General features: G+C 37.7%; 1 pseudogene; it reads right to left on the minus strand.

Annotated features, from left to right (window-relative positions):
• Nucleotides 1-45,295: 45,295 nt before the first annotated feature.
• Nucleotides 45,296-45,913, minus strand: LOC133098376 (TM2 domain-containing protein 1-like; annotated as a pseudogene).
• Nucleotides 45,914-72,089: the final 26,176 nt, after the last annotated feature.

Here is a 72,089-nt window from a genome sequence, read left to right on the forward strand (position 1 = left end):
CAAAAGGTGTGTATATACATAAACAACATGAAAAAACAACCCACAGAATGGGAGAAAATATTTGCAGATGAAGCCACCAACGAGGGATTAATCTCCAAAATATACAAACAGCTCATGTAGCTCTACATCAAAAAAGAACAAACAACCCAATCAAAAAATGGGCAGAAGATCTAAACAGACATTTCTCCAAAGAAGACGTACAGATGGCCAAAAGGCGTATGAAAAGATGCTCAACAACACTAATAATCAGAGAAATGCAAATCAAAACTAAAATGAGATATCACCTCACACCAGTCAGTATGGCCACCATCAAAAAGTCTACAAACAATAAGTGCTGGAGAGGGTGTGGAGAAAAGGGAACCCTCCTACACTGAGAATGTAAATTGGTACAACCACTATGGAGAACAGTATGGAGGTTCCTTAAAAAACTAAAAATAGAACTACCATATGATCCAGCAATCCCACTCCTGGGCATATACCTGGAGAAGACCATAATTCAAAAAGATACAGTCACCCCAATGTTCACTGCAGCACTATTTACAATAGCCAGGACATGGAAGCAACCTAAATGTTCATCTACAGAGGAATGGATAAAGAACATGTGGTACATACATACAATGGAATATTACTCAGATATAAAAAAAGAAAGAAATAACACCATTTGCAGCAACATGGATAGATCTAGAGCCTGTGATACTGAGTGAAGTAAGTCAGAGAGAGAAGGACAAATATCGTGTGATATCGCTTATATGTGGAATCTAAAAAAAATGGTACAAAAGAACTTATTTAAAAAACAGAAATAGAGTTACAGATGTAGAAAACAATCTTATAGTTACCAAGGGGAAAGGAGGGAGGGATAAATTGTGAGATTGGGATTGACATATACACACTAGTATATATATAAAACAGATAACTAATAAGGACCTACTGTATAGCACAGCGAACTCTACTCAATATTCTGTGAAAACCTATATGAGAAAAGAATCTGAAAAAGAATATTTGTGCATATATATATATATATATATATATATATATATATATATATACACATATATATAACTGAATCACTTTACTGTGCACCTGAAACTAACACAACATTTTAAATCAACTACACTCCAATAAAATATTTTGAAAAAGTTGTGTATATATTTATTAAAAGCCTTATCATAGTGTCTGATAAATTTTAGTTGTTTTCCATAGACACTCATTGTTTACACAATATATATGTAGCTCCTTTGTAAAGAAGAAATTAGAATTCTTGAACTCTCAATCTTCAAGGTATGATATATCCAATTATATCTAAAATGTGAATAAATGGATTTGTATTTGTGGCTTCAGATTGAGAGATGATTTATGGCATTTATTTTCATATAATAATGCTATTATTTCTATGTTTTAATAAAATAAGCCTAGATGATTACATGATTATCTATTAGCAATTCCAGTTATAATTATATAAAAATATTTTCCCCAATAAAGGAGCATAATTTTATTAACCAGGTAACATTAGTATTGAGGAAAAATGTATTATTAAAACTACTGAAACTTATAATTTAAGGCAAATTATGGTATATTTTAAAGCAAACTTGGAGTAGTTTTGTTATGAATTTGTAATTAGCAGAATTGTTGGTAAGTTTTTTTAATTAATATTTTTAAGTTATACGTACACATGGTTTAGTTAGTTCTCTGCTAGGGAAAACAGTCCTCCAGCCAACCCCTTTCCGCAAAATTCCCACTCTCCACGAACACTTTAAATCTTTTAGCTTATTCTTTTGATATTTATCTTCATATTTTTGAATAATTAATATATCATACTACTCCAGTTTTTTTCTATTTTTGGCTTGAGTTACTGACAATACTTTTAAGGCAGCTTTATTTCTGCCCATATTCTTGACACATGTGTACACTTCCTCAGCCCCCTTCATCCCAATAAAGTCAAGTCATAACTTGGCTAGATCAATACCCAGTGCTTACATTATTATGACTATGCAACTGCTATGCACAGTTGAGCCACATGGTATAATTACTTTTACAATTTTCACACCTAATTTTTGTCGGTGGTGTTGCCATTTGTTTATTTTTCCTAAAGATAATAATGATTTTTTTTCATTTTCTTAGGTTTCTAAACACCTATTTCTTATACATCCAAACTCTCCTCTGGTTGAAAAAATCTTGTTCAAATGTTCAAACTTGTTAGATATTTGATCAATGTCATCTGCTTGAATAGATCTCTTAAAGAGCCTCTGACCAGCTCCAGTTTGCACTGGTTGCTCTCTAGACCTGCTGTAGATATCCTGTTGGGAGTTTATTTCATCCTTTTTCAGGAGATTGTATTTGCCCATCTCTCGTGTTGGACTGCTTGTCTTCTGGATTTCATGCATTTTTTGTTTTTGGTTTACTCACTTGTTTTGTAGAGCACATAATTCCATAAATTCAACAATGTTTGGAAGGTAAATTTGTGAGATTGTATCTGACATGAAATGAATTTATTCTACCTCTACACTTAACTGGTAGTTTGCTAGATACAGAATTCTAAATCAGAAGTTACTTTTCCTCAGAATTTTGTAAGTATTGCTCTATTATCTTATACCATCCAATGTTAGGTTGAGAGGTCTGAAGCCAGCCAGATTCTTGTTTCTTGTGTATCTCTTTTTTTATCTGTTTTTTCTCTCTGGAATTCATTTGACTCTTTTTTTATCCACCATGTTCTAAAATTTTACAGTGATATGGCTTGGTACAATTTTCAAGGCACTGAGTGAGCCCATTCCTTCTGGAAACTCATGACCTTCCGCTCTAGGAAACTATCTTGAATCTTTTATTTAATGATTTTCTGTATGTCATTGTCTCTACTCTCTCTTTTGGAATTTCTGTTATTCAGCTATTAGAACTTGTAGATTGGTCCTCTTTTCCTTTCTCTCATTCTTTTACTTTTTAGTCTTCTTTTTCTCTATTTTCTAGAAAACTCTTCATTTTGTTTTTCTAATCTTTTGAGCTTCTTATTTCTATTTTTAATCTCCAAATGTTTTCTGTCCTTTCCTTAAAAAAGTCTCTCATTTTAGTTCTATAGTTTTACTATCTTCTGTCTATAGCAATATTAATAAGTTTCTTTGTTGGTTTTAATTTCATTTTCCCTGTACATTCTGTTTTTTCTTTACTGCTTTATTCTACTTGTTTTGGTTTCTGCCATTTATATTATATATTTTTCTCAAATGTTTGGTGATCTTTTACAGTCGGCCCCTATTAAATAGAAGGGCACTAAGAAGCTGATTGGAAGTTCTGTGTTCATGAGTAAAGCCTCCTTGACAGTGGATTTCACTGTAGAGTGGTAGAGTTAAGTCATCTTGTTGGACAAATCCCAAAGTCAGTAATATTTACTTAATCCTCCTGTGTAGTATGAAACATTACCCCCAACTGTGTCTGGTGTGCCCAGTGCAGAGACACTCTGTTTTACTTCTCCAGAGACTAAGCCTCTAGTCCTTTGCTCACATTGGGAAAGAGTCTTAGGGCTAACTTATCTTAAATATTCTTTCAACTAATCCTCCTTTTTTGTTTAAGCTCCCCTTCACTTCCCAAATCCAGAGTTATTTGGCATCACAAAGTCCTGAGAATACTAGAGATTTTTTGATGTAAATCATATTTTTCCCCTTCTCTGTTGACAGTTTAGGATTTCATTTTCTCAGATCTGCTACATTATATCATTTATCTATCTGAATTTTATCTTTAAACATTTGTTGCCATTGTCTCTTTTCTTTTTGCTTTATCCTTGTGAGTTTATAGTTTTAAAGATATATATATTTACTGTTGACTTAGCAGAAAGTTAGGAAGGAGTGAAAGTAAATGCATGTGTTCCACTCTCCACTTTTAATTAGAAGTCTCTATAACGAGTTCATAACTATATATTGAAATGGGATTTTTTAAAACCTCCCCTGTTAAAGTTCTATAGTCAAGAAGGATCTTTTTGTCATTGTTGTTTGTTTTTCTTATATTTTAATAAAATACCTTCTAGTGTTGTTATCCCATGTGTAAAAAAAAAATCAACAATAATGGCTGCCATACTGTACAATAATTTCTCCATATTTTCCAAGCTTATTGAATTGCCTCTCAGTAAATGGTTAACAAACAGCTGTTGAGATTCTGATCTTAAACCTAGACTTTCTAGTATAAAGCCAATCACTGGAAACTCAACTGACCTTTCCCAGTCACAGTGATAAGACTTGGTTCATTTTAACTACCAAGAACTGTCCCGATGTGGAACATCCTTTTTTTTTTTTTGTAAAGTCAGAACAGTCCTAGAGGACCATCAAAATTCCAACTTCTTAGAGAAGATCATGAGACTGATCCTTATTTAAGAAGAAACATATTTTGACAAATGCTTCCACTTTGCCTCCCTGGGTTCCTGCATTTCTGAGGGGTGAATGTGAGGAGGTCTTATTTTCTCTCGAAGTGTCACTGTTTATGACTTTCCAGTGGCATTAAGTCCTATTATAACTTGCTGAAAAGTTCACAGGTAAATGTAAAACAAAACCAAACCTAGATTGACTTTCTGCTGGATTGCAATTCATGAAGAAACTTGAAACTGGATGATTTCCAGGTTCATGCTACAGGTTTTTTCAGTTTTATTTAGTACTGCTTGTTTTCCTTTCAATCCATACTCGACTTAGCTATCTTGTTTACCAACATCTCAAGTGTGGTTTCACATATCCGTCAAAATTTACAGTAAATTAGAAAGGTAATGTTTCCAAGAAGATTTAAAATTACTGGTAGTAAAATAGCGACCACAACCCAGATTGGACCCTGTGGAGAAGGCTGAGGTTTGCTTTTCCTGAAACAGTCAATTTTAGATTGCGATCAAGGCAGCTTCCTGAGTGATGAGTGAGTTAAGAAGAAAGAGTTTAACAAGCCCATATGTTTCAAGTTCTGTAATTTGATCCTCATGGTATAGATCCATCATGTTTTCTGCAAAGTTACTTTTATGCGTTTTTTTTCCTAAGCACCATAAAACACAAAACACTGTAGTGGTTGTTTTGTTGTTGTTATTTACAATTAAACATTTGTTAAAATAAACCTGCTATCTTTTTTTTTTTTTTTTTTTTTTTATTAATTTTTGGCTGCATCGGGTCTTAGGTGCAGCACCAGGATCTTTCGTTGTGGTGTGCGTGCTTACTTGCCCCGCGGCATGTGGGATCTTAGTTCCCTGACCAGGGATCGAACCCGCATCCCCTGCACTGGAAGGTGGATTCTCAACCACTGGACCACCAGGGAAGTCCCAAACCTGCTATCTTTTGAAGGCAATTTGAGAAAATGTTTTACATGACAATTTTAGAGGTTTAATTAACTTAGTGTTACAGATGTAAAGGCCTCTCCCAAATCCTCTCCATTTCTTAAAAACTATTCCTCCATTTTCAATATATAACCAAAATAGGGTCACACACTTGCCTTCAGTTAAAAAGGCAGCAAGCTTTAAGTGGATGTCAATTATTTGTTAATTTATAGTGAGGCAGAGAGAAGAAACAAAACAAGGTTGGGGTTTAAGGGCTGTAGTCCAAATCTGCCAGTTTCCCAGGTGAGTACTCTTTGAATTAAAATATTAGTGTTGCTAGCTCAAGTCAATAGAGATGCCTTTCCCCACAGTTCCATACAGTATATAAAGAACAAACCTCAAAGCAGTTCAGTAGGCACATATTTGTTGGTTAAAGCATTCTGTCTTGCCAGGCACATTAAAAGAATAATAAAATCCTGACTTCATTCTGATGTGGCTCCTTCCCAGCTGAATATAATAGGACCACAACAAGGAGTACAGAAACTAGTTACAGGTGAAACTTTAAAGCCCTGACTGTTAGATCAGGATGGACTCACTGAAAAAATCTGCCTCCATGATTTGTGAAATTGAATTGACTCTTCAACAAACTATAAGGCTAAGCACCAAATTAATATGAAATTTCTCTTGAAATGTAGTTGTACCCAATCCCACCCAATTTTGAAGTTAAATCAACAAAGAAGAATCTAATCTTTAGTATTCTTTATGATAAAACTTATACAGTTTTAAAATTTAACATGGGGAAAAAATACACATCTTGAATTTTTCCATGCCCCCTTGCCATAAATACTATTGCCCTTATAACAATTTTTATGTATAAAACTATACTTAAGGTTATTTTCTAAACATTTGATGTAAATTTTGCCTTACTGAGGATTCAAAATATTGATCAAAATTTTCCCTACTCATTCTAAAAAAAGAATGAATTCCAGACATAAATTGTGGGTAGAATTTTAGCTTAATTAGATGCATATGTCCAGCTTTGTTCTCTGTCTAAATCCTAGGAGTATTTCCAGCTTTGGATTTACAGAATTATTACATTTACAAAACAAAATGCAAACTTAGGCTTGCTTTAATATTGGAAGGGCATAAACAACTTGGCTGAGAGACACAAAGGTTTACTCCAAATGTTTCCAGACCACCAGTTTTCTCACTTATGCCCACTGGGAGGGAGGCAGGAGTAAGACACTGAAAGGGTAGCCCCTAGACATGGCTCCCAGCACCTCAAAGCAACAACACGGGAAAAAGGAGAAAGACTGGTCCAAACAGGAAGTTGCTCTCAGCATCTTCTGGGGTCTGCCTCTGGAAAAGTATGTTAATAACACATATTTTTTCTTCTCCTGCCAGTAGATATAATCAGTTGAGACCAGCACCAAAAGAGCCTCAATACTGTCCAATACTGAGCCTCACTCAGAGCCTTTAAACCCATGAGAATGAGAAATACCCATGCACAAATTCTGCCCTCAAATCTTCCAGCAATGCTTTATGAGACCAGTGATGTACAGCATTAACCTTCAAGGAACTCAAGGCAGAACATATAAGAATGCTGAAAAGGTCAGACCTTCACACCATAATTACTACCAAAAATTCATAGATACTTTCAGTGTTAAAATTTTCCAATTATTCACACTTATAAAAACATCTAACAGTGTTAAAAGAGGGAAATGACTTTCTCTTTTTTTAACTAAAAACTTAAATCTCTTCAATTAAGTTTTTAGTTAATTGGGCAATGCTAGTTGTGCTTGTTAGCAAATAAGCAGGATACACTCATTGCATTCTTTTTCTGCCATGAATTCTAAGTACAATGACGGCAAGAGTGGTTTCATTTGGTCTGAGTATTATAAAAGACTTTACATTTCTTCAGGGCCTAAAAACAGAAATCTAAGACAAAAGCTTAGGAAAACATCTGGATTTTCTATTCAGATATATGTTCGTTCCACAGTGTTTGGAGCCATGTGGCTTGAAGTGGTTTTGTTTTAATCAATTTGTCCCATTCTCATTTAGAAGACCTCTCATTTTACAAGACTCCCTAACACCAGTTTAAATTCTCTCCCTCTTCTTTGTCCAATACTCTCAGGAACCTGGACTTACTTCTACAGAGTGTTATAAAACTGTGCCCAGGTTTTCATATTAGATTGCATTTTCCACACACCCAGGACACAAGCAGTGGGGATGTAATTTACATCATTAATATCCAAGGAATAGCAGGAAGTAAATCTGTTTGGTTTCTTGGATCCTTGTGGACCAGGGTATCTTTTAAAAGCATGAGAAGCTTAGACCAGGATTAGTTAGTTACTATGAACTGTGAGGCAATTTAGGCTTTTTCAGTGGTGAGAAGGGCAAGAAAGGGGAAAAAAAAAAAAAGAACATGCATTTCCATTGCAATTTAAAGAACACCTAGACTTTACATGAAAATGGAGCCTGCTATTTCCCTCTCTCTCTCTCTCTCCCTCTCTCTCTCTCTCTGTGTGTGTGTGTGTGTGTGTACAGTATTTTCCTTCCAAGAAATTATAATCTATTACAGGAGATAGGTACCCATTATGCTCTATTCATGCAAGACAAAACAAAACCACCATGATACATTTATATCAAAAAGTACAAAGGGAACCTTGGGCACGTGTAGAAAACTTCCATTTAGGGCATTCAGAGAGGCTTCCTAGAGGAAGTGAAATTTTGGCTGAACAAGATTTTGAAAGGCGAAAGCAGGGGTGGAAGGAATTAATTAGCTGAAACTCTGCAACTAAATATAAAAGCCACACTTGCCCATAGGAGAGTTTCTCTGTTGTGGTATTCAAATTCCCTCACAATGGTCACCAACTTGACAGATTTATGAAGTACTGCCACTGTTTTCAGTTCTGAAAAACATTACTACTCCTATCTACAAAGGTAAGAAAGTAGAATTACAGTACTTGCTATTTATAAAATATAAGAGCAATTCTTATCAGATTGGAGCTACAAGAAGAAAAATTTAATATTTGTAATGTTTATATAGAGATTTATCTCTGAGACTCTCCTCTCATATACATTATTTCCTGGTATAATCTAATATTTGCTAGGAATCTTCCTCATGTTCAATACTTTTTAGAACTGTAATAAATAATCCAATTCAATTTTAAAAATAATAATGTTTTCCTCCAAATTCTAATAATCCTATGATACAATCTGTCCCCAGTTGTGGTTACATGTAGTAATTTCCCTTCCTTTTCAATTTCTTTGTCAAGTTCTTTTCTTTGTCCCATTAATTTTTTTATATGTGGTCTTTTGGTTCAAAGAGGCCACGAGAGGTTGGTTGGGCTCTTTAGAATTCATAGTTTCATGAAATCTTTTCAATTTATTTAATGTTCAAGATATTACTCTCCTGAAATATTACATAAAACAACTAATGGACATCATTGCTGACTGGGTCAGATTTTTCATTTGTACATTTAAACTCAACTGTAATAAATCTTCTGTGAATTCATTTTACTTTCCTTGATGCTAGAGGAGTAGGTATGGGGGAGTCAGTGCTGCTTATATATATTAAAACTATCTGCAAGAGCAAACCTCTTTTCTGAAGTAAATCTCCTCTCTAAGCAGATGGACCCTTCTTTTGAGATAAATAAATTGCCATGAGCATTTGCATTTACGATTTTTGGGGGAAGATCTTAGCTGTGATATTTGGATTTTACTTCAGTCTTTTGCAAATATATATATAAAATACTCATATGTCCAATTTAATATGAGCTGTATATTTTTTCTTGTTAATGAATGTACAAGTACACTGTTCCTCAACTTCACCTTCCCAGGAGTACCCTAGTTGCCTTAAAGGAAGTTGGCCCTCTGCTACTTCATGTATGATCTTAGGGGTTAGGTATTGGCCAGACCAACCTTCCACTATGGCCTCTCTTTTCTAACAATTAAAGGCAGAAAATGATTACATAACCTATACATGAACAATAAAACTGAGATCTAGAATTTTGGGTGTGTGATGCAAAAACATGTGGATCATGGGTGGTCAAATCACTGCTGTGGCAGTGGGCTGATGATAGTGGTGATGGTGGCATTAATGAGAACAGTGGTACCAGTGACCACATCTCACCAGATGTACTTGTAGTGAGAACTTAGCTGTGCTCTGGCGGGGTAGCCATCCCTGTTTCCTGCATATTTTGGTTCTCTGATTTTTTACTGATTCTATGAGTCCTAAGATATTTCCTATACTTCCCTTTTAATTCTGATATTTTACTTAAGATAGCCAAATATAGTTTGAGTGGCTTGTAACCAAGAACCCAGATGGATATAGGGGGTATCATTATGAAATCAAATTCACAGAAAAGAGGAATGATATCTCTTGTTGAGAGATTAGGGGGATTAAAAATCAGCCCTGTTAGAAGCACAATATAAAGCACAATCAAGTTTAAATCATTTGATTTAAAATGAAAAGATCATTGAAGTGACTATAGAATACATAATAGTTTTGTATCTGTGCTATTTTCCTGGTATTTATAATTATGCTGTTGTATATAAAAGAAATTCTTGTTTTTAGGATATATACACTGAAGTACTTATGAGTAAAAGGACATCATGTCTATAACTTATTCTTAAAAAATTTTAGAAAAAATACAGACAGACAGATAGGAAGACAGATATAAAGCAAATGCAGCAAAATGCTAACATTAAAGATTTGGGGTAATGAATTGGTATCTGAGATTTCTTTGTAATATTATTACAACTTTTCTATATGTTTTATATATTATCAAAATAAAACAAATTTAAAACCCTTAAGATTGTGGTGCTTTAAAATCTACCCTCCTATTCTTTCACAATGCTGAGGAACCATCCCTGAGAAGTTAAACAAGTTGCTAGAGGTCACATTACTTGACAGTGGTAAAGGTTTCTCCAAGAAGGGTGTGAAAACAAAACAGAGTGGAGTAGAAGGTCTCAGTGATGTTCTAGTTGAGGAGATCAAAGAGGGGTCTGGTACATTCCATAAGGGAAGGATAAGAAATGTTGGATTGAGAAAGTATCCACTATGAAGAGACAGAGCCTTGTATGCCACTACAATGAAAACGTTAAGGAGACTGGTAACAAGGGTCATCAGAAAAGAAAACTTTAAATACTCTGAAATCTTATATCTCATAAATAGGCTTCAGGTTCCAAAAATATGAACATGCCCCTTGGCTCTTTGAACATTACCTCTTACCCAGTTGTCTATTCTCTCACTCTGGGACTCCAATTACACATTCATTAAGACTTCACATATAATCCTGCATGTCCCTTAACCTCTCTTTCATATTTTCGTTTTCTTGTCTTCCTGTGCTCTGGTTTATTTTTCTCCAGATCAAGCTCCCAATTCACAAATGTTCCCTTTACCTGTGTCTAACCTGTTGTTTAATCTTCAGATTGAGTTTTTAATTTCAACTGTTAACTGTTTTATTTATAAAAGTTCTATTTCTTTTTCATTTTCCTGATCATCCTTATAGAGTCATGTTAGTTGTTCATTTTTTATTACATTTTTATTTATTTAAACATCTCATGCATAGTTATATTTTATTCTGTATCTGATTATTTCAATATTTGAAGTTCTTAGGGGTCTATATCCAACATGTTTCTGCTGACTACCCATAAGTGCCTCTTATCTTGTGTGTTTGATGATCTTTCATTGTGAGTTTATATTTGGTTGATCTTAGTGAGATTGTGCTAAGGACTTAACTTGGAGATGTTTTCTTCCAAAAAGGATACTTTTTGCTTTTTCTTCCTCCAGGATCCAAGAGTAACATCAATCTGAGATTTCTTTAGCCCCATTCAAGGATTTTGGTTTTATGTCAGAGTAGGAGATAAGCATTTGTATTAACCTATGCTCCCTATGGCCTTTTAGCTCATAATTTTTCCTTTGTTTGTATATTTTGAGGGTTATTAGTCCTTGGACTTTTTGTTTAGTTCCTGAAAGCCTAAAATACATTATGGCATCTGTTTTAATCCAGGACCTGATTGTATTATAATAGAAGGGGACTTCAGATATGTACCACCAGACATTCTGAGGGAGCCTTCAGAAGAATGCTTTTTGCATTATGCTTTAAGTGGGGACAGTATATTTCTTATTATCTGGAAGCTATTTCTTAATAAGTTATATAAGTATATAATCATAGGCTGATGAAACTGAAAAGGAACTTAGAAGTAATTTTTCCAATCCCCCTAATGTTTTAGTCTCTTATATTCTGATATAACCTGTTTGACCACAAATTTATGGAAGTATCACCAAGATGAACTAGCATTACCAAAAAATATTCATTGTGCAGTAAAAATAAAGGACTAAATGTTCAATGCTAAACTTTAAAAAATATCTTGAATGTTTAGTAATTTGGACATTTTTCATAGACAACAATTTCATGTAAGCATTACTCATCTCAGTGTCATTTGCCTAGAATTAGTTCTTCCTTTAATGGATTTATATAGAGTTAAATATTAATTGTGAGCCAGAAACTCTCTATCCCACATTCTTAAAAGGATACTACTTTGATTTCAAATGAAATGAAATACATCTTTTATAAAAGGATGCATCTTTTAAATGAATCTAACCTATGGGAAAAAATAGTGGGGAAATACAAAAGTTACAATTATCTTAAACTTATAATCAATGGTTTCTACTTGCTTAGAAGGTATAGTCTTTGGAATAAAATACATGTAAAAAGCAATATCCACAATTAATTTCCATTGATATTTCATTAAGGCATATTAACCAACTAGCACAGTATTTCATTTGAGAACTGGTTTCTGTGTACATATATATATTTGAATTTATTATACATCAAACTCAAAGGCAGTCCTTCATGTTTCATAGAAAGTAGTATGAACAGATGGACCATAAAGGACACTCTTTTGCCTTGCTCAAAAGGATTTGTAGCAACCTTATTAGAAGTCACTTTGCATCAAAAACTTCTCAAAGACAGTCTGAAAATCAAGCACTAAAAAAAATTAAAATATATGTGTTTTAACTGAAATATAAGAATGCCATTGTCTTTTCAAATACCTTGTCGGTGCTTTACTTCAATAATGGAAGAGTTTGGGACGTGAAATTAGCTATTAAGAGAAAAGTTAGCTATTAAGGGAAAAACCTTTTAACCAACATGACTTTGGATATCAGGTGCCACAGGAAAGATTTCGCCACAGAAGAAAATTGCAACATTAAGACTTTCTTGCTCAATGTGCCAATTCATTTTAAGGATTGTTCTAAATTATAACAGGTATTTCTTTGGAACGTGAACTGAACCTCTATGGAAATAAATCTGATCAATAGGTAGACCTAGGAAATATTCAAGTAGAAAATCTAATTTTAAAAAGATTATTTTTAATGGCAATATTCAGTCCTAATGAGAGGATGGCCTAGACTATGCTCAATTCTGTGAGGAGTATATGTTGGCACATATAATCTGGAAAACAATTGTGTTATATGTTCTGAAAGCATTGAAACTGTGCATGTCCTTTGATTCAATAAACTTGCTTCCAGAACAATGATTTTGTTTCTAAGTAGTAAGATTAATTATGCTTTTTATTTTTAATTTACACCTTTGTATATTTTTCCAATTTTTCTGTGATTACCACAAATTATATTTTAATAAATTTTACATTCATTCATAGAATCTGTCCTTGAGCAGATAGAGAGACATATTACATAATGAGAGCACCCATATCAACCTGACCATTTGCCTTCAATATATTGACAAGCTATCATAGATGATTTCCAAAACAGTGTCATTAATGTTACTGATAAACTTGCTATTCTTGGCATTAGCACTTTAGGGCAGAAATAGCATGGCTGTAAGAGAAAGGACTGGACTGGCTAACTTCTGATGTGCCTTCTAATTTTAAAATAATTCTTATCTTTATAAATATTTCTCCATAAATTATAAAGAAACTGCTGTGTGGGTAGATCAGCCCACTGAGGTTATAACAATCAAGATTTTCACACATGATGGATAAAATTTATCAGTCTGTCATATACTTCCAATAAGCAAAATATGTAAAAATCAGAAAATGACAAGTTTGTCAAGCATGATGAAAATGGAGAGCAGGAAAAAAATACATAAAATGTTCTGAAGTACAACCTATATAAGGTATATAAAATATTAGGTAAATAAATGTTTGGGTGATATGTAAATAAAGCAAATATTATGAAAGTGGTAAATGAACAACTGGTATTTGGGAAACGTACCATTAATGTGTGCATGCTATGCCTGTGGTTTTGTGTATATGTATTTTCTATGTGGCACATATTATATTATTTGTATGTGTGTGTTTTGTGTTATGCATTTGTCGATGTAGTAGCCATGTATTTTGCATATATGGCATGATCACTGTTCTATATGTGTTGACTATGTTACACACATTTGTGTGTTACATGTATTTATGTGTTGTGTACATTGAGTGTTCTGCATGAGTTTTATTTGTATTTTGTGTCTGTGCTATATTGTGTATGTTGTAGTTGTGTGTTTGTATCTGTGTGTGTACTAGGGGAGCTGGGTCAAATAGTGACTGCAGAGCCAAAAAAAAAGGAAAAGAAGCTACTGACACTCTAGCTACATATCAAACATTTAAGTTGCATGTACATCCATGGAGACTGCAAATAGCATTAATAATGAGATTGAGCATGAAGGATGATATGTTGAATGCACTGGGCATCTGTGTGATGTGTGGGAGTGCATGCATGCATGCACTCACACATATAAAATGCTAGGAGCCTGAAAGTATAGGGTGGGCCATTTTACAAGGATCATTAATCTCATGGGTTGCTCTGGGCTTCCTTTTCCATGGGTCTGGTTTTCTGAGCTGGCTAAAATTGTGGGAGGTGTGGATTTCTGCCAACACATTAATAGACTCTGATCTCTGTCCTACCTGTTGTAGATGAAGAAATCAAGAGTAATCTATTTTCTCCAATGCTTTCTTCATATTGTAATAATAACTTACCATTAAATGATAAAATGATAGTTTGAAAATGATTTCACAATCATTAGTGTATTTTTCCCTACAATCTTGGAAGGAAAGGTATTCTTCCCAAAAAAGCTTGAAAAGAAGATAGAACGGTTAATTTTACCCAAAAAAGAAACTGAGGCTCAGATTAAGAATTGTGCCTCAACACACCTGACTTAAAGTGGTAAAACTGAGATTAGAAACCACATTTTATGATTTCCTAAGTGCTAGAAATACCATAAGACACAACCATGTAATCCTGGACACATTTTTCATTAACATTTTACTACATCTGACAATAAAATATTTCCTTTAAATAATCCTAGAAAGATTTCAGTCACTTTGTGTATTAATCCTTCCTTCTGTGACAAATAAATATAAGACCTGGCAGGAAAATATACTGAACAAAATGCTATGTGCACAATGATCTCATCTTGATTCAAACCCTTATAATTAGGGTTTTGACCACTATATACACACTCCAGGACTTGGTTTCCTAGCCTGAGTCTTGCTTTTTCTGCTGCGTCATTCCCAACACTGCCAGGAGTATCTTTCAAAAATGCAAATAAGATCACCCTTCTTCCAAGTTAAAACACTTTCACTTTCCCCCTGCTCTAGCAAGAAACCCACTGTCCTTAGCAGGCATGTTCTTAGGAGCCTATATAACCACCAGTCTTTCTACTCTCATTTCTTACTATGTGCCACATCCCACACTATGCCTCAGCCATACTAAATCATTATTCAGTATTCAAATTGCCAAACTCTTTCATGCCTCTGTAACTTGTACACAATTTCCTCTCCCCAAAGACCGATTCCTTTTTTTGTGTACCTGAAAAACTTTTCACTATACTTCTAAATAAAGGATTTTCTCTCCCTTCCTCCCTCTCTCCTCCCTCCCTCCCTCTCTCTCTCTCTCCCCCACCTCCCCCTATGCTGTATATATTTGTCATGCTACCCAACACAACATATTATACTTGTTTACATACATGTATATATACTCTCACTAGTCTAAAAGCTCTTTGAGGGCAGGAACCAAGTCAAATACATTTCTATACCTCCATGCCTAGCACAGGGCATGGCATATAGTAAGTAATTAAGGAATAACTGACCAATGTTGTTGACTTTCAGAGGTGGCAAAATATGACCCACAGACCAAATACAGCCCACTACCTGTTCTCAAAAATAACATTTTATTAGAACACAGCCCTGCCCATTCATTTATGTAATGTCTACCATTGCTTTTGTGCTACAATGACAGAATTCAGTAGCTGAAACAGAGATGGCATGGCCTGCAAAGCCAAAAATATTTACTATCTGACCCTATATAGAAAAAGTTTGCTGACCCCTGGCTAAGATAAAATCTCTAAGGATATGAGAGTATTGCCTTGATTATGTAGCTTTTAACATTATGGGTTTTTTTTTTGTAATCACATAAAAAGAAATATATTTAGAATTTATTGCATTTTACTCACTAAAGTATCAGAAATTTTACATTAATGGTGTTTAATTTTTTTGCTGAAGTTTCAATGTGTCATCTTAATGGTGTGTAGTTCAGATAGCAAAGAACTAAACTGCCAGATAAATATGGATAAATGTTTAATAATGAACACTACAGAATATATTCTTTACTCAGAAATATTTAAGGGATAATGGATATTTGAGTTTTCAAGAAATATAAAGGTATGTTTGAAAACCTTTAAACACACATTTAGATAAATTCCAGTCACATCAGAGAGAATACATTCTTGTAGTTTAAAGTTAGCTTACTAAATAATGAATTTAATTTTTAATATGGAGACAAAATTTTTTTCTGCAAAATGACTGATAATTTTGTAAAGTGATGTTCTCTTCTTCTTTTTTTTAGTAAGAGTAATATTTTATACTTTGATATATTTCTAATTTCCTTTGAATCACAATCTTGGTTTTATTATTGCCAACTAAATGTATCCCTCAATCATAGCCTTACTCAGAAAATGTATACCTCATTAGCCTTCATGGGGCTTAATTATGTTGAATGATACTGTATTAAGCATATCTTTGTATTACATCCAGAAATGGCGGGGAGGGTTCTAGAAGGATAAAGAGGATAAGTTCATTATTTTCCTTGGTTTTGTAATAATGTACCTTTTACCATTCTAGTAAACCCTGTCACTGTTTCCTAAAATTCACAACCCTCCTCTCTTGAGTCAGCTACCATAAACATGCTGAATGGTATTTATTTAATTAAAATAAGTTTAACATAAATTATCTTTGAGAATTTTTTAACAGGTCTTCATATCCCTTAAGCTAATTGAAGGTGTGCTAGGGCATCATAAAATCAGGGTTAGGAGTTATTTCAGAGTTGAATCTATAATATATGCCACTCACTCTAACTGCCACTAATTTAAATATATTTTTGAATAAAGAATATATTCTCTATCATTAAGCCCATATATGTGCTTTCCTAACACTTCAGCTGTTATGTAGGAAGCATAATAATGATAATAATAATTAAAATTATGATTAAAAAAACAACCCAATAGCAAACAAAATTCAAACCCAGAAACATTTCATGGTATAACTTTCACAGTGCTAAACAATTACCATATTACATGTATCATCAAAACACAGGTAAACATAAATGATAAGTGAGATAATCATTATGTATATGTGCCACACAATATAGTGATAGTATACATAGACAAGAAGTAATACCTGAGGGTAGTCATCATTTATTCTAAAATTTCTCCTATTTTCCCATGATGATGAAGTATTTATATTTAACAGCAGCAAAAAAGAGAGACAAGGTTTTTCACTGCTATTTCTTAAAACACAGGCTCACTAAAAGGTTATATTAAGGAAAAGTTCAATATGAAACCTTTCAATGGTTTGGTTTGTTTACATGGGAAACGCCAAAATTTGTGGCAAGAGGATTTCTTCTATAAGGACATCCCCCAGATTAATATTTTAGTCATGTTATTGAGGTCAAAACACTATGATGATTTTTTTATATTGGTTACGTAGAAAGCAGAAAAACATCTATTCAAATTTCAAAAATTATATGTGATTACTAATTATTTATTTATTTTATTAATTTATGAGAGAGGTGTGTTAAAGTCTCTCCCTTCAACTGTGGTTTTGTCTCTTTATGGTTCTGTCATTTCCTGCTTTATATATTTTGACACCATGTTATTCGGTGCATATAAATTTAAAATTCTATCTTCCTGGTGTATTAAATTTTTATCAACATTAAATGTCTCTCATTATCTGTAGTAATGATTCTTATACTTCTTATCCAACAAGGAGACCAATCCTTGTTGGATTCTTATATAGTTACACTTTATTTCCTTTTGGTTACTGTTTGCATGGTATGTATCTTTCCATTCTTTTACTTTCCATCACACAGTGCTATTATATTTAAGCTATGGCTCTTATAAGCAACATGTTTTAACTCAGTTTCAAAAATATTCGTATTACATTTAACATAATTACAGATATATTTGGGTTATTATCTACCATCTTATTATTTGTTTTCTATTTGTTCCACGTATTTTACTTTCTTCTATATTCTCTCCTTGCTTCTCCTTTCCTGGATTAATCCATATTTTTGTTATTACTCCCTTTTCCCCACCTATTAATTAGCTAATTAATAATATAATCTTTCACTATTATTTTCATGGTTTCCCTAAAGATTATGACACAGACTTTTCATTTATGTTAGTCTAATATAAATTATTAATTTTACCAGTTCCCAGACAATATTAGGATCATTTCAACTCCATTTGTCCCCTTGCCCCTTTCTTTAATGTTGTTATGAATTTTAATTCTGCAATAGACTTAGATCCACAATTGACAGTAGTGTTATTCTGTTAAGATGACATTAATACACACTTGTCCACATATTTTCACCTTCTCTTCCTCTTCATTCCTTCCTACAATTCTGTTTCAACTTGAAATTTTCTTCTTGAAGACCTTCTTTTGTATTTCAATCAATGCAGATCTGATGGAGATGAGATCTTTCAGTTTTGTGTGTCTGTAAATGTCTTTATGTTGCTATCATTTTAATGGATATTTTCAGTGAGTATAAAGTTCTAGGTTGGAAGAATATTTTTCCCTAGCCCGTTAAAGATAACCATCACATTATTTTTCACCTTCTATTGTTTGTGTTGAAAAGTCAGCCAACAGTCTTACTGTTGCTTCTTTGAAGGTAATGCACCCTTTTCCCCTCTGGCTACCACTGATATCTTCTCTTTGCCTTTGGTCTTCAACAATTTCAGTAAGATGTGGTAGGTGTAGTTAAATTATTTGTATTTATTTTGGTTTGGATTCATAGTATTTCTTAAATCTATGGCTTGGATGTCTTACATCAGATTTGGATAATTCTCAGTCAGTTATCTCCCTTATATACTGCTTCTGCCTATTCTCCTTCTCCTCCTCTTCAGGGATGCCAATTATATCTATGTTAGACATTTTTTTCATGTCTCATATGTCTTATTATTTTTTCTGTAGTTTTCATTCTTTTCCTCTCTGTGCTTCACCCTGGGTATTTTCTAATGACCTATTCCCACTAACTAATGCTTTCTTTTTCTAATTCTTCCAATCTGCTATTAAAGTCATCATTTGGTTCCTAAATTTTATTATTGCATTTTTCACTTGGTTTTTAAGTAAGTTCCATTTCCTGGGTGCATTTTCCATTTTCCATTTTGTCATTTATTTTTTTCCAGTACTTTAAACATAAGTTAAATGTGTGTTTGATAACACTCATAAATGGCTCACATGCCTTTTCCCTTGATTTCCTTTTTGGTATGTTTGGTAATTTTATTGAATGCTAAACATTCAATAATTGTTTTAATAATTGTAGAGGTTCTAGATGATTTTATATTACTCCAGAGAGCTTTTACTCTATCCTCTGGATAATTACCTTAATCTAGTCAGGAGTCCAGGCGAGGAAGCAGTTTTTAAAACCATGGTCTACCTCTGGTTCACACTCCTTCTTAGGATATATTTCTCTAGTGGGCCAACTGTGCCTGACAGAGGCTGAAGTTAAATTTTTATTTCCTCAGGACCATGAAACTGTTAAATATTCCACTCTGGTTTTCAGTAGGTTTGTATTTAGGTTCTTAAACTCTTTCCCTATGTTACTTAAGAATTCAGAAGCATGAAGTATATGTAACTCCCCAAAAGGTAAGAACTGATGCTCTAGGTTTTTTTTAAAAAAAATCAGTAATCTTATATAAAATTTGTGCTTTAACTGGATGCTTTAAGATATATTGAAGATTTTTGTTATCCATAAATCTGGTTCTTAGAATTTACCAGTAAAAGGGCTGTTTATATGAAATGAATAAAAGATAAATTTTATACAAATTGTTGTTTGCTTGAGTTAGTCCATGGAGTTTAAGCATTGGCTTGAATAAGATAGCTAATTCCTCTCTGCTTCATCTTCTTTTGATAAATATATGAAACTGTTTAAAGAGCCCTTTTCACCAGCAGCCTCTTTGACCATTAGACCTTTACATATCATAAAGAAAATGAACAATGTGTTGAATATATTGTCATCAAAGGTGATGCCTGCCTCCCTCAAAAAAAGTTATTCAAAACATGTTGCATAAATGTCACACTGCAATCTCCCCAGAATGAAATCTTGGTGTCAATCAAAAATCCCTTCAATTTATTACCTACTGATGAAGTTACTTGCTCATTTGAAAACTTTTACAGTACCCTTGAGAGAAATTCCAGTGCCTTCTCCATCGCACCAGATTGCTTTTGAAATTAAGACATATGGGAAAGGTTCAAGATGGTGGAGGAGTAAGACGTGGAGATCACCTTCCTCCCCACAAATACATCAAAACTACACCTACATGTGGAACAGCTCCTACAAAACACCTATTGAACGCTGGCAGAAGACCTCAGACTTCCCAGAAGGCAAGAAACTCCCCACGTACCTGGGTAGGGCAAAAGAAAAAAGAAAAAACAGAGACAAAAGAATAGGGACGGGACCTGCACCTCTGGGAGGGAGCTGTGAAGTAGGAAAAGATTCCACACACTAGGAAGCCCCTTCACTGGTGGAGATGGGGTGTGGGTGGGGGGGAAGCTTCGGAGCCACGGAGGAGAGCGCAGCAACAGGGGTGCAGAGGGCAAAGCAGAGAGATTCCTGCACAGAGGATCAGTGCTGACCAGCACTCACCAGCCTGAGAGGCTAGTATGCTCACCCACCGGGGCGGGTAGGGGCTGGGAGCTGAGGCTCAGGCTTTGGAGGTCAGATCCCACGGAGAGGAATCGGGTTGGCTGTGTGAACACAGCCTGAAGTGGGCTAGTGTGCCACAGCTAGCCAGTGGGGAGTCCGGTGAAAAAGCATGGAACTGCCTAAGAGGCAAGAGACCATTGTTTCGTGAGGAGAGGGGATTCAGAGCAATGCCTAAATGAGCTCCAGAGATGGGTGTGAGCTGTGGCTATCAGCATGGACAACAGAGATGGGCATGAGATGCTAAGGCTGCTGCTGCAGCCACCAAGAAACCTGTGTGCAAGCACAGGTCACTATCCACAACACCCCTCCCGGGAGCCTGTGAAGCCCGCCACTGCCAGGGCCCTGTGATCTAGGGAAAACTTCCCTGGGAGAACACACATTGTGCCTCAGGCTGTTGAAATATCACACTGGCCTCTGCTGCCGCAGGCTCATGTGCATTCTGTACCCCTCCCTCTTCCTGGCCTGAGTGAGCCAGAGCCCCATAATCAGCTGATACTTTAACCCCCTCCTGTCTGGGTGGGGAACAGATGCCCTCATGTGACCTATAAGCAAAGGCGGGGTTACATCCAAAGCTGAATCCCAGGAGCTGTGCAAACAAAGAAGAGAAAGGGAAATCTCTCCAGGCAGCCTCAGGAGCAGCGGATTAAATCTCCACAATCAAACTGATGTACCCTGCATCTGTGGAATACCTGAATAGACAAGGAAACATCCAAAATTGAGGCGGTGGACTTTGGAAGCAACTGTAGACTTGGGGTATGCTTTCTGCATCTAATTTCTTTCTAGTTTTATGTTTCTCTTAGTTTAGTATTTAGAGCTTATTATCATGGGTAGATTTGTTTGTTGATTTGCTTGCTCTCTTCTTTTTTTTTTTTTTAACTACAGTTCTTAGCGCTTGTTTTCATTGGTGGATTTGTTCTTTGGTTTGGTTGCTCTCTTCTTCCTTTCCATTTTTTTTATTACTTTTTTATTTTTAATAACTTTAAAAATTTTTTATCTTAATAACTTTATTTTATTTTATTTATTTTTTCTTTCTTTCTTTTTTTTCTCCCTTTTCTTCTGAGCCGTGTGGCTGACAGGATCCTGGTGCTCTGGCAGGGAGTGAGGCCTGAGCCTCTGAAGTACGAGAGCCGAGTCCAGGACACTGGTCTACCAGAGACCTCCTAGCCCCACGTAATATAAAATGGCAAAAGCTCTCTCAGAGATCTCCATCTCAATGCTAAGACCCAGCTGCACTCAACAACCAGCAAGCTACAGTGCTGGACGCCCTATGCCAATCAATTAGCAAGACAGGAACAAAATCCCATCCATTAGCAGAGAGGCTGCCTAAAATCATAATAAGTTCACAGACACCCCAAAACACACCACCGGATGCGGTCCTGCCAACCAGAAAGACAAGATCCAGCTTCATCCACCAGAACACAGGCACCAGTCCCCACCACCAGGAAGCCTACACAACCCACTGAAACAACCTTACCCACTGGGGGAAGACACCAAAAACAATGGGAAATATAAACCCGCAGCCTGCAAAAAGGAGACCCCAAACACAGTAAGTTAAGCAAAAAGAGAAGACAGAGAAATACACAGCAGATGAAGGAGCAAGGTAAAAACCTACCAGACCAAACAAAGAGGAAATAGGCAGTCTACCTGAAAAAGAATTCAGAGTAATGATAGTAAAGATGATCCAAAATCTTGGAAATAGAATGCAGAAAATACAAGAAACGTTTAACAAGGACCTAGAAGAACTAAAGACCAAACAAACAATGAAGAACCACACAATAAATGAAATTAAAAATTCTCCAGAAGGAATCAATAGCAGAATAACTGAGGCAGAAGAACAGATAAGTGACCTGGAAGGTAAAATAGTGGAAATAACTACTGCAGAGCAGAATAAAGAAAAAAGAATGAAAAGAATTGAGGACAGTCTCAGAGACCTCTGGGACAACATTAAACGCACCAACATTCGAATTATAGGGGTCCAAGAAGAAGAGGAGAAAAAGAAAGGGACTGAGAAAATATTTGAAGAGATTATAGTTGAAAACTTCCCTAACATGGGAAAGGTAATAGTCAATCAAGTCCAGGAAGCACAGAGAGTCCCATACAGGATAAATCCAAGGAGTAACATGCCAAGACACATATTAATCAAACTATCAAAAATTAAATACAAAGAAAAAATATTAAAAGCAGCAAGGGAAAAGCAACAAATAACATACAAGGGAATCCCCATAAGGTTAACAGCTGATCTTTCAGCAGTAACTCTGCAAGCCAGAAGGGAGTGGCAGGACATATTTAAAGTGATGAAAGAAAAAACCTACAACCAAGATTACTCTACCCAGGAAGGATCTCACTCAGATTCAACGGAGAAATTAAAAACGTTACAGACAAGCAAAAGCTAAGAAACTTCAGCACAACCAAACCAGCTTTACAACAAATGCTAAAGGAACTTCTCTAGGCAGGAAACACAAGAGAAGGAAAAGACCTACAATAACAAATCCAAAATAATTAAGAAAATGGTAATAGGAACACACGTATCGATAACTACCTTAAATGTAAATGGATTAAATGCTCCAACCAAAAGACATAGACTGGCTGAATGGATACAAAAAAAGATCTGTATATGTGCTGTCTACAAGAGACCCACTTCAGACCTAGGGACACATACAGACTCAAAGTGAGAGGATGGAAAAACACAGTCCATGCAACTGGAAATCAAAAGAAAGCTAGAGTAGCAATTCTCACATCAGACAAAATAGACTTTAAAATAAAGACTATTACAACAGACAAAGAAGGACACTACATAATGATCAAGGGATCAATCCAAGAAGAAGATATAACAACTGTAAATATTTATGCACCCAACATAGGAGCACCTCAATACATAAGGCAAATGCTAACAGCCATAAAAGGGAAATCTACAGTAACACAAGCATAGTAGGGGACTGTAACATCCCACTTTCACCAATGGACAGATCATCCAAAATGAAAATAAATAAGGAAACACATGCTTTAAATGATACATTAAACAAGATGGACTTAATTGATATTTATAGGACATTCCATCCAAAACAACAAAATACACTTTCTTCCCAAGTGCTCATGGAACATTCTTCAGGATATATCATATCTTGGGTCACAAATCAAGCCTTGGTAAATTTAAGAAAATTGAAATCGTATCAAGTATCTTTTCCGACCACAACGCTATGAGACTAGTTATCAATTACAGGAAAAAAATGTGTAAAAAATACAAACACAGGGAGGGTAAACAATACACTACTTAATAACCAAGAGATCACTGAAGAAATCAAAGAGAAAATCGAAAAATTCCTAGAAACAAATGTCAATGAAAACACGACGACCGAAACCTATGAGATACAGCAGAAGCAGTTCTAAGAGGGAAGTTTATAGCAATACAATCTTACCTCAAGAAACAAGAAACATCTCAAATAAACAACCTAACCTTACACCTAAAGCAATTAGAGAAAGAAGGAAAAACCCCCAAAGTTAGCAGAAGGAAAGAAATCATAAAGATCAGACCAGAAATAAATGAAAAAGAAATGAAGGAAACAATAGCAAAGGTCAATAAAACTAAAAGCTGGTTCTTTGCGAAGATAAACAAAATTGATAAACCACTAGCTGGACTCATCAAGAAAAAAAGGAAGACTCAAATCGACAGAATTAGAAATGAAAAAGGAGAAGTAACTGACACCGCAGAAATACAAAGGATCATGAGAGATTACTACAAGCAACTATATGCCAATTAAATGGACAACCTGTAAAAAATGGACAAATTCTTAGAAAAGCACAACCACCCGAGACTGAACCAGGAAGAAATAGAAAATATAAACAGACCAATCACAAGCACTGAAATTGAAACTGAGATTAAATATCTTCCAACAAACAAAAGCCCAGAACCAGATGGATTCACAGGTGAATTCTATCAAACATTTAGAGAAGAGCTAACACCTATCCTTTTCAAACTCTTCCAAAATATAGCAGAAGGAGGAACACTCCCAAACTCATTCTATGAGGCCACCATCACCCTGATACCAAAACCAGACGGAGATGTCACAAAAAGAAAAAACTACAGACCAATATCACTGATGAAGATAGATGCAAAAATCTTCAAAAAATTCTAGGAAACAGAATCCAACAGCACATTAAAAGGATCATACACCATGATCAAGTGGGGTTTATCACAGGAATGCAAGGATTCTTTAATATACGCAAATCAGTCAATGTGATAAACCATATTAACAAATTAAAGAAGAAAAACCATATGATAATCTCAATAGCTGTAGAAAAAGCTTCTGACAAAATTCAACACTCATTTATGATAAAAAATCTCCAGAAAGTAGGCATAGAGGGAACTTACCTCAGCATAATAAAGGCCATATATGACAAACCCACAGACAGCATTGTTCTCAATGGAGAAAAACTGAAAACATTTCCACTAAGATCAGGAACAAGACAAGGTTGCCCACTCTCACTACTATTACTCAACATAGTTTTGGAAGTTTTAGCCATGGCAATCAGAGAAGAAAAAGAAACAAAAGGAATACAAATCGGAAAACAAGAAGTAACACTGTCACTGTTAGCAGATGACATGACACTACACAGAGAATCCTAAAGATGCTACCAGACAACTACTAGAGCTAATCAATGAATTTGGCAAAGTAGCAGGATATAAAATTAATGCACATAAATCTCTTGCATTCCTACACACTAATGATGAGAACTCTGAAAGAGAAATTAAGGAAACACTCCCCTTTACCACTGCAACAAAAAGAATAAAATACTTAGGAATAAACCTACCTAAGGAGACAAAAGACCTGTATGCAGATAACTATAAGACACTGATGAAGAAATTAAAGATGATACAAACACATGCAGAGATATACCATGTTCTTGGATTGGAAGAATCAACACTGTGAAAATGACTATACTACCCAATGCAATCTACAGATTCAATGCAATCCTTATCTAACTGCCAATGGCATTTTTCACAGAACTAGAACAAAAGATTTCACAATTTGTAGGGAAACACAAAAGACCCCGAAGAGCCAAAGCAATCTTGAGAAAGAAAAACAGAGCTGGAGGAATCAGGCTCCCTGACTTCAGACTATACTACAAAGCTACAGTAATCAAGACAGTATGGTACTGGCACAAAAACAGAAATATAGATCAATGGAACAGGATAAAAAGTGCAGAGATAAACCCATGCACATATGGTCACATTATCTTTGATAAAGGAGGCAAGAATATACAGTGGAGAAAAGACAGCCTCTTCAATAAGTGGTGCTGGGAAAACTGGACAGCTACATGTAAAAGAATGAAATTAGAACACTCCCTAACACCATACAAAAAAATAAACTCAAAATGGATTAAAGACCTAAATGTAAGGCCAGACACTATTAAACTCTTAGAGGAAAACATAGACAGAACACTCTATGACATAAATCACAGCAAGATCCTTTTTGACCCACCTCCTAGAGAAATGGAAATAAAAACAAAAATAAACAAATGGGACCTAATGAAACTTAAAAGCTTTTGCACAGCAAAGGAAACCATAAACAAGATGAAAAGACAACCCTCAGAATGGGAAAAAATATTTGCAAATGAAGCAACTGACAAAGGATTAATTTCCAAAATTTACAAGCAACTCATGCAGCTCAATATCAAAAAAACAAACAACCCAATCCAAAAATGGGCAGAAGACCTAAACAGACATTTCTCCAAAGAAGACATACAGATTGCCAACAGACACATGAAAGGATGCTCAACATCATTAATCATTAGAGAAATGCAAATCAAAACTACAATGAGATATCATCTCACACCAGTCAGAATGCCCATCATCAAAAAATCTACAAACAATAAATGCTGGAGAGGGTGTGGAGAAAAGGGAACCCTCTTGCACTGTTGGTGGAAATGTAAATTGCTACAGCCACTATGGAGAACAGTATGGAGGTTACTTAAAAAACTAAAAATAGAACAACCATATGTCCCAGCAATCCCACTACTGGGCCTATACCCTGAGAAAACCATAATTCAAAAAGAGTCATGTACCACATGTTCATTGCAGCTCTTTTTACAATAGGAAGGACATGGAAGCAATCTAAGTGTCCATCAACAGATGAATGCATAAAGAAGTTATGGTACATATATACAATGCAATATTACTCAGCTATAAGAATAAACAAAACTGAGTTATTTGTAGTGAGGTGGATGGACCTAAAGACTGTCATACAGAGTGAAGTAAGTCAGAAAGAGAAAAACAAATACCGTATGCTAACACATATATATGGAATCTAAAAAAAAACCAGTGGTTCTGAGGAACCTAGGGGCAGGACAGGAATAAAGACGCAGATGTAGAGAATGGACTTGTGGACACGGGGAGGGGGAAGGGTAAGCTGCGACGAAGTGAGAGAGTGGCATGGACATATATACACTACCAAATATAAAATAGATAGCTAGTGGGAAGTAGCCAGATAGCACAGGGAGATCAGCTCGGTGCTTTGTGTCCCCCTAGAAGGGTGGGATAAGGAGGGTGGGAGGGACACGCAAGAGGGAGGATATATGTTTATGTATAGCTGATTCACTTTGTTATACAGCAGAATCTAACACACCATTGTAAAGCAATTATACTCCAATAAAGATGTTAAAAAAATTAGAAATAAATAAATTAATAAATTAAGACATATGCCATACTTTATAAGAACTTGTAATCTAGGATACTAGACAATAATAACTTAGAAAAATCATAATATGATTAAGATTTAAATTATTAGGTATTGGCTAAACCAAGACAAGAGTCCATGGAAGGTCAACTGAGTATGAAATGGGATTTGAATACCCATAAATGTGAGTGGGAGTAATTTCTACCTTGTTGGGAAACAGCATGAATACATATCTTAACCAAATCCACTTAGAAATTTCCGTGGCAAAGCTAGAGTTTAAAAAGAACTAATAATCATATATCTAGCCATTCGACAAGTCCTTTGAGCTGTACTTCCTCTCATTTGAAGTAATACTTCATAGGACATTTTTGCTAGAAAAATGAACTCTTACACATAGACTGCCTCAGGTTAGTTCTTTGCTATTAAATCTTTGGAAGGGGAGTGAGCATAAAAGGGTTTCTAGTATTGGCAGTGTGAAGTTCTTAAGCTCCATTGTTTTTGAGTCTTAGTCTTCCGATACAAGTCTGTCTCTATTTCATCAAAGAGAGTTGTTGGCAGAAAGGAAGAGAATGTGTGATGAGATGAGAGAAATGAGTTCCACGGTGCCCAAATCAGCCATTTTGGGCCTGAAGGTAAAAACACTGTGCAAGAGGATTCTTTCCTGGTACCAAAAATGGAGAAACTTTGTGAGAAGTGAAGTCCTCTGGGGTTCAGAGGCCTCAAAACAGCACCAGCAGCCTCCATTTGCCACCTCTAAGGAGTTATAGAAAGTGCAGAAAACTATTTAGTTCTAGAGAAAGGACTTGAACATCAGAGGACCCAGAAATATCTGAGCAATGGTGGCAGTAAGAACCTCTTGAAGAGAGCTGGATCCCTGCCTATGACAAATTGCTATCTTGGTACCAGAGCCAATCAGAGCAAACTAAAAAGGGAGCCACAAGTCCAATGTCTTTCCTTCTTTCCAGAGGAAAAACTCAGGCCCAGTGAGGTAGGGCTGGGGGGCTGGGAGGCTGGGAGGTGGGGGGGGGGGGCAGTGGATTACTCCAAACCATACAATTACTCATATTAGCTAATATTAATTAAATACTCTCCTGAGAAATTTATATCCCTAGCCTCACTTAACTTTCAAAACAATCACATGTAGTAGGTAGTATAATTACAGAGAGGTAGAATAGCAGTTCAAATGGCAACTCCACCACTTTGGGCTATATAACCATAAGTTACTTAACCAATCTATGCTTAATTTTCTTCTTTAAAATGGAGGTAATAATATCGGCAATAATAATAACAACGATAAAAATATCAGCAAGCCATTTAACACATTAATTCTACCCAATGGAGACACATTTCTAAATGTATGTTAGACACTCACTCTTCTACCCATCTGCCACTTATATTACTCCTTTTCCCATGGAGATGGATTCAAAGAGAAGGGAAAAGGAGGGTTTCTCTGCAATACTTCCAACAGGAGGAAAAGGTAGAAAGAGAAAAAGCCTTTCCTGCACCATGCCCAATGCCCTGTTGAATTATCAGTGTCTAGAACCGCTCAGAAAAGATTCTTATGTTGCTGTTGTAATGGGTAAAGTGATGGTAATAATAACACCAAGTTATGGTCTCAAATGAGGGGTGGGCATAGAATTTGGAAGCAGTGAATTAAACAAGGCAGCTCTGTTGTGGGCTCACGAATTCCCATTTACAGGCCTGCCCTCAGGCACCCTCTTGACCCTTTGGCATTCCTTGGAGGACATGGAAATGTCAGCCAGCAGCCTGAGGTCATTATTCCTGACACAGATTTCATTCTATTTCCAATCATCTTAGTGAAGTTTCCAGCTTTACCCCACGTGCATCACATGTCCATCAGCACTACAACATGCATCTGGGTATAAGCCATAGCAAAGAGATTGCAAATAGGTCATATTTAAATTTTTCTTTCCATACTGACAAATGACATGGGACTCCTATGGGTGTGCATTTGACACCCTCATGAATACAAAATGAATTTATTATGATTAGTGCTTTCACCTAGAATACGACATTAATTCACAATGATTGATGGGCTACTTAAAATAAAGTAGTAACCTTTTCTTAAGTTGGCTAGGTGACCCCATATCCACTTCATTAGTAATATTCCCTGAACTGTATTTATGTAAATGGGAAAAAAAAGTATCATAAGGCTACTTTACCCCTTACAGTCAAGCACAACTCTCAGTGTAACTACATCTTACACAAACCAAAATACAATTTTATTTCATTCTAGAGTATCTGACAACGTTTTATTTCCACCATTGGAAAATAAATGCACTTACAACTGAACAAAATGCTCATGAATTATCATTAAGAACATGTAATGATCAAATTTAAATCATATTAAGAAGAGCTATTTACACCCCTTGTGCTGTCAAAAACTACTGCTTAGTTCCATCGTGGATAAATCAATGGTGAGTCTTGCTCACGTGATTAGACTGATGTTTTCATTGATGCATGTGTTTTATACTTATGAAAAAATAAAACCTCGGTCATTTAATATGGATTCTTAATCATTCCTTTGAACTAAAATATATGAATAAAGGGAAGCCCTGCACCCTATGCTCATGCTGTTGCTTGGTGTTTAGAAACTACTGAATAAGTAAAGGCATGAGTTTAAATGGTTAAAAAAAAATACACACAGAAGACCAACTGGGAAGCCACATACTATTGGGTTCTCATTGTTTTTCTACTGGTTCTTTTCAATATGGTACTTCTCACAGCCTAGCTATTCACCTACTTAGAATGTTACGAACATGCATTCCCCTTTCTAGTATGATTTTGATCTAATGAACAAAGTGAAGTTTACATGAAAAGTAAAATAAACAAGCCATGACACACTGGAACAAGAACAACGTGATGCACAAGATATCAACAAGGACAAAAAGAACTGCCTTTTTGAATTGTATTCTGCCTAAAAACATAGAGATTTCTATCACAAATAATACAAACACTCTCCACTTCTAACTTGGGATGTGAACCTAGGTTTTATAACTGAGCTGGAGGTGTGGACTTACGGAAGTTAACAAAAGCAAAATATGCCAGTTAGCACAGACAATTTGGGGGAAAACACACTGTTCTTTAGTGAAGCTCTGTGGACTAGGAGTTGGAAACTTAGCCACTGCATCCACACTATGCCTTTGAAGAGTGTGCCCTTGAAATATCATTTAAGGTAGTCATGCTTCAGTTTCTTTTCATTTAAATTTATAATATCCATCTGTATCATCCCTCAGAGTTGTGCTGAGGAGCAAATAAGATATTGTATGTGGAAATGTTTTTTAAAATACAAAGCATAAAACAAAACCAAACATTACAAAATGCTATTTAACCTCTCGTCACTGTGTGACATAGGAATCTAACATACCAGAAGCAATGGTGATTCATCCAAGCAAATATTTATTGAGAGCTTTCTATGTGTACTGAGAGGGATGCAAATATAAAATTGGTCATGACTAGAAGAACAGTGAAGACACATATAAATAACTGCAATATATAAGATAGGTAGTGGTAAGTAGTAGTGATGAGTGAAACATAGATAATTGCCTATAACAGCTCAAAGAAGAATCAGAAAGGCTTGTGGAAGAAAGTTCATTAAAGTTAGGCCTTAAAAAATGATAGGATTTAGACTTGAGGAAGAGGTGGGGAGGTAAGTCTTCTAAGTGGAGAAACAATATGAGAATAGCCACCAAAACTGGGATTCCGCTAACATAGGGAAACTGCAAGGGGTTCCATTAAGTTCTTATTCAGGATGAGTGAGAGAAATGTTGGGGAAATATTCATTCGTAATAGTTATTGAGCGTTTGCTATATGCCAAGCACTGTTCAACATGCTAGGAAAAGAGCAGTGACCAAGAGAGACCAAAACACTGCCCTGAGGGGGTTGACGTTCTAGTGGCTATAAATTTATGCCACAAAATGTCTCTAGCCCATAGTCAATTTCCACAACAGCTTGCTCCATGACTATTCTTCTCCTAGACTAGTCAAAGTAAACACACATACACAGACACACACATTCATTTAAACTCTAAATTTTGGAGTATCACCATTAATGTTGTCCAAGATGCAGAATTCTGATTTTGAGGAAACATGGTGTTTCTGAAGATTTGGTGGGGAAAAAATAAGGGAATGGGTCCAAAAGGGGGTGAAGAGAAGGAATTTCCCCAGTGGTTTTCAACACTTGATGCATATTAGAATCATCTGGGGAGCTTTAAAAAAATATCCCATGTCTGGGCACCAACTCCAGAGCAATTAAACCAGACTCTCTGGAGGTTGGATCCAGACATCATTAGTTATTTTTAAAGTTTCTCGGGTAATTCAAATACGCAGGCAGATGAGAAACTATTGAAGTAATCAATACTCTGAAGGGCTGTCTCACTTTTTCTTTTTTTTTTTTTTGGTTTACTTTACAGTTCAGGTAAGTGGATAGATAACTTGCATAACCCCCTAAATCTTTTATTATCATCCAGTCAGCAAGTCACAGCATTTGGAGATGGAAAAGGTATCAGATTTTAGGACAGGTGAGAGAAAGCCTGAGAAAGTCAAATTGACAGTCATAAGGAGAATTATTTGAAGGTGGCATTGAAGTTAAGTGGGGAGAAGTTGAGATGCAAATATGATTTCCTAGATTTGAGTCTTGGCTTCACAGCTGACTTTGTGATTTTCTTATCTATTTGAACTTTGATTTTCCAAACATAAAACTGAAAAATATAATATAAAATCTCTTCCTCTCCCCTTAGGTCTCTATTGAGAATCAAGGTAGAAAGCATCATGAAGGTGTACTGTAAACTAAAAAACCAAATTTGAGGGATTATGTCGTAACAGCTGAAGCAACATCAGTAAAAATATTTAGTCCTATGAAAAATGTCTTTACTATGCATTTAGACATGGCAAGTAAAACCAACCCTATTAGATGTATACTTACCAATTAAAGTCATTTTCTTTCTATACAAGATACTTCCATATTTTACTAGTCCAGATTCCTCTACAGAAGCCCTACTAGGAAGCCTTATTAATGATGGCAGGAAACAAAACTAACAAATCAGCTGTTAACAATCCAGATCAGATGATGCTAATGTAGTTTGAAACCAAATAAAGTGGAGGAGGAAAGGAAACATGGGGATGAGAGAAAGCCTTAACAGTTCATGAAGAAAGTAGTAAATCTCACTGACAGAAGATAAACTTCTTGGGCACCAAGGCAATGAAAATGGTGTTGATCTATGTGTCCACAGATGTGGCTCCAGGGTGTAATCTGTTCAGCTGCTCAATATCAGGACAGCCACATGGGCACCACCTCAGGGAAGATAAATAGGAAACCTCTTAGAGAGAGAAACACAATTACTCCTGCTAGTTCTTACATGGAAAACCTGCTGATCGTCACCATTGGACAAAGGAAGTGCTACTGAAATATTCTGAGACATAGAGAGTAAAAGACCCGGCCACAAATCCAAGAGGTGATGGGATGCAGAGAGACATAAAGTTTTGCTTGTATCAATCTACTCAAGTTGGATAAGGCCATCCCACTGAATTTCGTTAGGTAGTGCATGGAGCAAGTTTAGAAGGCAAAGAATAATTGGGAACTTTGTATTATATAACATGTAAAACATTGTTATGTGTACTATATATAAGCTACCCTTCAAGGTCAGGGAAGATCAGAGATACGAAAGTTTGAGAGAGAAAAAAATGGGTTGGGGGCTTCCCTGGTGGTGCAGTGGTTGAGAATCTGCCTGCTAATGCAGGGGGACACGGGTTCGGGCCCTGGTCTGGGAGGATCCCACATGCCGCGGAGCAACTAGGCCCGTGAGCCACAATTACTGAGCCTGCGCGTCTGGAGCCTGTGCTCCGCAACAAGAGAGGCCGCGATAGTGAAGAGGCCCGCGCACAGCGATGAAGAGTGGCCCCCGCTTGCCGCAACTGGAGAAGGCCCTTGCACAGAAACAAAGACCCAACACAGCCAAGAATAAAAATAAAAAATAAATAAAAGAAAATAAAGAGTTTGTATCTCAACCAGTGGATCAATATCCCACTCCACTTGAACCAATGGAAATCAATCCAACCTTTGTGTAAAAGGACAGTTCTTTTAATGTGCTTTATTACGTCCCTGGATTGACACTAGCAGGCAGGAGGGAGGGAGGAAATAAAACCATCTTACGAAGAGAATGTGGAAGAAAACTCGTTTTAAAAATAATCACTTTGGCCTTCTCAGAGTTTTCAGTCAAGCAATATGCTAAACTCAAGAAACAACCTGAACGTTTCAGAGCAAACCCATGCCTTTGTTTTAATTATTAAAGCCAACATGTTGTTATTCATTATGTGCATATTTATTCAGCAATTACGACATGTAGGCACAATCCTAGGTTCCGTGAGGAAGAAAAAGGAGAATCAGATACAGAATCAACCTTCAAAGAGCTTACAATGTACTAAGAGAGATGATACCACATAAAAAGCAGCAATGTACAGTAGAAAATACATGCCCTAAAATAAAAAGGACTATAGACAGTGAAAAGAGTGAGATTCCGTCTAAAAAGCTTGATCAAGGAAGGCTAAAATTGCTTTTATTTTCTTGTCACTTTTACGACAACGTAAAATTGATTCTCCTTAAAATCTCCTTGAATATCTCTCAGTGGAATAAATAAACCTTAGGTTCATTCTTAAGAGACTTGTTTTTGCCTCTAGTTTCAACAGGAGCCCAAGATCTAAAGATCTAGAGGCGAAAGATCTAGAATGGTGTCCAACCTCTGAGACCAGTTTCAGGTCATTTCTGACCTTGTTTATACTTAACTAGGGATTTATTATCAAGGGTCCACACAAGGGCTACCCACTTTAATGGGTACCTTGACATGATATGCAAAAATGCTGTGTGTAGATGCCTTTGTGTTTTTTCATAGCTTTCATCAAACTGTTTCAAGCCAGGAGCTACTTTGAGGCATTCCTCAGACCTGGAGTGCAGAATCAGATCAGCCCCAGGAAGAATGGGAGCCAAGTGAGCTCCGCAAGACCTAGATCAAAATGGGACCAGGTCCTGGGGAGACACGGTTTCTCTCAACAAAGATAAAATACTTTTTTCTTGCCTTAGTATTGAGAAGATGTCCTTGGTCAGGCTTGTGCTTTCCCGTTTTCTCTGAAAGAATGTATGTGTTGAAACAGTAATACCGTTCTCAGGTCATATAATATGTATGTGCTGAAATGGTAATATTGTCTTCAGATGACATAACATTCAGATATACTACTGGTTCTAAATCAAAATGGTGAAAGCCATTGAATTTGAGAACATAATCCTAGTTTTTATCTAACAGTGTTGGCAACCATTTACCAGTGGATTTTTTTAGAGTTCTATAAAGTGGGTGTTGATAGTACCCAAAGCAGGCATTAATAATCTTCACTGGAACAGAATGAATGGGAAGGAAGGAAGCTAAAAACTTTCTGTTTGATATAATTGCAGTTTAACGTGCTTTATTGCATCCCTGGATTGACGTGCATAAGGCATAAGAAACCAGTCAATTTCAGTGAACAAACCACCAAATACCTAAAACCAGCTATTTACATTGTGTGTAGTTAATCACTGCTTGCCTGAATTTTTCACGTTCTAACCAGCTCTTTTGGCATTTTGTAGACACAGTCTGAATAATTCCATCTATATTCCATCAGTCCTAAATTAATGTGACAAGTGTTTGTGTTTAGTAACATTTTCTAAAGTTGATAACTGTGTAAACAATTAGATGGTTTGCCCTCGCTTCCTAAAATACAGACATTTCCCAAGTAGACTGTCGTGAGAACAGCAGTTTCCTCATTTCCAAAGGGCATTACAGAGACCATAGAACTAAACTGGCCACCTCTTTTTTTATTTCCAGGACCCACTTTTCAATATATCACTTAAGTGATACATAAATTTATTTTAAATGGCGTACCTCCATTTAGGTGCCTATCAAAAGAAATGGAAACGTCTGTTCTACCGTTATCAAAAACTTCCTGATAGCAATATTTTTATTTAATTGAAAAGAGAGAGAGAGAAAAAATCGAATCATGTCACAGACAGGTGGAAGGACACCGCAGGCAGGACTGTGTTTTCCAATGGCATCCAGGAAGATGAGTCCATGTCTATGGAAATTGATTCATTAATATTTCATTGAGGCAGCTTCAGAGCAATTCAAGAACCAGCTACCAGGAATTCAATCAGTAAATTCAATGAATTGTTGAGCTTAAAATAGCTGGGGGGGGGGCAAAGATATACATATATTTGGCATGTGTGCATATTTATACATACTGATGTGACACGTATATGCACATGAATACAGGAATACATATTAAAACACAGCACATGTAAGAGACTGTCATTTCTAGGCTTAAACTGTCTCACCTGCTTATATTCTTTACTTAAGAAGAATTTCCAAATAAAACAAAAATCACTCGATTTAATATCATTCTCCTGCTCAGTACTTGATTGGAAAGCAAGTTAACAAAAATGTTAGCCGCAACTTGTTCACTGGAATCACATATTTATCAATAGAGCCCCTTCAATCAATTGACAGCACATCAAGATGGCTCCCGAGAACCCATGCTGAGGCTGGGAAAAAAAAGGGGATCAACTATTTCATGGAGGAAGGGCTAATGGTTTGGGGCAGAGCAGCCAATTTACCACGTGATATACACATTGAGAAGGGCCAGTAAGGGAAATACATTCAAATTATCACGTCGGCTAAGTAATTGGTCTTTGGGTGTCCCTAAACACCAACCTACAAATAATTTTATTTTCATTTTGGATCAATGTCTTCTAGCCCTTGTCTAACTAACCTGTATTGATGTCTTTTTAATTAAACCATGCGTGATATGCTCTCTCGGCAGTGGGGCATACTGAGTGTACATGCTAGGAATTCCAGATAAGGTAATTATGCTATTTGTCACTGTCATGATTAATATGTGACAGCTGTTATGACAGCTGTGCCACTGTTTTGTCACAATACTCTGTTCATCCATAACAAAATTAGCTGTCGCACTCAAAGGTACACACTTGCTGATATTTCTTTCTGAAGTCAACAATGAGAAAATCGAGAGGGAATATTACATGAACTCTGTGACAAACAAGAAAAACGACATCTTTATTTTTTTTCTTTAAATGATGATATAACCTGCCTGCATTGAAAATGCAGATAGCTCACCTCTAGCAAACAAGCTGTCACAAGGAGCCAATCCGCCACTAATCTAGCTAACAAGGTCTCAGTATGTGAGGGGTTTGCTTCATAATTTGAATCTGCCTTGTCAGGCAAGCCTTTTAGATGTTACCCAAATTAGCATTGGCTGGAACTGTTACTGCCTGTCAAGGTGGGAAACTGCAAATGCAGAGTGATAATAGGAAGTGGGAGACTGACTCACCCTTTCCTCTGGGCGTCAGTCAAGTGGAGCAAAATAGGCGGCTCTGCCTCCATCTCCCTCAAGACAGTCGTCCCTCCCTCCCTCCCTCCAAAACCCTGCACCCTTAACTGGGAAAGATGCTTTCAGGAGCTGTCTCCAAACAGAGATGTAAATTGTCAGATGAAGGCAGTTATTAATGTTAACCAATATTGTTTCTTACAGAGCCCTAAGACTGGACTATAAAACCATAGAAGACACTGATGTGAAGAGACAGATGGCTACAATAATAGCGTCGTTATTCTATAGCTTTGGGTGAAGTGGATACTGCATATGTTCCATAAATTTAAAAGAAAAAAAGCTCACGGAGATGTCTATTCATAATGTAAGAGAAACACTGTGACATCAGACATGCTGAGTGCAAAAGAAAGAAAATATGTTGGATATGCATAACTAAGTGAACATGATACTTTCTCTCTTAAAAATTAAAGGGAGAACAGCTGTGGCTATTATTATTTTTCAATAAATGATTAGTTTGATCTACTGATAATATATTTAAATTTGCCAATAACTTAACCGGCAAATATAATATGCACTTTTAACAAGGATACTGTTTAAATCAGGCCCATCTGCACTGTGTCTCTTAGGCCTCTTCAAAAACAGCCCTGGAACAGAACACTGAATTATTTCAAACAATTATAATGATTACAAAGGAACTGTTACCACCTGCTGCTGACTCTTGGCAGTCATCAGTTAATGAAGGATTTAATTAGAATATTTATCAACGATGACCAAAACTCCTTTTGATTTGTCCCTGATTTCTTCATGTGGGAAAAGTAAATTCTTTGAAATTCAAACAATGAAAAGATGCTAGGGATTTCGGGAGTGAAAGTCCCCTTGGCATATCCATCCCAGGGAGACCTTGCTGTTCATGGATTTATAAAGAACTGACTTCTCTGCAAATAAACTGGAGACCAGATTGCAGATTAGGAGGACCTGAGCTCATCTCCTCCTACAAGCACACCCAAATCACAACTACCTGCTGAACAACCATGGGTAAAAAAGACGGGAATCTACTGAAAAAGGTATTCTACATCCAATGGCATAAAGAAGAAATCACGAGATGGTAGGAGGTCATGATACAGTCAAATCCCATACCGCCCAGGTGGGCAACCCACAAACTGGAGAACAATTATATCGCAGAAGTTCTCCCACAGGAGTGAGAGAGACCTCCGAGCCCCATAGCAGGCTCCCCAGCCCAGGGGTTCAGCACTGGGAGGAGGAGCCCCCAGAGCGTTTAGCTTTGAAGGCCAGCAGGGCTTGATTGCAGGAGCTGCACAGGACTGGGGGAAACAAAGAGGAGGGCACACACAAGGTCCATGTGTACTGGGTCCCAGGGCAAAAGCAGTGACTCCATAAGAGCCTGGGCCAGACCTACCTGCTGGTCTTGGAGGGTCTCCTGGAGAGGCGAGGGGGCAGGGGCAACTGTGGCTCTCTCTGGGGTCATAAAAGCTGGTGGCGGAAGCAGGGACCTGCATCAATTCTGGCTGGAGGCAGAGACACGTATTTTGAGTCTCTGGCACCGAGACCTGCCCCACTCAACAGCCTGTAACTGGGACGCCTCAGGCCAAAAAGCCAACAGAACAGGAACACAGCCCCATGCATCAGCAGACAGGCAGCCTAAAGACTTCCTCAATCCACAGCCATCTTTAGACACGCCCCTTGACTTGGCCCTGCCCATCAGAGGGCCAAGACCCGACTCCACCCACCAATGAGCAGGCATCAGTGCCTCCCACCAGGAAGCCTACACAGACCTCCAGACCAGCCTCACCCACCAGGGGGCAAATACCAGAACGAGTGAAACTATGATCCTGCAGCCTGCAGAACTGACACAGGTCAGAACCTACCCTGGGACCAGCTGGTCCCTGGGCCTTGGGTGGTGAGAGGGGAGTGTACTGCTGGGACACATAAGACATCCCCTACAGAGGGCCACTTCTCCAAGGTCGAGAAACGTCTAACTAAGCTATTACATACATAAAAATACAAATAGAAATTTAAACAAAATGAGATGGCAAAGGAATGTTACAGACAAAGGAACAAGATAAAACCCCAGAAAAACAACTAAATGAAGTGGAGATAGCCAATCTACCTGAGAAAGAGTTCAAAGTAATGATCATAAAGATAATCCAAGAACTCAGGAAAAGAATGGATGCACAGAGTGAGAAGTTACCAGAAGTTTTTAGCAAAGAGTTAGAAAAAGATGCTAAAAAATCTGGGAGCATGTTTAAATAGATTTCAAATCAACAACTAGGCTTTAATTCAATTGCTCTGGTTGGTTTTCTGTGAGACAGGCATATAAGCCTTTGATGATTCCTTTCACTTTCACTTTCTACCTCAGTCAGAGGAGACAAAAACATTTGTTGCCTTATATTATTACCAAGCATATAGCACTTAGCTACTAGATCACACAGGGGTTTTGGATGAAGGAAGTGATAGCCCATTCCAGGTGATAAGTGTTCATGCATGAATGTTCATGTATTTATAGAGAGCACCTTTGTTAACTTCATTTCCATTCACCCTGAGAACTCCCTGTTGAAAACCACCCATCTTCAAGATCCACCTCCAATGCCATCTCTTTCACGAAGCCTTAGATGAAATTTTGTCCCTATGTGCTCTTGCCCTTCCTTTTCTTGGAACTTCCATAGCACTTACTGCTTGTTTACTTGTTTTAGTCACCAACTGTATTTGATTTGGGAAATGATTATTTGTGTGCTTTTCTTACCCATGGGCTCCAAAGAGAGCAGGAAACACTTTTGCTGAATCTTTTAATTCCTCACAGAATCTAGGATACTATCTCACACACAGTAGGCCCTTTTGTTCATATTTATGAAGTAATCAATTATTGCATAACAGGGGACTTTCAAGACGGCGGAGGAGTAAGACATGGAGATCACCTTCCTTCCAACAAATACATCAAAAATACATCTACATGTGGAACAACTCCTACAGACACCTACTGAACGCTGGCAGAAGACCTCAGACTTCCCAAAAGGCAAGAAACTCCCCAAGTACCTGGGTAGGGCAAAAGAAAAAAGAAAAAACAGACAAAAGAATAGGGACGGGACCTGCACCAGTGGGAGGGAGCTGTGAAGGAGGAAAGGTTTCCACACACTAGGAAGCCCCTTCACTGGCTAAGACGGGGTATGGCGGGAGGGAAGCTGCAGAGCCACGGCGGAGAGCGCAGCACCAGGGGTGCAGAGGGCAAAGTGGAGAGATTCCTGCACAGAGGATCTGTGCCGACCAGCACTCACCAGCCTGAGAGGCTTGTCTGCTCACTGGGGCAGGTGGGGGCTGGGAGCTGAGGCTTGGGCTTCAGAGGTCGGATCCCAGGGAGAGGACTGGGGTTGGCTGCGTGAACACAGCCTGAAGGGGGCTAGTGCGCCACAGCTGGCCAGAGGGAGTCCAGGAAAAAGTCTGGACCTGCCTAAGAGGTAAGAGACCATTGTTTCGGGATGCGTGAGGAGAAGGGATTCAGAGCACCACCTAAACAAGCTCCAGAGACGGGCGCGAGCTGCTGCTATCAGCGCTGACCCCAGAGACGGGCATGAGACGCTAAGGCTGCTGCTGCCGCCACCAAGAAGCCTGTGTGCAAGCACAGGTCACTATCCACACCTCCCCTCTGGGAGCCTGTGCAGCCTGCCAAGGCCAGGGTCCCATGATCCAGGGACAACTTCCCCGGGAGAACGCAGAGCGCGCCTCAGGCTGGTGCAACGTCACGCCGGCCTCTGCCGCCGCAGGCTCGCCCCGCATCTGGGCCCCTCCCTCCCCCGGCCTGAGTGAGCCAGAGCCCCCTAATCAGCTGCTACTTTAACCCCGTCCTGTTTGAGCGAAGAACAGACGCCCTCAGGCGACCTACACACAGAGGCAGGGCCACATCCAAAGCTGAACCTCGGGAGCTGTGCGAACAAAGACGAGAAAGGGAAATCTCTCCCAGCAGCCTCAGGAGCAGCGGATTAAGTCTCCAAAACCAACTTGATGTAACCTGCATCACTGGAATACCTGAATACACAACGAATCATCCCAAAACTGAGGCAGTGGACTTTGGGAGCAACTGTAGACTTGGGGTTTGCTTTCTGCATCTAATTTGTTTCTGGTTTTATGTTTATTTTAGTTTAGTATTTAGAGCTTATTGCCATTGGTAGACTTGTTTATTGATTTGGTTGCTCTCTTCCTTTTTTTTTTAATATATATATTTTTTCCTTTTTCTCTTTTTGTGAGTATGTATGTGTCTGCTTCTTTGTGTGATTTTTCTGTATAGATTTGCTTTTACTATTTGTCCTAGGATTCTGTCTGTCTGGTTTTGTGTGTGTGTGTGTGTAGTTTTTAGCGCCTATTATCAATGGTGGATTTGTTTTTTGGTTTGGTTGTTCTCTTCTTTCTTTCTTTATTATTATTATTTTTTTATTTTTAATAATTTTTTACAAATTTATACTTTAATAGCTTTATTTTATTTTATTTATTTTTTCTTTCTCTCCTTTTTTTTTCTCCCTTTTCTTCTGAGCCAAGTGGCTGACAGGGTCTTCGTGCTTAGGCTGGGTGTCAGGCCTGAGCTTCTGAGGTGGGAGAGCCGAGTTCAGGACATTGGTCCACCAGAGACCTTCCAGCCCCATGTAATATCAAACGGCGAAAGCTCTCACAGAGATATCCATCTCAACGCTAAGACCCAGCTCCACTCAACAACCAGCAAGCTACAGTGCTGGACACCCTATGCCAAACAACTAGCAAGACAGGAACAAAATCCCACCCATTAGCAGAGAAGCTGCCTAAAATCATAATAAGTTCACAGACACCCCAAAACACACCACCAGACATGGTCCTGCCCACCAGAAAGACAAGATCCAGCCTCATCCACCAGAACACAGGCACCAGTCCCCTCCACCAGGAAGCCTACACAACCCACTGAACCAACCTTAGCCAATGGGGGCAGACAACAAAAACAATGGGAAATACAAACGTGCAGCCTGTGAAAAGGAGACCCCAAACACAGTTAAGTTAAGCAAAATGAGAAGACAGAGAAATACACAGCAGATGAAGGAGCAAGGTAAAAACCCACCAGACCAAACAAATGAAGAGGAAATAAGCAGTCTACCTGAAAAAGAATTCAGAGTAATGATAGTAAAGATGATCCAAAATCATCAATGGAACAGGATAAAAAGCCCAGAGATACACATATGGTCACCTTATCTTTGATAAAGGAGGCAAGAATATACAATGGAGAAAAGACAGCCTCTTCAATAAGTGGTGCTGGGAACACTGGACAGCTACATGTAAAAGAATGAAATTAGAACACTCCCTAACACCAGACACAAAAATAAACTCAAAATGGATTAAAGACCTAAATGTAAGGCCAGACACTAGAAAACTCTTAGAGGAAAACATAGGCAGAACACTCTATGACATAAATCACAGCAAGATCCTTTTTGACCCACCTCCTAGAGAAATGGAAATAAAAACAAAAATAAACAAATGGGACCTAATGAAACTTCAAAGCTTTTGCACAGGAAACTATAAACAAGACGAAAAAACAACCCTCAGAATGGGAGAAAATATTTGCAAACGAAGCAACTGACAAAGGATTAATCTCCAAAATATACAAGCAGCTCATGCAGCTCAATATCAAAAAAACAAACAACCCAATCCAAAAATGGGCAGAAGACCTAAATAGACATTTCTCCAAAGAAGATATACAGATTGCCAACAAACACATGAAAGGATGCTCAACATCACTAGTCATCAGAGAAATGCAAATCAAAACTACAGTGAGATATCACCTCACACCAGTCAGAATGGGCATCATCAGAAAATCTACAAACGATAAATGCTGGAGAGGGTGTAGAGAAAAGGGAACCTTCTTGTACTGTTGATGGGAATGTAAATTGCTACAGCCACTATGGAGAACAGTATGGAGGTTCCTTAAAAAACTAAAAATAGAACTACTATACGACCCAGCAGTCCTACTACTGGGCATATACACTGAGAACCGTAAGTCAAAAAGAGTCTTGTACCACAATGTTCATTGCAGCACTATTTACAATAGCCAGGACATGGAAGCAACCTAAGTGTCCACTGACAGATAAATGGATTAAGAAGATGTAGCACATATATACAATGGAATATTACTCAGCCATAAAAGGAAACGAAATTGAGTTATCTGCAGCGAGGTAGATGGACCTAGAGACTGTCATACAGAGTGAAGTAAGTCAGAAGGAGAAAAACAAATACCGTATGCTAACACATATATATGGAATCTAAAAAAAAAAAACAGTGGTTCTGAGGAACCTAGGGGCAGGACAGGAATAAAGATGCAGACATAGAGAATGGACTTGAGGACACAGGGAGGGGGAAGGGTAAGCTGGGATGAAATGAGAGAGTAGCATTGACATATATACACTACCAAATGTAAAATAGCTAGCTAGTGGGAAGCAGCTGCATAGCACAGGGAGATCAGCTCAGTGCTTTGTGTCCCCCTAGAGGGGTGGGATAGGGAGGGTGGGAGGGAGACGCAAGAGGGAGGGGATATGGGGATATATGTATACATATAGCTGAATCACTTTGTTATAAAGCAGAAACTAACACCATTGTGAAGCAATTATACTCCAATAAAGATGCTAAAAAAAATAAAGTCATTCACATATCATTCATAATTATGACTTTATAGTTGGGATAAATCAATAGCACCTTAAAAATAAATATTAAAATAAATTGTTAAATCAGTTAAAAAATTATTGCATAACTGAATGCTGAAGAGGGTGTTTGTGTATTGTAGTATCTGTATTCAAGTGATACTAAAGAATGTAGGAGCTATTTAATGTGTGTAATTTTTTATAAGTGAACATGAAATATTTAAACAGTCAAAACTCCCAAGTGATACCAAACAGACCAATTTTAACATCAACTGCTATACCCAGGAGTGATGTCAGATTAATGGGACACCTGAAGTAACCATCATAAAAAGCTCCTAATTAAAAGGGGTGTTCCAGCTGTAGAGATAACTTGATCTTTTCTAATGCCAGGGAGATCTAGAAAACACCTCTCTATGTAGCTGAAAAGGCATCCATACATTCACAGGCAGTAACAAACAGGACACAGTTTTTGCAGGAGTTTTGTGGGAGGCAGTTTTTACAGAAGGCAATTACGCTGGAGGATAATTGCACTTCCAGTGTTCCACAGGTCTGTGAAATTAGCAATCAAGCTTAGAAATAGCTAGAACAATAGAAATAGAGTAGATGGGTTGTGTGGAGCAATGGCAAGCTAAAACTTAGAACTCTACAATTAGGAGATAAACTCTAGCACCAGGAACCTAAAACACCAGGATGAGATGGGGGATGGGGTGGGGCGAGATGTAGGAAGGTCCAAAGATGATACATAATTAGCAACAGGCAGGAAGAAGAGGACCCAACTGAAAATCGGTCTGATTCTAGACAGAATTCTCCCTAGTTAGGGAGAATTAATAAGTGCCAGCACCCAATAGAGTTTTACTTGAACTTAATCTTTAATTTTGTTCGTTTTAGTTAACTGTTTAGTAACCTGAACACTTTATCTCATTGTGAGGGCTCCATTTCTTTAGAGGCATAATTTAACAATTATTATTTAAAGGCATAATGACTGATATTAGTAATGGAGAGGAGGCACCAAATCAGTAAACTGAACTGATGGCTTCTGGGACCTTGACAGTGTGGTATCACATTAGCTACTGTATAATGCCTTTTCCTCTCACATATAGCAGCCCTTTCACTTGTGCCCAGAGAATTAATCTGATGGGTTCCTCACTGATCCAAGGACAGAAGAGGATTTTTGACTGGTACCCTTTTCCTCAGGTTCCAGTTCTAAGTTACAGATAGGACACCTCCATGATCAGTTAATCTAATTAAACAGTGGAAAACTTTGCTAACTCTACCAAAACTCACATACCACTAATTTACCCTCATCCTTAACAGGAAAAGATGATTCACAAACCACTATCCTATGAGAGCCTTTTTATAAAGCTTTGTTAAGATCATATGGTGTCTTGGTAACAGTACAGAATCAGTTAAAATTGTGGGGCAAAGACTAAAAATAAGACTAAAAGGCTAAACTGAATAGGCGACTCTGTTGCCTGTCTTGGGGTATGCTGCCATTTCATCCCTCAAATAATGAAATTGTTCTTGAAAGCCACTCTTTTAATATATAACATGCTGACCTTTTTAACACTTCTAATAAAGCCTCTAGTTCTGGGGACCTTGTTTCCACTTGATAATGAGAGTGTTCTCTTCTTACCCTCAGAGCAATAATACGTTCGGTCCACCACCTAGCCCAGTGGTTCTCAGACTTCCCTGCACTTTGGAATAATCCAGGGAGCTTTAAAATATACTGATGTGTAGATCCCACCTCCAGATTTTTTTTTTTTGAATAAGTCATACTTTTATTTTTCAGAAGGGAAAAGGACAAGTGGCAACTTGCCTTTGGAAAAGACATTAATATCAGAGTAATAAGCTATCTATCTCATAGAGACAGTAGCCGAAGAAAGACTCTATTATCATATAAATCTCAAAAAAAGTTCTCAGAATAATATGTTTTTAACTAAAACAAGAAAACAAAAACATCAGCAACAAAAAATTAAATAGAATCCATAAGGTGCTATGTGAAGAAGGAAAAAGGAAAATCTGGAAATCTACATACTGAGAGTTCTCTATTAAAATCAAGGAGGCCCAAATCTGTTTCTTTTAAACAATATTCATGGATATAACTGAGTTTTTCTAAATTTCTCATTGGTAATACTCAGTCTTGTAAGTCTGGTTCCATAATAATCTATAATGTAACTACTTCTATCTGAAGGTCCAACAATCTGAATTGAAATAAGAATGAAATCAATTAGGCTCCCGATTCCACAAAGTCCTACAGTGCAAAACTTTAACAAACCCAAGGCAGGGTATCCAAGGTAAAATCTATCTGCTCCCAACCATCCAACAAAAAAGAGACAGTGCAACCGCCACCTTGTATGAATAGCCATTTACATTTCGGCAAGATATGGGCTTGAGAAAATCAATTTCGTTTCCAGTAAAATGTGTTTCATTGCCACTAAAATCCTTACAAGTCATGTTAGATGCTGGAAAACATGGAACATGAGCTGTGTAGTTTGTACAGTTAACTGGTTCTTGTGTAGCATCATTTATTTTTGGATCCTTACAAATATATTGTCCCACTTTGAGGTCCTCGCACGTAAGTGTCTCCTCGCCGCGGCCGCGGCAGCTCCCCAAGGTCCCGTGGTTACTGACGCAAACCACAGAACACCCAGGAGCCCAGCGGCAGCAGTCTCAGAAGCAACCAGCCCGGAGGGCCAAGCGGCCGCCATGCTGGGCACCGGCGCGTCCCCCATAACTCACCTCCAGATATTCTGATTTGATTGGTCTGCTATGGAGATTGGGCACTGGGATTTCTAGAAGTTCCACAGGGAATTCTAACTTAGAGCCAAGGTCGAAAACCATTCCTAAAGCTGAGTGCCTCTTTACCATTCGTGTTCATACAAACCATTTGAAGGTTTTGTTAAAATACAGATTTTGATTCAGTGAGGTTGGGGTGGAGCCTGAGACTCTGCATTTCCAACAAGCTTCTAGGTGATGCTGATACTCCTGATCTACAGATGACACTTGAATAGCAGGGATCTGGATTATTCTCACGCCCACAAAAAAATGCCTATGTTGTTGCCAGCATCTGGGATTCATGGTGATGACTAAATGGAATGTTTATGGTCATAGTCAAACATTCTTTTCAAATTATACCCCAACTGAATCTGAGCGCCCATAGTTATGAGCATGATTAAAGGACAGGAAGTGGGGGGGAGAGTACCTTAACAATAAAGATTTGTAGATTTGCACTTATATTCATGTTCCCCTCATCAGAAATGGTTTGCTTTCATAATGAGTTATTTCTTTTTTGAATTCAGTTAGAAACACAGATTCTTTCCCCACACGTATGCAGGACACTATGACACATTTATCATGATTTTATTTGACTCACAAGTCAAATAAAATTTTAACAATACTGTTAAAATTTTCAGTATTGTTCAAAATTTAACAATACTGTTAATGTTTTCAGTATTATGTGACTGTTTTATTGTATTATAAAGCAGAAAATTAACCTGATAGTGTATTGGTATGGATTTTTGGGACAATCCCATCTGAGAGGCAGGTTCTTTCAAATAAGTACTATCTTGAAATACGATATTCTTCCTTTGATCACCAGATTTCTCTAAAATATTTGAAGTCTGTATGCCTTAAATATAAAGCTGGCAATGCAACTAAACTTTCAAAAAATGCCCATTGATAAATTTCGGCATGGCCCTGTTGAAATTTCAGAATTAAGTGAATTTCAAAGAGATGATATTTTAATCGATATAAGCTTTGTAAATTTTTTTTTTTTTTCATAAGGAGGATGAGGAAATGTGCTCATCTGGTCACCACTTCACAGAAGAATAAAAAGAAATGTCTTCCACATTTTCATACCACCCCTGTACTAGCATTATCCTTCCTCTAGAGCCCCATGGGCCAAATCTGGTTCACTGCCTGCTTTTGTACCATCCACAAGCTAAAAATGGCTTTTGCATTTTTAAATGGTGGGAAAAAAATCAAAAGAAAAATAATATTTCATGATGTGGAAGTTATATAAAATTCAAATTTCAGTGTCCATAAATGAAGTTTTATTGGGACATAGCCATGCTTATTTATGTGTTGTCCAAGGCTGTTTTGTACTACAATAGCAGAGTTGAATACTTGGGACAGAGACCATGTGACCCACTAAGTCTAAAATATTTTTTTATCTGGCTCTTTACAGAAAAAGTTTGTTGATTCCTGCTCCAGAGATATACTCACTTTTCTTCATTCTTACTTGAAATTGAAGATGTGCTTTGTTTTGCAGATTATATCGGGTTTGCAAATGTTGATGCTTTATACTTGTGTGCCCATGCACGTGTGCGTGCACATGTAAACACACACACACACTCACTCTAATTTTGTCTCCTTTAATTCTGCCTTCTCACTTCTGCTCTGACAACCAGGAAGTCTGAGCAGCATCTGCTTCAGAACCAACTCTATTTGCTTTTCCTGGCCACAAGAATGGAGTTCTTTAAGAAGGGAACCAAAGCTTGAAAGCAAAGAGAATCACCTTATCCTATTGCATGCTGCCTATTCTGGCCCAGCTCCTAGAAGCTGGGGTCTCTAACATATGCTACAACTTTTCTCCCAGGCTTCTGTGTGGAGAGCATTCCAAAAGGGAACAGACCTTTCTCTTGTTGCAATTTTCTATGAAGAAGACTTGTGGCCAGAAAATAGAAGAGAAAACGTTAAAATCTCTGAGCACAAATGAGAGAGTTGGGATAATCTGTCAAGTCTACAGAAAGGATTTTCGTGTTTTTTTTTTTTAATTTAAATAAAAAGCAGCCAGATTATTAGCCTTGATAAAGAACAAGAATTTCTATTTTCCTTTCCTCTAGGAAATGGCAGTATAAAAATAACCTCTGGACATGCATAAAGGAAAAGGGGAGAAAAAAAAGAAAGGAAAGAAATGCCTCAAGCTTTCATGTTATTTGAAAGTTTGTAGGTGGAGATATACTGATAACATATATGTTAAAGGTGCTGAGTTTCAGAAGGGACATTCACTTCTTTTGCAGAGATACTCTGGAACTATGATTGAATGACTCAGGAGAGAAAGACATAAAGGTGCCAAGACTCTGGCACCTTCAACAGTAGCATGGAGAGGTGGTAGAAGGAGAGTGAAAACCCAAACTCTAATCGTCAGTTACAAGTTCTATTGCTGTGGACATGGCCCCTAAACTTTTTGAGTCTCAGTTCCTGAAATTTTTAAAGAAGGATAATAGTGCTTCTCCAACTTCCCTCCAGGGGCTGTACTGAGATTTGAATGTGATAATATATGTTAATTTCATTTTGTTGATTGTAGAGATCTAATCCCTTTTAAGATACTGATTTTATCACCACTTATCCTGTGTCCTGAATTTTATCTCATTGCTCAATCAGTTTCCTTTTAATGCCCACAAAAACAGAACTTTTAAACTTACTCTCTATGTTGTAGCAGAAATTTTATTTCCTAGTGTCTACAAAAAATTTAAAAAATAAAAAAGACAGACTCAGACTCAAGATTCTCAGGGCAGCTGCTCCTACTGGGCCCCTCTTTCAAGACAAGGTAGCTGGGGCCTGACTCGACAAATTACTCCACAGGCCGCCATGTTCCCAGAGCATGATAGAAATTGTCTTCTGGAAACAAAACAAAATAAAACCCATTCTATAGTTCCTGAAACTCTCCAATTTGAACGTGGCACCTATAGTCTCATTTTCCCACAGTTCTCAAATGAATGGAAATTGGAGCGCAATCAAGTAAAAGTAATAATGTACACTCAGAAATACAGGCCTAAAGTAGTCTCGTATCTACCGCAGGTATCATTTAGGGCCATGAACTATAATTATTATTTCCTCTGGAATCAGTGGTGCTTTATTTCATTTTGTTGTTGTTGTTGTCGCTATTGTTTACATCCAGGTGTAGAAGATCACATAACCACTATCAGGAAAACTAATGTCTTGAAATAACATAACAGCATATGAAAAGAAGCCACACAGATCTAGTTGTATTAAAATATTATGCTTTGTATATAGGTAAATACAGATATCATTACCAATTTGTCATACAAGAAGATGGACTTCTAGAGGTTAAACAGCACTTTCAAAATTATATGGCAAGTTTGTACAAATCTGATCCTTTAATTCTGGAATGCTTACATAGTCCTGTTCCCTGAGTGCTTAGTGGAAATAGTCATTCATTCAAATACTCACAAAATACATACCAAGCACTTACTATGTATTGGGCCCTGCTTGTTTCTGGGGACTCACTGGGGAGAGTCATGGCCTCTTATATCTAATGGATGTGGACCTTCCACCCTGCATACAATACTACCTTTGACCCTCCTTTGGATCAAAGGTATCCTGGAAAAGATGGAACTCAAGCATGGACTGCACTCTTGGTTCTCTGAGCCCCCTCTCCCTATCATGCCCCACTCTTGACAAAGATTCCTAGTGCCCCTTGAATACAAGAGGACAAGGAGGCTAAATTCATCATGTTCCAAAGAATAATGTTTGTGTTCTAAATGACTTATTTTACATTATAACTGCATATTTTTAACACCCAGAAAATATATTCGTACTACTGTTACACTTTTAGTGCTACAACAATACTAGATTCTGTCAGAAATGCCTCACGCAAAAGACCTTTATGTTCAATAATAGAGAAATGAGAAAATAAGATATGTTCTCTCAGTACACCACTAGGCAGGCATCAAAGTTTGTAATAACATGAAAAATGCTTGAGTAATAGTAACTTGCTTCACCAGCCTGGATAAATACAGCCACATCCTTTTTATTATTCTAATTAATCACTTACAAACCCGCATGCCAATATTGGCAGGCAGCTTTTTATCCCATGTCACCCAGAATCCAAATTATTAGGCCAGAGGATTGCCACCATTCTTCTCAATGAGGGGGAATACCACTAGTAGAGCAGCGCTGTTGGCACTGTCATAACAGGGACAGCTGAGACTGGATGAGGGTCCCACAGCGACAGCAACGCCTGTGTACATTTACATCACTAGGGTCACTCCACTGTCGCCTAGTCATGACTCCCGTACCAGGCTGGCCAGGCCTGGGGACGTATGAAGGCTCAGTACAAGATCTGCCAAGGCCAGACCTGTCTTAGAACCTTGTTTGAAACTTGTTGAAGCCCAAACTTTCTTTCTCTCTTCATGATTGCTCATCTGTCACTATTGTGGTTCTTTCCTGTCAGGGAGGCTCAGCCAAGGACACTGTGGTTTCCTCCAAATTTGTCTAATGTTGAATCTTATGGAGAAGGGGCTGGAATCTTAGTCCCTTCACACTCACAAGGCTGCCACGCCTCTGATGAAAAATTGATTCACAACCTTCACAAAAGGTTGAGGGCAAGGAGGGGAAACTTTGCTAAAACCAGAATGTTCTGGTCTGCATTTTAAGGAGAGACACAAAAACACCAGAAAAGGCTGCACAAGCTTTTACGTAACTAAGGTAAGCCAGTCGACTTTTTTTTTTTTTTCTCATAATAAGAAAAATTCCTCTTAAGGAGACTTGCTGGCTCAGCCTCTAAAAAAGGAGGTTGCATGCTATTTTAAAGTTCCATCCTACCAGTCACTTTGTTATACTGATGATTTTAAATATATATATATTATATTGTAAATGGGTTAATAAAAATCCTGGCTATCCAATTAAAAGAGGAAAGTGGAACCTAGCAGGAGCCTACAGGGAACTTGCCCTTTCCTCATAACCCTACTTCACAGAAAGCTGTCCAGGGGAAAGGAAAGAAAAGAAGAGAGAAATACTTCCTGCTCACCTCAAGCAATGGTGTGGCACAGGTGTGATCACAGTTACAAGGAATACGAGGAAATCAGTGTGCCCGAAGAAGCTGAGTTCCCAGACTCTGGCCTTGGTACCAAAGTGACAAAACTCAGACACATGGTTGCTTGAGGGGTAGCCTCCTGAGAGGTTTGGAGTTAGGAGTGGGGCTGGGAGCAAGAAACCAGAGTGGAAGAAGAGAGGCAGCCCAGCAGTGTCATGGCAGCCAAAAAGCAAGTAAGAAGCTGGGAGAAAGTGTTTGGCCATGAGACTTGCCCACTGAATATCCTCAGACACATGCCCACATAGATGTGTTATGGCGAAAGACATATTATATGATACAATCGACATTGTACGAAGAAACAATATACGTAAAATAGGAAGGAAATATATCAAAGCAGCAATTGTTATTCTCTCTCAATGGTGGGAATACAGACCATTCCCCCCTGTTATTTACACTTTTATTGCTATTTTGCAAAATTTTTAAAATAATTATGATTTGCTTTTTAACTTTTTAATTAATTTTTAAATAAGCAGTTTAACTACTTAATGATCAATTCTTTCTGAACTAGCTAATATAATAAGTAATGTAATGTTCCTTATTTTTATGGCTATGTGTTTCTTTTTCATAATTTTTAAGTCACAGGAAAAAAAGCTATACAGTTTGAATTTGCCTGTGGCTTAGTAGTTTGGTAAACTCATACTTGGCATAAGCATTAGTCAAACAGCAAATGAATTGTTTGCATAATGGAAAAATAAATATTCTTAACATTATTAATCAAAATGTCTCATGCAGTTTGCAACTTAAAGCTAGAGGGCAGGATCTGGGACACACAGCTGAAAAATCCACTACCCTGCTAACTACAAGACACCCAAACTATGGCTAGATCATCAGGCAGCTGCCAAAATGGAAGGAAGATAAGGTTGTTGAAAAGTTGAAATTAAAATGTTAATCAAAATTGAGTAACAGAAGGTAGGCCATAACAATACGGCCAAAATATTTCTTTTTAGTGTTAATGAATATATTTTTACCTTGCAGAATTTCACAGGAAGAATCTATGTCAAGTGGTGAAAATCCTAAGAACAAAACAAAACCCCATTGAGAAGACTGCTAATGATACAATAAATGTAGTCTCTGCAGAACCCTCTTATGTACATTATCTTATTTATTACAATGTGGGATATATATTAGTATCACATGATAAAACTGATAGTTTTTTTGTTTTGTTTTGTTTTGTTTTTTTAATTTAATTAATTTATTTATATATGGCTGTGTTGGGTCTTCGTTTCTGTGCAAGGGCTTTCTCTAGTTGTGGCAAGTGGGGGCCACTCTTCATCGCAGTGCGCGGGCCTATCACTATCGTGGCCTCTCTTGTTGCAGAGCACAGGCTCCAGACGCACAGGCTCAGTAATTGTGGCTCACGGGCCCAGCTGCTCCGCGGCATGTGGGATCCTCCCAGACCAGGGCTTGAACCCATGTCCCCTGCATTGGCAGGCAGATTCTTAACCACTGTGCCACCAGGGAAGCCCCTAAAACTGATAGTTTTTAAAAAGGCATTCACCTAGTTAGTCAAGAGAAACTTGGGTCCTCTGTCTCTAACTCCAGAACTTTTTCCCACTTAAAAAAGAAATCCATATGCACAAAATACAGAGCTTGAAAACCTACATGCCTATTAGAGATTCTAAATAAAGTATGTTATCTCAATGAAATTCTTAAAAGCAATGTCCTCAATCCCATAGCCATTTATAATACTCCTAAAAAGCCAAGAAATCTGTCTTGATTTAGGTTCCCCCAGAAGCAGACCCTGAGAAAAGGATTCAAATGCAAGTAGTTTATTTGGGAGGTGATCTCAGGAAACAACAGTAGGGAAGTAGAGTAGTGAGGCAAAAAAGGAAGGAAGGAAAGGAGGGAGGGAGGGAGGGAGGGAAAGAGATGGGAGGAGGGAGAGAGAGAGAGACAGAGAGAAGAAAGTCAGTAAAGGATGTGTTATCAAACGGGTTACCCCTGCGGGCAACTAGAGCTTAATCTCCCTGGGGACGTTTAGGAGACAGCGTAGAACACGCTCCAGAATGATCTCAACTTAAGGACAAGGAAGCTGAGTATTTATCCACCAACATCCTTTCTGTCTTTGGCTTGGGGCTTGTTCCAGGAGGATATAGAACTTCTGACTTTGCCTTCATGCAAGCCAAACCTGTGACCAGAAAAAAGACCTCTGGCTGGTGCTTGCCATAACAGTCTTCAGCATGCAGAGCATTCTGGAAGATATGGCCAGAACATCAAAATCTCGTGCTGCAGCGCCCAGTTTGGGCAGCTTTATCTGGGTGAACACGTATATAGCATTTATATCTAAGCATTTTGCATACACTTCTATGACTTAGGTTTTATTACTATCCCCATTTTTCAGATAATAAAACTTAGGCACAAAGAGGTTAAATGACTTGTCCAAGCTGGAATTGAACTCAAGAACTACTGATTTTGAACTTAAGCACTCTGATTCCAGAGTCCATATTCTTACCCATCTTGATATATCACCTCGACTGTGGCCGAGGCTGGTCGGCCCAGATGAAGAACAGTCAAGGAGTTTGGGGAGAGCTTCCTATTAAGGCTCTGAGAGAAGGTGTGGTGTCTCCTTCCTCATTAACCCTCACTGATTCCAAAGAAAGTAGCCTCCGTTGTCTGTTGCCCTTGTTACCAAAGGTCAGCCAAGACACACAGTCAGAATCAGGAAATGAAGACCTGCAGGAGAGTCATTCCCTACCATCTGCCTCCCACACGCTGTCCACACATAAGCCTCTAGATTTCCTAGAATTTCTCTTCAGAATCCAGATAGTCCAGCAGTCATTTTGAGACACCATAATTTTCACTAACAGTTTCAGTTCTATGAGCCTTTAAGCCTGTCTCTCCACAATGCTGTAGTAGCCTAGGGATGGAATCAGTTTGACCAGGGACTGAGAGCAAAGACGCAATTTAGCTCTATTTCAACTGACTTTGTAACTGCCACAGACACAGCATTAGGCAGGTGGTAAATTAGCTACCTGGAGAGGTTCTTTCATTCCTTCAGGCCACTGAGGCATTAAAAACTCTATGAGTATCTACCAGGCAGTGTTGTAAATTCTTGTGAAACTCTACGTTAGCACAACTTTAGGAAAATCACTTATTCTAGGTAACCTAATTAGAAAAGTAGCAAGGCATAGCAGGCTTCTTTAAGACTATGAGCCTGAATACCCATCTGAGTTTGGTAAACAAAATTTGGAATTGATTCTAATAGGTTTAGACACTAAGCACTCCCTGCCAATTCTTCCCAATTAAACAGAGAATAGAAACGGATGAGAAATCAATCAAAATAAAATGAAACACCTTTGATCACCTTGGGTGGGATTTGAGAATGGGCCCACTACTTTGTTGTCTTATATTATCCTGTGGCATTATCAAATTTTTCCTGAGACAAACTAGCAAAGCAGAATGGGCTCATATTTCTTTAGCAGAATAGCAGTGAAGGGGGGTCAAGATTACATTTAATTCTTCCCTGTTTCAAGAATGTTATGGACATGATTATGTTCCCAACTATTTTAAGCAGTAACATAAGTATATACACCCAAAAAATTAAATTAAAAAAAAAACCCTGGAAGATACATCAGATGTTTTCTTTCTACCACACTGCATTTTCGAATTCAGTAAATCTCTTTCTATTATAAATTTCTTAGAAATACTGAAAACTTCTTTCACATTTCCCATGTGGGTGGGGAGAGAATCAACATAATGCCAAGTTTAGAGGCTCCTTGCATTTCTTCTTCATTATTTTTAGGTATTACCAGGGCAATTTGTCTTCCCATTCTTGGCACAGGGAAGGCTCTCAATATATACTTCTTTATTAGGCATGGTAGAATACAGCAGAAAAAGTATAGAACTCCTGGTATTCCAACTTCAGTTCAACAGCTACAATTTCCCAGCCATTGTCACTTAACATCTCTGATAATAACACCTACCTCATAAAATTACTGTGAGGAGTCAATGGTATGCTATAGTCAGCTCTTACAACTGGTGAGAAACAAATGTGTGCATCTCTTAAATTCTGAATGCAGTAACATCATGCTGTAGCATGAAATCAGCCATGGTATGAATAGCTGCCATAGAAATTGACAAAAGCGACAAATTAGGGCTTCCCCCCGCCTCGCCCCAGAGGCCTGGTTTACTAGCTCATTACTAAAAATTATATAATGTGCAAAATGTTTAACAGAGCATCCAGCTCTTCCCCCTTTCCTTTCCTGTTTTGAAGAGTTTGCAAAGATAGTTTTCCTTCTATATCTAGAATACTATAGTAACGATTTCACTTTATAATCAGTCATTTGTTAAGGATTTGCCCTTGCTGTAGCTTCTCACAATAATACGAAGCTATTTGTTAGGATGACCTTGATTAGAATTTAAATGTCAAGTGAAACTCTGCTCTAGTATTTTGATCTCTGATACTTTGCTTAAGCAGGGCTAATATATGCCGCATTTGAGTTTTTTTAATTGCCTGGGTTCTACTGAGGAGCTGGCACTTTCTGTTCAGCCTCAAGGGGCATCCCCCAAAAAAGTTTTCCCTTTAATCAAGGGACTCGTTCAAGAAATCACACCACCCTGCTGCAACAGTTGGGAAAACTGATGTATTCCCAGTAGACGTATAAAATGCTACTAAAATTATTTGACGGTTCAATTCAACATGTCACACTAGACAAAAAGTGAAATCTGTGACATAGAATTTACCATAGACTTGGTGAAGTGGAACCAAATGCTACACCAGAAGCTGCTGTAATTGGAAGCCTGTAGAAGGCTGACTTTCTAACAACGTGCAGGGGATGTGGTAGGAATAGTGGGTATAAAGGCATCAGAGGTTCTCTTTCTCCTGGTGACTAAGGGAGAGTTCTTCATATAGGATATCAGTATCCCTCCTGACCCATAAGATCATGAATGGCAGCTGGAATTCTACTGTGTATAAAATGTTGGAAATATTTTTATGATTGATTCCTCTTACCATCTCCAGAAAGCAGTAATGATACCACACAGATGAAATTCCATCTCAGAGATGCTTTGGAGTCATTCTGGTAAGCAGTAATATAGCATCCTGTGTTAGGAAGAATGACATAGTTGTCAAAAGACTGTGCCCCATGTTTTAATTCTGCCATTCGCATGTGACCTTGGGCAAATTCCATGATTTCTATAAAAATCAATCTTTTCATCTTTATAGGAGCATCCATACAGGATCAATATGAGGGCCAAATACTGAAAATACGCCCTATATAGTAAAGCACAATACCAAGTGCAAAAGGTTATTACTACTTGGACATTTTTGGTCATATCCTACCAAAAAGAAAAGCCTTTTAATGCAAAACATCTAATTTGGCATTAATAGTAAGCCAAACAAAAACAGAAATATAGATCAATGGAACAGGATAAAAAGCCCAGAGATAAGCCCACGCACATATGGTCACCTTATCTTTGATAAAGGAGGCAAGCATATACAGTGGAGAAAAGACAGCCTCTTCAATAAGTGGTGCTGGGAAAATTGGACAGGTACATGTAAAAGTATGAAATTAGAACACTCCCTGACACCATACACAAAAATAAACTCAAAATGGATTAAAGACCTAAGTGTAAGGCCAGACACTATCAAACTCTTAGAGGAAAACATAGGCAGAACACTGTATGACATAAGTCACAGCAAGATCCTTTTTGACCCAGGTCCTAGAGAAATGGAAATAAAAACACAAATAAACAAATGGGACCTAATGAAACTTAAAAGCTTTTGCACAGCAAAGGAAACCATAAACAAGACCAAAAGACAACCCTCAGAATGGGAGAAAATATTTGCAAATGAAGCAACGGACAAAGGATTAATCTCCAAGATTTACAAGCAGCTCATGCAGCTCAATAACAAAAAAACAAACAACCCAATCCAAAAATGGGCAGAAGACCTAAATAGACATTTCTCCAAAGAAGAGATACAGATTGCCAACAGACACATGAAAGAATGCTCAACATCATTAATCATTAGAGAAATGCAAATCAAAACTACAATGAGGTATCATCTCACACCGGTCAGAATGGCCATCATCAAAAAATCTAGAAACAATAAATGCTGGAGAGGGTGTGGAGAAAAGGGAACCCTCTTGCACTGTTGGTGGGAATGTAAATTGATACAGCCACTATGGAGAACAGTATGGAGGTTCCTTAAAAAACTAAAAATAGAACTACCATATGACCCAGCAATCCCACTACTGGGCATACACCCTGAGAAAACCATAATTCAGAAAGAGTCATGTACCAAAATATTCATTGCAGCTCTGTTTACAATAGCCAGGACATGGAAGCAACCTAGGTGTCCATCATCGGATGAATGGATAAAGAAGATGTGGCACATATATACAATGGAATATTACTCAGCCATAAAAAGAAATGAAATGGAGGTGTTTGTAATGAGGTGGATGGAGTTAGAGTCTGTCATACAGAGTGAAGTAAGTCAGAAAGAGAAAAACAAATACAGTATGCTAACACATATATATGGAATCTAAGGGAAAAAAAAAAAAAGAGGTCATGAAGAACCTAGTGGCAAGATGGGAATAAAGACACAGACCTACTAGAGAATGGACTTGAGGATATGGGGAGGGGGAGGGGTGAGATGTGACAGGGTGAGAGAGTGTCATGGACATATATACACTACCAAATGTAAAATAGATAACTAGTGGGAAGCAGCCGCATAGCACAGGGAGATCAGCTCGGTGCTTTGTGACCACCTACAGGGGTGGGATAGGGAGGGTGGGAGGGAGGGAGATGCAAGAGGGAAGAGATATGGCAACATATGTATATGTGTAACTGATTCACTTTGTTGTAAAGCAGAAGCTAGCACACCATTGTGAAGCAATTATACTTCAATAAAGATGTTTAAAAAAAAAAAAAAAAAAAAATAGTAAGCCAAACCACACATCTCAGGAATCATTTTGGAATGTTAAACCATGGAGCAAAGAAGAAGGCGACATTCCTAGTAATTAAGATCTAGGCTTTGGAATCAGGCAGAACTGGATGTTATTATAAGTTTCAATATATACTAGTTATGTGACCTTAAGCAATTTATTTACCTCTCTAAACCCTAGTTTCCTCTTCTTTCAAATGAGGATTATGATATGACCCAGCTTATTATGTTGTTGTGTCAAATGAGAGAATATACAGAAAAGTGATTAGGACCAGACCTAGTTTTCAATAAATCTTTTAATGTTCTTACTGTTGTTGTTGCTATTATTATTTGTATTTTAAAATTACCTAGGCAGAAAAATATTCCTAACACTGAGGATAAGAATCCTTAAAATAAGTTAAAATAATTTGGCAAGGAGGCACAGATTCTTAAACTTCCAAATTTAAATTAATGGTGCATGGTGGCAGCTAGTTTTGGACCATAAAGTAAAGCAAACCAGTCTCATTTTCCTCTAGGCTCTTCCTTTTAAACTTTCTTCCATTTAAACTATGAGAAATGCCAGTAGAAAGTCAGCTATATTTGTGTCTAAGTTCTTATCCTGGGAGAGAAGAGGTCCTAAAAGGTGAGATTCTTTACTTTCCTGGGACTTAGTTTCATGGACTTTGAAATAGACAGTTGGAAAGATGTGCTCCAACATCCAAGGTTAAGGATGGAGGTGGTTTTACTGACCATAGCCACAGAGCATAGAAAAGGGGGAAAGCAGAATTTAAGTCCCAGGCAAAGGTATACCAGGCAAGAAAGGGGCAGTTCACAATGTTAAGTCCAGGAAGGAAGACAGGAGACTAGAAACACAGTAGATACCAAAGGTAAAGAGAGCTTGTATGCCACTGTGGACAGGCAGGATAGAAGAAGTTTAGGAAATCAAGCCTGAAGCCATAATAATGGGAGGATAGTTTTTAAGGATAACTATACCCCTTGGTGAGGAAACTGTTAGAAATGATTCATTATCTTGTTCTGAGGTTGGTGATAAGAAATATCAGAAAATTGCAAGCTTAAAACTTCTTTTTCTTCCATAAAGGGAAAAAATAGGTTATCTCTTAAGAAAATAAAATATGTTTTTGCATGTAGGACCAATCATTGGGCCAATCTCAGAAAGTTCTAGTATTTAATTTATTGATATGGAACCCAAACCTTTCTGTGTCCAAGATTCTCCCAGGTTAAACCATTTTAGAAGGTACATAAGTCAACCAGGACTTTAGAATAGAAATTAGAAGTGATCACAGAGTAGAAAAGTGGTTGTCAGGGGTTGAGGAGGTGGGGCGGGGAAAGTGGGAGAGGTTGGTAAAAGGGTACAAACTTTCAGCTACAAGATGAATAAGGTCTGAGGATCTAATGTAAAACATGGTGACTGTAACTGGTGACACTGTTGTATAACTGAAATTTGTTAAAACATTAAAACTTAAATGTTTTCACCAAAATACATACATACATATATGTTGGAGGTAACAGATATGCTAGTTAAGTAGATGGGAGGAAAATCCTTTCAAAATGGATATGTATATCAAATAAAAAGAAAAGTGACCACAACTTTCAATGTACGAAAAAGCACCCCATGGTCTAAAAGAATCAGCGTGCTTTAGTATAATGCTTAACAAACTAGAAGGGCTTGCTACTATTTATTTTTAATCTTAAAAAAAAAGCTCAAAAGCTGTGAACAAAACAAAATCTCAACCTACTTCATAATGTCAATCTCAACTCTTCTCTAAGAATCAAAATTCTAAAAAAAAAAAAAAAAAAAAATCATCATTATCAGAAGAAAAATCAGCAAGTATTTCCAATGCGCAGGGCAAGAAGGAAACATTTGCAATGTGAGTCTGAAATAACCTTGTCTTGTTCATAGTAAAGCACAGTGCTCATTAATGAAATATGTCAAGAACAAGTTGCATCTGGAAGAGAGTACTCTGTGACTGGAGGCTAAAATTTGTGATAGAATCATTTTTCTCTTGCAATTTTCCAAGATTTCCTGGATTTACTCAGGCTCTCCATGATAAGGTTATAGCTTTCTTGCGGTATTTCAATGTTTTCATTCATGATCTTTCATGAAATGAGGCATGCCTTAAAAAGCAGGGGCTGCAAACATTATTAACTATTAAATACCCTTTTAAAAAACGTAAGTATATGCTTTATTCTTTTTTTTTTTTTTTTAATTTATTTTTGGCTGTGTTGGGTCTTCGTTTCTGTGTGAGGGCTTTCTCTAGTTGCGGCAAGCGGGGGCCACTCTTCATCGCGATGCGCGGGCCTCTCACTATTGTGGCCTCTCTTGTTGCGGAGCACAGGCTCCAGACGCGCAGGCTCAGTAGTTGTGGCTCACGGGCCTAGTCGCTCCGCGGCATGTGGGATCTTCCCAGACCAGGGCTCGAACCCGTGGCCCCTGCATTGGCAGGCAGATTCTCAACCACTGTGCCACCAGGGAAGCCCTATGCCTTATTCTTAACTAAACAAAATTAAATCCATGTTTGGTGAAATGGCAATTATTTTGCCAATTACAACTACTTGGTGTGTGAACAAATAATGAGGTTTGTTCTGTGGATTCCTTTTTACTATCATGTTGCTGAATTCTAGTTAAGAGGATAAAAGACAACCTAGAATAACAGAATATTTGAGCTATGAAGGGAATTTTAGAGCTCATATTTCCATCTTTCTATTTCATGAAACTAAGGCTACGAGAAGTAAAGTGACTTACCCAAGGCCTCAGAGCTGTTAAGATGAAGGAGTAATGAGCAAAGTAGGGACAGATCACAGTTAAATGATAACCACTGTCACACACTGGTATAATAACTAATTTTACGAAGACTTACTATAGCCGTATTATGTTTTCTGATCATAATGCAATTAAATTATCAATTAATTGCAAAAAGTAGAAAATCACCAATGTTTAGAACTTATCTAGTATGCTTAAAAATAGCCCATATGTTAAAGAAATCAATTGAAAAGAAAATACTTTGAACAAAATGAAAATTTATAAAAATATATATGAAAGCCCATAGAATGCAGCAAAAGCCTGTGTTAGGAGTTAAGATCTTAAAGTCTATTACCTAAATTACCTCCCTCAGGAGCAATAAAAAGAACAGCAAATTAAATACCCCCCCCAAAAGTAAAAGAAAGACAATAATAAGGATAAAAGAAAAAATCAATGAAGAAGAAAATAAAAATACAATAGAAAAGGTCAGGAAACCAAAAGTTTGGTTCTTTGAAAAGAATAATAAAATTTATAAACATCAAGAGTGAAGATAAGAAAGAAAAAAGGTAGAAAAGAACCAATAACAGAAATGAAAAATGGGGCATCATTATAGTCCCTATGGAATCAAAAAAATAATAAGGGGATACAATGAAAAACTTTATGCCAATAAATTTGAAAATTTAGATGAAATCAATAAATTCCTACAAAAACACAGCTCTTATAACTGACAAATAAGAAGAGAAAATATGAATAATTCCATATTTATGAAAGAAATTGAATCTGTAACAAAAATTCTTTCTAATACTTGTAAGTAAATAACACCTATTTTATAGAAATTCTTCAGGAAATAAGAAAAAGAGGAAACACTTCCCAGCCCAGGATAAAGTTGACTATCAAAATCTAACAAGAAAAAGCAAGATTTTAAAATTGCTGTCCAATCTTTTTCTGTAGTATGGATACAAAATCCTAATCAAAATATTAGCAGATTAAGTCCAGTTATACAAAGATGGATAATATATTACAATGAATTCAAGGTTGTTTAATATATATGAAAAGACAGATCCATTTTTTAAAAATTTTCTTCTAAAGACCATGAACAGGCACTTTACAAATAATGGTAGCAAATAAACATATAAAAAGGTCTTGACATAATTAGTCATCAGGGATATGTAAATTAAAACCACAATGAGCTATCATAACACCCCTAGAGTGGCAAAAACTAAAAGGACTGATATTTAATATCACTAGCTCTTCAGCTAGTAAGCACATGGAGCAACTGGAACTGTCTTAACATTGCTCGTAGGAACGTAAATTGTTACAAAATGTTTAGAAAATTTTTGAGCTGTACCTACCAAAGTAGAACAATTGCACACTCAATGTCTAACAATTCCACTTCCGGGTATATATTCAAAGAAATTCATATATATGTTCACCAAAAAAGATATATAGCAATGTTCACAGCAGCATTATTTATAGTAGCCCCAAACTGGAAACAACCCAAAAATCCATTAGCAGTAGAAGAGATAAAGAAATTGTAGTATTTCACACAAAGGACTATAATTATTCAACATACTGTTGAATCTTACAAACATTATGTGGAACAAAGAAAGCCAGATGCAAAAGAGTATGTATTGAATGATGCAATCTATATAAAATTCAAAAACAGCTCAAACTAATAGAACTGATAAAAGTCATAGAATTCAGAATAGTGGTTACCTTTGGATAGATGAAGGGAGTGACAGAGAAGGCTTCCGAGGTGTTGTAATGTTTTATAATCTGATCTAGGTAGTAGTTACATGAGTGTGTTCACTTTGTCAGAATTCATCAGGCTACACACTTATAATTTACGTGCTTTTCTGTATGTACATTATACCTCACTTATTAAAAATTGGAAAAAGGAGGGAAGAGAATAACAAAATTTGGAGGCTAGAAAACTGTTAGCTGAGTGGTAACTAAAAAGACCACTTTTAGTTACCAGAATGAGAAAGGGCATTCCTACACCATCAATGGAGACAGCCAAGATCCTCAATAGGTCCAGTAACTGGCAACATCATCTGAAGTGGGGCAAGGAGTATGGATGGGCTAGTAAAAGGAAAATTGGCTTAAAGTCATTGAAGAAAGTTGTCTCTCCAGCCCCATCCCATCTCCATTCTGTACCACCCTACCTTGGAGAAAACTGAGATTTACTTTCTGGAAAGTATAAAATAGAGAGTCTCTGGACAGGGGGAACCAAGGTATGCTTTACTAAAAATGGAAATAATACTTACATACTCTAGTTTGCTTCCTCTACTTAGCTTCCAAATGTTGGTTGTTGGGTCTTTGCCCTCCAGGCAGGAGATTGCAAGAGTCTCTTCTGGAGAAACTATTTAGCCAATGAGAAAAGACAAAAAGATACTGAAAATCAGGAGTTCTCCCATGTCAACTGAGCCATATCATCCCACAATGATACTGCTGTCAATTCATCCCACTCACATGCTCAGAACTTGCAATAAGTTTTATTTCCCTACTCTTAAATATGTGTAGACATCCAGAACTATTAAATACTCTAGGGAAATAAACAGAAAAAAGCAACATGGAGGAAACAGAGACTATGCAAAAAGAGGAAAGTCTCAAAAAGTTATCTTGAATATCCTCAGAGTAATAGGAGAGGATAATGCAACCCTGAAACAAGAGCAGGGGATCCAATACAGATCAGTGGCAAAGAGAATCCCCAAGATGGTGGCAAATGGGAATCTGAAAGTAACAGCTGTGCAGCAGGTATGGAGGCAACCTGTGCAGACTAAAAGCAGGTCAGAATGTTCTGAGAGACATCACTGCCGAAGATGAAATTGTTAGGATAGCAGATGTGAATGAAAGTATTGAGAGGCTAATTAGGCAACTGGCAGTACTCAGGATTGGCCTCTTTTAAATATATAGAAAAATAAGCAAATAAAAAAGGGAAATTATTATATCCAGGAGAAAAAAAAAAAACAGGTTGCATAGGTAAGAAAAATGATCATTGTTTACTATATGATTCAGGTCCAAATTATATAATAATAATGTAAATACTAAATTTACCAACCTAAACTATAATTTTACCACATTGGCACCATTGATATCAATACAATAAGTATTAGAGGATAGAAGGGCAGAGGGGGAAACCAAATTCTTACCTTCCTTACTGGGATGTCAACAAGTAATGCCTAAAATATAAATACCAAAAGAATAAGGCAAAAGAGAGAAAAGTGACGGCCTCTAGGTAGGGAGAATGGGGAAAAAGAGACCAGAGACTGTTACTGACCTTAACCCATCTGGTAGAAGTAGCTGACCTTCTGAACTAAGTATACGTATATTTGATAAAAATTAAAACTGTCTTTAAATAAAGAATGAGTAGGAGTTATGTGAAATGTTAAGGGGGGAAGGGCATTACCAACAGAGGGGTGTCATATGGGCAAAGTGTGTGAGGTAGATAGCCATAGCATAGTACAGAGGGCGGCTTCAAGCAGAAGCATATTGCTAAAACAGCAAGAATGACTTAATGGGAGGTCTCTAGATGTCTTCTTCTATGTGACTCCCACTTCTTCATCCATAAGGAAGGTGTTGAAAAGTGAAGAAGTGGCAAGGGTGTTGATGATCTGGGACACTAATGGTGCATAGTGCTTCCCTAGCACACCTTGAACCAAATTGGACTATTCGACCTGGTAAGATACCTCTAGTGTTTTGAATGAAGCGAAAGGTTCACAAAACTACTAATGGAAGAGTTGCAGAGAATCTGGAAGTATCTTGCTCAGAGCAAGCACCTCCAGAACTAAGCAAGTCAGAGTGAGCCCCCAGATAGAAGAATCCGAATATGTGGCAATACTGGTCTTGCTAAGGCCTGGCCAGCAGCCAGCATACTCAGCATACTCAGGCTGGTGGAGATGAATGAGAGGAAAAAGGAGCTCCCCTAGAGCTTTGGAACTCTTGTGCTTTTGCTGGTCACCTGGAAGGAGGCTTCCCAGGGTCACAGGGGGACTGAATTAAGACAAAAGCTTCTGCAGTTAAGATAAAATAGGAGAGGTGTTTGTTCCTTTCTTCTGGATATTAAATAATCCATATTGTGAAAGGAAAAAAAAAATAACATCAGTCATTAAGGTAAAAGGAAAAAAGTTGGTTTATAAAGGGGAAAATTGCAAACAAGTAATCAAAAATTAAAGGAGGAAAATTAAATAGTAAGCATGAGAAAAAGCAGAACATTATAACCAAGAAATTTTAAAAATGTTTTGTAAGCACTGTGTGTATTTAAGAGGACAAACATCAAGGAAAAATTGTGTGCACTTATAATAGTAACAGGGGGAATTAGAGACAATGGAAAAGGAAATAACAGAGACACTAAACAATTACTTGCAGCTGTCTTTACAAACAGAAAAGACGAGATTTCTCCCATTTGGGGATCAGATTTCTTCCACTGAAAGCATGACAATTTGGAAGTGGGTAGATAATAACGGTACCGCTGATAGAGTATCTTTCATCTGATAAATCCAGACAAGTAGCATCAGAGAGAAATAGGAAAGAAAGAGCCAAGGTTTTTAAGAGATTCATTCTTGAATTTGTGTTATTTTCATGAAAAGCAAGGGGTTAGATAGTGACTATAATACCTGCATGGAATTATCCTTCACTTTGAGAAAGGCAACAACCAAACAGGCAATTTAATTTTGGTGAAAGAAGAACATTTAGGAAAGATGTAATCAGAAAAGAAATAACATATGTACTGTGCCCTTTTGGTACATAAAATGAGCTATTAGATTAGAATCTACTCCCAAGTTTCTATCTGAAAATGGTAAAAACACATGCATAATTGCAACTAAGCAAAGATAGAGAGGTTACTCCCGGCCCTACCCCGTAGTTCTGAAGCTTCAGTCTGACTTACCTAAAATTTCTCTGATTCAGTAATCTCTAAGGGATCATTTTACCTAAAGTTGAACGCCGGAAGTAAAATTAAGCCATTTGGGGAAGCTTAGTTGAAGGTTTAACATGCTCTTCCAGGTCCCACTATCAACTGCAATCTCTAAATTTCTTTCTTGTAACAACAACAATAAAAAATGTAAGCCAAACAAGTGTCCAGCCTTGCTTTTATCAATGAAGATACATGTAGAGAGTACTCATCTCTTTGGGGGTTTGTTTCCACTCCTTACGTGGATTCATTTTTTGTTTTAATCAGATTTCACTCGTTTTACCTTTTTCTACCATCCGTAAATGGGAGTAAGACTGGCTCAGAAATTTTAGGGGATACAGTACAAATTACATTGACTTTGCTATTTCCAGTTTGTGAAAGAAAATATTATTTATTTTTATGAATTTGTATTACTTTTAATTTTTACTTTAAGTTTTAGAATTATAGCAAACTGACAAACTACCCTGTTAGTAACTAAGGCTTGAAATGTATGGAAATAACCAGTTTTACTGTTTTTTCCTTTTAATTTCAAGGTTAAAGTACTTATATCAGTGAGATGACAATCTCCTCTCTCTCTCTCTCTCTCTCTCTCTCACACACACACACACACACACACACACACACACACACAATTTCCCAATTCAATAATTAAGCCTAAACATTTGAATAGAAAATTGTTAGGCTTAAAATTTTAATCTTACAATCAATATAAAGCATAGCTTATTCTATTAAAAATGTTTATTCCACTCCTGGGAAATCCAATCTAGGAAAATGATGAGAAGAATTGTTATGAATAGGAGTATACAAACTGAGTAGAGAATTCAGATATAGAACCAAATACATATGGGAAATTAATTTAAATATGGCATTTTTCATCAGTGGAGAAAAGCAGGATTACCTATAAATGAGGTTAAAACACCTGGAATGCTGTTTGGAAAAATAAAAGTTGAATCCCTCTTTTATTCTTTATACCAAAATAATTTTCAGTTATATTAAAGATTTAAATGTGAAAAAAATGAATCCTTAAACATTCTCAGCAAAAGTACAAATAAAATTATTATGATATTAGAATAGAGAAGGTCTTCCTGACAGGACACATGACTAAAAACACATAAAAGTAAAAGAATAATAAATTTAGCAGCATAAAAATTCTAAATTTCTATGTGACGAAAATGAAATAAAAGATAACAGCAGGGGGCTTCCCTGGTGGCGCAGTGGTTGAGAATCTGCCTGCCAATGCAGGGGACACGGGTTCGAGCCCTGGTCTGGGAAGATCCCATATGCCGCGGAGCAACTGGGCCCGTGAGCCACAATTACTGAGCCTGCGCGTCTGGAGCCTGTGCTCCACAACAAGAGAGGCCGCGATAGTGAGAGGCCCGCGCACCGCGATGAAGAGTGGCCCCCGCTTGCCGCAACTGGAGAAAAGCCCTTGCACAGAAACGAAGACCCAACACAGCCATAAATAAATAAATAAATAAAATTAAAAAAAAAAAAAAGATAACAGCAAAATAAGGAACATTTTATAATACATACGCTATAAAAATATTTTTCTCCAACTTATACAATGTTAACTATAAATATAATTTTCTTAATTTACAAAGAGCTTATACAAATCAATAATTGTGTTTTTTTAGAGAGTAGCTCAATGGAAAAATGAGCAAAGGATGAGCACACGGAAGAAAATAAATGCAAATGAACAATGATCATATGAAAAGAGGCTAAACCTTCAGTCCCTCCTAAACCTTGGCAACCACTGATCTTTTAATTATCTCCATAGTCTTTTCCAGAATATCATATAGTTGGAATTATACATTATGTAGCTTTTCAGATTACTTCTTTCACTTAGTAATATACGTTTAAGGTTCCTCCGTGTCTTTTCATGGCTTGATAGCTCATTTCTTTTTACTGCTGAATAGTACTGCATTGTCTGGAGGGACCACAGTTTATTCATGCATTTACCTACTGATGGACATCTTGGTTGCTTTCAAGTGTTGACAATTATGAGTAAAGCTGCTATAAACCTCTGTGTGAAGGTTTTTGTGTGGACGTAAGTTTTCACCCCATTTGGGTAGAAACCAAGGAGTGCAATTGCCGAATCATATGGTAAGAGTATGTTCAGTTTTGTCTGAAACTACCAAACTATCTTTCAAAGTGAGTGCACCGTTTTGCATTTCCACCAGCAATGAATGAGAGCTCCTGTTGCTCCAAATTTTGTCAAGATTTGGTATTGTCAGTATTTTGGATTTTAGTCATTCTAATTGGTATATAGTGGGGATTTTACTTTTTATATCTTATCACTCAGTATTACTTGAATCTTCAAATCATGGGATTTTTTTGGAATGCTAACAAGCATTATCTGGGATGGAATGATGAACCACTTTTATGTTTGAAGGGATAAGCAGGTCTGAGTCGATCATTCCATCTCTGTAGAAACTTTGGAGAAAGGGGTAAGAGAATTAGAAAAAGCTTTCCCTCTCAGATCTTACCAAACCACTATGACCAGTCTATGATAGGCAGAACAGGGAAGGAAATTAACACTTCTGGACACTCACTATTTTCTACACAATACCTTTCCTACTGGTATTATAGTACCACAGTCAAATGAATTTAGGAAATCAGATTCATTCTGAATACTAGTACATTAAAAACTCTGAGAAATCCTATAGTATAGAAAACTGCTTAATTTCACTTGACACTGTTTCCCACAATTATCTGATAATAGAGTACATTTTTATACATAACTTCTATTAACATTAGGCAGAACTTGGGGAAATATTGGCCTATCTCCTATTATATACATTATCTCATTTGATCCTAATAACAATTCTAGGGAAAATACCTATTCTCTTCATTTTAAAAATTAGAAAATTGAGATTTCAAATATTTAGGTAACCTTGACCGAGATCATTCTACCCATATGTGGATTCTTACCTGAGTCTTCCCAGCTACAGAGTTCTGAGCAGCTATTGCAATCTGAGATCTATGTAAGTCCACTCAGCTCAGGAATTACTCCGTACTAGATTCCCTTATTCCATTTTAATATTTTTAGAATAATGATATTCTATACGTATAAAGTTGAAGCAATGACACTAGGGCCAGAAGTCAGGATTTGAGACTCCTTAAAGCCATAATTTGCAAACCATAAGATGACTACATGGGCTCAGCTGTAACAAGACGCAATATTGTGATTCTCTCTGGTTCAAATTACCCATCTTGCAAATCATCTGGATTTTCTGACCTTGAAAAACTTTTTTTATAAATTTATTTATTTTTTATGTATTTTTGGCTGAGTTGGGTCTTCGTTGCTGTGCGCGGGCTTTCTCTAGTTGCGGTGAGCGGGGGCTACTCTTCGCTGCGGTGAGCAGGCTTCTCATTGCGGTGGCTCCTCTTGTTGCAGAGCACAGGCTCTAGGCGCGTGGGCTTCAGTAGTTGTGGCATGTGGGCTCAGTAGTTGTGGCTTGCGGGCTCTAGAGTGCAGGCTCGGTAGTTGTGGCACACTGGCTTAGTTGCTCCGTGGCATGTGGGATCTTCCAGGACCAGGGATCAAATCCATGTCCCCTGCATTGGCAGGCGGATTCCCAACCACTGCGCCACCAGGGAAGTCCCTGGCCTTGAAAAACTTTTGAGCATTTGGTCATATCTAAGAAATTCAAATGGGCCATGTAATTCAGGTAGTCCCTGAATCATTATAATACCCAATCCCAACTCCAATGTGCTCTCAGACCTCCACAAGAGGTATCTGATACATTTGTAGCAGAACACAAAGCAAAAAAAGGGGCAGAGAGGAAAGAAAATCTGACCGTTACTCTGAATGTCCCTGCTTGTGTGGGTTTTGGTCAGACAAAGCTCCAATTATTTTTTTCTGCATTAATTTCTTTTCCAGTAAAGTGCTTAAAGAATACACTTCCAGTTAAAGCTTTTAGGGTGGACCATTGCTCAAGCCATTTTCAACTTTATTGAAGAAAGCATCTGAAAATATACTATGGGTGGAAATTCATATATGGCTCTTGGGGAAAAGCATGATGACTTAATAGGTCCCTACCAACCCACCTAACTTCTGTGATTGAATTAATACAGAGGATAATGGGGGAGGAGGGATGGAAATGTGAGTTGTAACCACAATTTGAGCTGTGTACAGTTACATCATGGCATCAGTTTTTGCACTCAAGCTGGTAAATGACTACACCCAGAGATATGTGAGCCCTTTCTGATGAGATATAAATCAATCCAAACAGTCATCCAATTCTCCCTTGCAATGAATTTAAACCATATCTTTCCCATCCTTTTAGCCTTTGGTTCTCATTTCATTTCTAGCTCACTGCAGTCTAAGCTCAATTTTTAAGGGATTTGATCCAACTGCCTGGCTCAGAAACTTGAAAAAAATTTTTAAAAAGCCCAAACTGTGAAATCCTAAGATCTGGTTGAATGGGGTTTGCCACATGATATAGAAGTGCATATCTCACCTAACTGGATCATGTAAGAAGTTTAGAGAATACATCAGTCAGCTATTACAGCATACCAAAACACCCCTACATTTAATGGCCTAAAACAGTATGTATTTTTGTTGCCCACAAGTATCTGCGAGGGCTAGCCTTTTGTTTTGGGGGGATTTTTAAAACTATTTATTTTATTTATTTATTTAGTTTGGCTGTACTGGGTCTCAGTTGCGGCCCATGGGATCTTCATTGTGGCACGCAAGCTTCTTCGTTGCGGCATGCAGGCTTCATAGTTACGGCATGCGGACTCTTAGTTGTGGCATGCATGTGGGATCTAGTTCCCCGACCAGGGATCGAACCCGGGCCCCCTGCATTGGGAGCATGGAGTCTTACCCACTGGACCACCAGGGAAGTCCCAGGGCTAGCCTTCTCAGGATTGTTCTGCTTGTCTGAGCTAGGATCACTCATACATCTGCGGTCAGCTATGTGTTGGATAGGCACTCTGCTGATCTTGGTTGGCTGGCTGTTAGCCGGTATAGGATGGTCTCAGCAGGGATATGTCACCTCTGCTCCATGTAGCCTCTTATTCTCCTGCAAGCTAGTCCAGGCAGAAGCAAGGTCCAAAAGAAAACAGAAGCAAAAAGGTCTCTTGAAGCCTAGGCTCAGAACTGGCACACTGTTACTTTAACCCAAATTCGACCGGCCAAAGAAAGTCACAAGGACAACCCAGATTCAACAGATGGTTGAATAATACAAGCTTCGGAGGGTGTTGATACAGAAAGGGGTGAAAACTGGGGCTGACTTTGCAATAAACTTATAATAGTATTTAATATCTTTCCTTTTCCAGCTGAATATTGAGGTATTCTGGGCACATACAGAGAGGCATCCCAGCATCTGGGGCAAGGGTGGAGTGCCACTATGCCTGTGTTCACCATCAGCAGAGTTCAAGATCAGTGACTCCTCTTCAAATTATGCAAGCTACATAAAGTCAGGTAGGACTTTCTCTCTCTTATCTCTCTATCTCTGTCTTTCTCCGTCTCTATGTCTCTCTGTCCCTATCTCTTTCTCCGTCTCTCTGTCCCTCTCCTTCTTTCTTCCTCTCTCTCCTCCTCACCCTACTGTATTCCTGTATTTCCAGCACATTAAACAATGCCTGGCTCAGATGCTCAGTAAATATTTGTGAATGAATAAATGAATGAGTGAAAGGAAGTGTTACGTAAGAGTCTCTATTAACAGAGTCAGATGGAGAAAGTGAACCAAATTTAACAAGAGACTGAGGAGAGCACTAATAAAGTGATGCAAAGCAGATAAGAGAAATCTACCTTAGAAAAGAAATTCAGAACTGAAGTAAAGTGACAGTGGTAATGGTGTCTTGAAGTTCCTGCTGCTGCTGGCTTGGCCACGCTGGGAATACTTAAGCAGACCATAGCTCAGTAGACAGGAAGGAATGAATCTGCAGCAGAGATCAAGTGGAGCAGGAAAAACAAGTGATTATGCAGCTCGCTGTCCTGGAAAGCAGTTGATTCCAGGCGACTGAGGGTGAAGGGATAGGGTGACCCTCACTGGGCTGGATGTGGGGGTCAGTTTTACTGGCTAGCCTGAGAGGTCTAGGAAGCCCCCAAGAACATGGAGATCTGTCAGTAAATGTCAGGATCCCTGCCACCAAGTAGGGTTTAAGGGACAGACTTGAGACAAACAACCACAGCCAACTGGGAGAAAAGAACAGCTAAAATGACAAGAGATAGGCCCTGGGACTCTGAACACAACAAAAAGAGAAGCTGATACCATCCACCAAGGGAGGGCCAAGGAGAAACGAATGGTTAGTGCGTCAGGGATTCCCGGCTCCTCGAGGCCATGCACATATTTGACTCCCTTGTCCTTTAGCAAGCAGAGAAGTGCTTTATCCCGTCAGTAAAATCTGCATTGCTGGGATGACAGGACTCACTTTCTGCAGGGTGCATAACAACTTTCCGACATGTTGTCAGAATGTGTCAGGTCGAGTTACTGTGATTCTGTTTCATGAGGACATGACACATGGCGCCATTGCTGGCAGTTCAGACATTTCCTGTC

Source organism: Eubalaena glacialis, chromosome 9, assembly GCF_028564815.1.
Source record: "Eubalaena glacialis isolate mEubGla1 chromosome 9, mEubGla1.1.hap2.+ XY, whole genome shotgun sequence".
Taxonomy (NCBI): Eukaryota; Metazoa; Chordata; class Mammalia; order Artiodactyla; family Balaenidae; genus Eubalaena; species Eubalaena glacialis.